This window comes from Condylura cristata, unplaced genomic scaffold (genome assembly GCF_000260355.1).
Source record: "Condylura cristata isolate star-nosed mole 26May11 unplaced genomic scaffold, ConCri1.0 scaffold00009, whole genome shotgun sequence".
Lineage (NCBI taxonomy): Eukaryota > Metazoa > Chordata > Mammalia > Eulipotyphla > Talpidae > Condylura > Condylura cristata.
Genome location: NW_004567110.1, coordinates 42,739,030 through 42,811,118, shown reverse-complemented (window position 1 = coordinate 42,811,118; position 72,089 = coordinate 42,739,030). Strand labels below are relative to the sequence as shown.

Sequence of the window (72,089 nt, the reverse complement as noted above, 5' to 3'; positions counted from 1 at the left end):
TGTCTGGGAGCACTTCCAATTAATTGCAACCTATTTTAAATAGTTTATACTGATAACCATTACTTTGAATGATTAAAGCTGCTATAAAGCCACAGTCTTTTATGTCTGAAATATATTGATTTACCAGAAGAGGGAGCAATCTATCTAGTCTCTAAATACTTGATCTGTCTACACGTCAATAATTTGTATAAACATAAAACTATTGACAACTAGTTTCAGTTTTATGGAAATGTGTCTTGGCACATTCTGCATTTAAATAAAAAGTAAAGTTTCTAAATTATATTAAGAAAATGCAATAAATGCTGATGAACAAGTAACTTTTTAATTACCATACTTTCCTGAAAAAATTAAATCAGCTGTTGGTGTAGCTAAAATGGAACTACAGAGAAAGAAAATGTCAAAAGGCAGCAATCACCTCAAGGATGTTACTGCTAGTTATTTATTTCCCCATTGCATTGGTGCCATTTTACCATTTACCCATGAAAAGATTAAGTCAGATTGGATGATCATTTTGATCTTGTATGTCTTTGTTTTATAATATCAATAAATATGGCATCTGGAAAAAGATTAATGTCCCTGGTGACCAAAAATTAGTTTGAATTAGTCACTTGAATATAGGAGAAAATATCAGATGTCAACTTTCTTTCTTATTTTTCAAACTTTATTATTGATTAGAATAGTCAACATGTGGTATTGTCCAAAAATTTGCAGTAATTCTTTTTCAAGTTAAGTGATGAGGAAAATATGGATTTCAGCCTGGTTTGTAACATGTTTAGAATGTTTTCTATGCTACATGTGATGATTTTGAGATTGTTACATTCCTCTGTAAATGTCCTTCAAATAATGAATTACTTGAATATATTGAATATTAGAATTATGAAAACTACATGAAATGTATACAGGTTTAACACATAATGCACCTGTCATACTTAAATATAGGACTGATTTTTCTAGATACTAAGTTGAAGTGAGCTTGAGGGAGCTATATCACTTTTAAACTATCAATCTGAGGCTCCTGACTACTGTAGAATCAATCTGCCTTTTGTAGTTGTTCACCTGGCTCATCTACCTGCAAGAAACAAAATCTTTACCATATTGCTGAATCTGTTCTTCATTGTCTCTTGTGAGCAAAAAGGCAATCCTCAGCTCATTCAATCTTGGGAGAAAGCCTTGGGAAGAGTGGATGCAATCCAAGGGTGTTACTGGAATTAGGGCTCCACAGGGCCAGGTTAGTGTGAGCATGGTTGTGGTTTGGGTTTAAGGTTTTTTTTTTTTTTTTAATTTTTTTAGTTGCCTTGTGAAACTGTCCCTGTTTGAACCTCCAGCTCCCTCTTCTTTGTGGCCTAGGTGGAAATGCAAAATAGAGCTGGATTTCACATTGAGCCCTAGTTTCCCTTCCTCCAAATGTGTCCTCTGGTTATAACAACATATGTGCTAAGTCATCTACTGTGGTAGATTGGGATTTTTTTAAACCACCAGGGTTCCCTGTAGGAAAAAACAGTGATTACTTAGTAGGTCATCTAATTCATATATCACGTTCATGTCTCCTCATCAGTGTAGAATTTAGTAACACAGAGCTTTAATAGTGCCTGTCAAACCAGAGTGTTTAAGCATCTTCCTAACACATTACCATAGAGTAATAAAATTCTCTCCAAAGATAATAAAAATCATTTCTGTCAGGCTAATTTCCTTCAAACACCAATGAAGTCACAGTTTGATTCTATTTCTTTTTACAGTGGAAGAGCATGAGTTCTGGCAGGAAGACAGTGTTTTTTTTCTACAAGTTCCACTGGAGAGGAGATGAAATTCTGACTAGTTTACAAGGAGTTTGAATGCTAGAAATTTTAACAATTTCAGTAGGAAGTAACAGGACTAGAAGGGATGTTCTACATCTCCCCAACCATTGGCTACCAAGTTCCTGACTTTTTAACTCCTGTGGCATAATTTCAGTGGATAGAGGATAAACTGAATAAAAGCAGAAAAACAGTGAAGTAGATAAAAGTCAGGCTCTAATGTTCATCACCCAAAGGACCCCCTCTAGGACTTCAACATGCTGACATAGTCTTTTATGTGTCAATACAATTTGGAAAATATTCTATTTTGGTGACAGCTAATTCAGAAGTTATTTATATCTCACTTTTTATTTTGTAGGGTGAAGTAGTCCCAGCGATTGTTGAGTATAAACAGAAGCTAAATTGAAGAGTTATTCGCCTAGTTTAGAGTTGATGAGATATATTTATGTGAACGATATAGCCCACAATCTTGTCCAAGTATAGTTATTACTAGCCTACATTAGAAATTGTTTGATCAGTCTTGAAGGATGAAAGACTATCTTTTTATTATCTCTTTAGGCAATAGTATAAGATTGTTGTCCTATGAAGAGACACAACTATTCACCCAAATTTCATTCTATTTATCAAAGACTACTCACAATAATACTAATGGATTAAGTATTATAGACATGTTTCAAGAAGTATTTGAGAAAGTTGTTTTTCTAGAATTTTTGATATTATATTTATTTGTGCTAGCTTTCCCAAGTGTTTGTTGTGATTGCTAATTTCTTACTTTAAACAAATGTTCACCATTGAATTATTACTATTTTTTTTCTTAAAAAGGGTTCCAAGATTTGTGTAAGCTGTCAAATTTAGCCCAAAAGCTGATGTGGGCCTTCACTTAGTGAGTGGAGTACTCATCACACCTGATGAACAGGCTACGTTCTGCCAGAACTTGTGCTACTGTCTCCATCTAGGTAGTCATCACCTGTCTACAACTTCCTGATGTTTCTGCCTTTTCTCTAATTATGAGTCAACAAGGAAGAAAGCAACTAATGGTTTGATGGACATAATTTCCCCATTTTTTGGTTCCTCCTTTTGAGACCCTAGTAGCCTCCTAGCAAGAAATCTTTAGGGTGCTTCTTTTTCCTTTTCACTGGAAAGACTTTAACATCAAATCCCACATGTTGGCTGGGATCCTTTACTTTTTTATAGGGTAATAGATTTGCATGTATCTTTGATAGAGAGCTGCCAGTTAATGATTGAGTTCTGGGTTCCTACATAGACCAGATCAACATATGTTTGAGTGTTACGCAAGGCATGGTTAGATGCAGGTAACAGACTTTAAAAGGTACTAAAAACCCTTAGGTAAATAATGAAGTTATCTAGCTGATCTTCCAAATCACTGATCATGGTGCTCATTCATAGATATAACCCCTAAATATACATATCAGGCAGTAAAACATGCATTTGTATATAAAACTTGGAAAGAGACAATTTGAGTATGCTAACTGCTAATCAAAAGAAATTCTTTTTCTAAAGGAAATTATCCATTTTGTATTGATGAAAGACATTACTGTTAGCATCACAGTTGACTCTTATAATTCTTTATAGTAGGTGTTATTGAATCTCTTAGACATGAGTACACTAGGGTTAGAGACATTATGTGACTTTTCCAAGTTCACGTTACTTACAAGAAGCAAGGCCTGGACTGGATCTCAGGTCTGGATCCCCCGCCCTCACCTCCCCCTAGGGATTCCTGTGCCACAGGTGGTGCCTAGTGGTGTGTCCAGACTGACTCAGTGCCTGCTATGGCTGGTAGAATAACTTGCCATAAAATTTTGGGGGAATATCTAAGATCTGGGTTCTAATTCTGACTCCCTCAGTTGCTAGCTTTTAACATGACAATATTCTCTAATTTCTATTTCACTGTACATCAGGTATAATAATAAATATCTCAACTTACTATGTGCATTTAAAGGGGTACTAAGCCCAGGAGTTTTGCTTGAGATGGGATGTAAGTACAACATTTCATTTCCCAATTATACATTTTTTTCACATCATTTATTGAATGTTAGGTCCATTTCTTTAGATATAATACATTTCTAGAAGAACAATTGTCCAGATTATTTACCAACTATGGTGTTCTAATTTGTGCTATATTGTTTTTCCTAATACTTACTCTTTCTATAAGAATCTTCATTAGGCAGTTTCATGTAAGCTATTTCCTTTTGGAATTATTTTCTGCTTTCTCAACAAAATCTTCTAAATCTGTGGCTAGAATCATTCTATTTCTTGTCTATGCTTAAGAGAACTGGTGTCTATGTAGACATATTACTTTATACTAGTTTGGACTAAGATTTTTAAAATGACTGTAAGTGTATATAATATGGAAGAAACTGAAATTCTCATACATTTATAGTATTATCCCCCCTATACATGAGGTTCAGTAAAAGATAATAGACTATATCTAAAACTTTTTGCTAAGGTAGAAATTATTTGCTCATTTTATAATTAGTCCATCCATTAATTTTATTTAAAATTGCATAGCCCCAGGGAGGTTTTGCTCCCTCGCTTTATACTAAGAACAGTCATGGCAGCAAAGGGAGGGAGTATCTTGTCCTGTTAGTAGTCAAAGGCCATCATTCTGTCATGCATGACTGAGAACCTCATTTGATGCAACTTCAAGGACTAATACATTCATCCAAAGTGATATAATGACTCCATTAGAAGGTCAGTCAAAGAGACTATGCTTTGGTCAGAGCACTAAATGTTCAACTTTGAAAAAGAATGAGTACAAACTTGATTGGTTGTATTTTGCTAGTAAACTTCTATTTAGGAAAGGAACACTTTGGCAATAAAAGGTAAGAAAATACAGAAAATATTCATGTCTACAGTGACTTCCATTCTTTGAATTTATTCAATTACATTGGTTAAATTACAACCCTATCAGACTTGAGCCCAGAAGCAAAGGTTATTTTTTTACTGGAAATCTAGACATAGTTATGAACTAAAAAGAAAATACTCTTAATGAAGTTGGCAAAAAAAAAAAAAGGTGGAAATATCTCAGAATATGTAACCAATGTTGGTAAGTTGTCCTTAGCAAGCACGATGGCCTTTGAATGTGCCATGTTTAATTAAATCCATATAATAATGAAATGGATATCTTGAACACTTTTGTCCTTTGAGATACTATCTCCAGTGGTTAAACCTCAAGACTAGGCTGACCTTAGGCTTTCATTATTTTCTCATAGTCAGAAAGACATGATCTTTTGCATTTGAGAACAGACCAAGTCAAACCAAATTATGGCATTTTCCTGGCAGAAAATTCTTTGAGTTAGTGAAGTTTTAATTTTTAAAATTGACAATATTTTGCCAATAATCTGGATCATTAAATGACTATGCATAAACACAATAGTGAATGCTTATTTTCTTCATTGAGGTTAATTCTCAATAAACATGAAAAAAACAAAAATTCTTCTTATATATCATAATGTCAATAATTTGAAATTAGCAATTTTTAATCATCCAATGGTATTTACCAGGTTATTATAAGATGATGAGTAAGTGAAAACTAAACTAATGAATAAAACACATTTCCAGAGGTTTGCTAAACCCCTCTGTAGGTATTTTCATGGTGTTGATTACCAATGGAAAACAAACAAAGTCATGGAGAGTTATGAATCAGTAGGTCGCAATTACTGAGTACTCAGGCAAAGACAAGACAGAAGCACTTCTGTTAAGAATATTATATTCTCCTTTTGACAGCCACAGGGGTATGATAATGCCAGGTTATGCCACAAGCTAAAGATCAATAGCAAGGTATATTTTACCAAATGAGAAAGTTTAAAAATTCTGAAAATGATCTCAGCTAATTCATGTTTAACTTATAAACATGTTCATATTAAAAGTAAAATGGAGCACTAAGAAAGGAACTTGTGTTTCAAAGAAATAGTAAAATAGAGGATAATGGATTGAATAGCAAAAAAGGGAAACACTAAAAGAATATATTATAAAACTTTGAATTGTTTTTCCTCAAGTTTGTATTCTGTAATTCTATTCCTATCCTTTGTTTTAAAAAAAGCAAGTCAAGGGCAGCCTTTAAACAAATGGTGAGATGCTATAAATGGGACAGGAAACCTGGTTTGATAAAGGTATTCCATTCAACTTGTAGAAGCAGTGCTTCATCTTGGTAATAGATGGTCTATAAGCTGAATTGTTACTAACAGAAAAGCTATTAATTTAAAATAGAAATTGCTTACATCATATGGAATTTGCAGAAGTAATGGTTTTCTCACATATCCTTTCCAGATTTTTCTGTAACTGCCAGCAATCTTAGTTTTCAACTATTCCAAAAGTATAATTAAAGTTAGTTTCACCTTGGTTTTTAAAGTATTAAATCTTGAATAAACTTAGACAGACCGCTACCTTGGCAAAAGGAGAAACGTGTCTTGAATTCTTCTGATTCCTCCTTTAGCCATTCTGTCTGCCATCTGGATAACAGCCACTCTTCACCTCTCAAAACACGCACACCTACTTCTTCCTTCCTGGCATGAGTGTGGCCCTACTTTCAGAACATAACTTCCTTTATATAATATTGTTGAGGGCAGAAAGCCTTTGTACTTCATATTTCCTTTTCCAGTATCAAGAAATATGTCTTACCTTGGATGTGTGCCTGTACGTTTCCTGTTGTTCATTTCTTCAGTCAAGTGAATATACCTCTTTACACCATCAGACAGTTCGAGGCTTCGAGTCCCTCTCTGGATTGAACTGCTTCTTCAAGGCTGTTCATATTATCCACAGAAACATGATATTTTAAAAATATTACCTTTATTATTTCTCAAAATATAACACTACCTGAGGAATAACTAAAGCAAAAGTTTAATTTTAGTTTTAGAATTTTAAGCCAAGAAATTTTGGAGAAGAAATGCAATTCTTCCAGAGGCTCAATCTCAATTGCAGATATTTGTGGATTATCAGGATGTGCTCTTTCCTCTACCACCTTCCTATAACTCTTACTATTTGATCATATAGATGCACTACCTATATGTATTTGTTATTCTGTTAAGATATATCAGTCTTTTCCCAAGGCTCACAAAGAAAAATCTATGTTAAAAGTCACTAAAAAAGATATCTAGCCATTAATATGCCTTAGAAACTTCAAAACACACTTGGCACAGATGTTCTCTATTGGTTTATTTCTTCTTCTCTCCTAGTTCCAAGTTTTGCATTTTAAAATATACTTTACTGGAATCTGAAAAAGGAGCAGAGAATGAGGAGCAGAAAGTATGGTAGTAAGAAGAGGGACCTCAGGGCCCTCCCTGGTAGTACAAGGGATTAAAACACAGCACTATGACACTATCTGCAGCCAGGGAGGTAACTACTATCTCATGTTTCACCCACTGCTCCCCTCAGCAGTGTGTTTCAGTAGATCCACCTGTTCTGTTCTCCACGCTATCGCTGGTGAAGCCTCTCACCCCCTGCACCTCTGGCCTGTACCTCAGTTCTTGTATGTTTAAATAAATCTTTACAGAAAGAAAGAAAGAAAAAGGTCCTCAAATGGTAGCAAGCAAAATCAGAAAAAGTTTTTTATCATTAAATTCTGGACAGGTCACTTAATTTTCCTGAACTGTAATGATGTATTTCATAGGGGTACTACAATGTTAATAAATTAAATAGAAAAGGATTTAATATCAGTCATTATTTTGTTATGATAGTTTTGTGCTGTATACAACATTGAAATCTTAAGGGATTGTAGAAAAAATACTGGGTGTTCAAGTGTCTGAAAGTTGGCTCTGATTTTGGCTGGCCTCAGTAGGCTGGCCTACACTGGACTCCCTGTTTAGATTGATTCAGACTTACCCAAACTAAAAGAAGTAACAGCTAACTGGACATGCTCTTCACAAGTGAAGACAGAAGTTCTAAGAGGACTGATTGGAATTGTTTAGTCTCCAAAGACATAGCTTGATATTAAAACTGGCACATTCATCCACATTCTGTTGAGCAAACTAAGTCACAGGGGCAAGGCCCATGTCAATGGTGAGACAATAAATCAATCTGCCATGAGGGAGAGTAAATTTGATTTTCATTGAATATGAAAAATTAAAATCCACACCCTTAAAAATGCCACATTTAACCTAAATTCTAGCAATTAAAATTTTTATTTAGATTGTTAAATATTTCTTTTACAGAATTATTTTTTAAGAGATCCTAGTCTATGGATCATCAGTGTAGTTATCCTTCCACTTAAAGAACAAGTCTTCTCAAGTCTAAAACCATGCTGTTACATTAGCCTTGACTTTCCTTAAGTGTTTTAGGATCTATGGAGATTTTACAATATCATTAGAATGCTTCCATTTGAGGACACTGGCTGGGAAAAAATTAGGTTTTGAGATGAAATCTTGTAAGGCAGAGGCAGACAGGTGCTGCAGTTGAGAATGATGTTATAATTGAGGGAAGAATTTTGGCAAAGGGAAGAAGCCAGGGATACTTAGGAGGCAAGGAGATACCAAGAATGAGTACCTGAGTTAGGGGTACAGCATCAAGCAAGATAGCAGCAGAAGCAAAAGGAACCATCTGTGAATAAGACAATAGCACAATATTAATACAAATGCTTCAGATACATTTGTGAAGACTGTTTATTTAAGCATATTTCCTATTTACTTTTTATGCTACTTATTATTCAGAAAGTAATCTTTTACCAACACTCTTATTTTGTAGTTATTTCACTTTTTTAGACCAAAGCATTACTAAAATTTGCATTTATTATTTATTCTCAGAATAGCTAGTTGCAAATAAAAAATACACATTTTCTTCCATATCTCATATTTACCCTACAGCTTACCTAATTAATTTGATTTTATCACTCCCATTATCTGGTAATCTAATATGCTCAATATTTAAATATATATACACATGCATATATTTTATAATTATATATCCTTAATTATCGAGGGTATTTTTAGCATGGTAACAGTAATTGTTTCACTTTTATTAAATGCTTCTTTAAGATTACTATTAAAAGTCAACTGCAGAGCTTTTGCCAACTATTTGTGTCTGGTTAATTATAGTTGAGAAAGTTTTCACCCCCTTACACTAGGATGAAAAACCTGTCTCTGTCATTAAATCTGTAGATGACAGGGTAAATATTTTTCCTTTTATAATGTTCACCTTTCATCATTGATTTACTTATGTATACAAGAACTGGGGCCTACACCAGAGGTGCAGGGTACGGGCATGTGGGGAGGATGAGAAGATTCACCAGACAGACTTGGGGGCAGGTCCTTCTATTGAAATACACTGTGAGAGGAGCAGCAAAAAATGGAGAGATGGGCTGCCCCATGCAGGTCAGTTCTCTGGCAAGGGATGGATCTGGTGCCTCAGTGGCTGTTAATAGCTTGATAGTGCTGAGACTTTAACCCCTGTACCACCCTAGAGAAACCCTAGAGAAATTTAAATACAGTGCTTCCAACCGGATGAATACTTGCACAACAATGAATGCTCAGAGATAATGTATTGAAGGGAATGAATAATTTAGAAAGATTGCAATAACTTACATTATTTTTTAAAATAAAAGTTTGCATATATAAATTTCAATAAATTGCATAGATCTGTACTCCTAAACTTTTTGACTGAAGAACCACCAATGTTTGTGGGAATGGAGATACTATACAGAGCAGTTACACCATGCATCGTTTTTATTTTAAAATCAATCTGGGTTGCCTGTCTGCTTATATACTTCATTTATGACATAAACATTTTTTTTCAATGAGATTTTCACAATACCAAAACTCATTGGTATTGTGAGGTGCTTTGTTTACTTTATGGATTCTATAGTGTTCCTGTTAACAGATTTGTATGTTCAGGGGCACATATGTACTTTCTGAGAAATACAGAATACCCCAAAAATACAATTTGTTGATTTAATAGTTATTAGTATTTAATAAATGTATTTATTTGTATTTAACACAAAGGTCAGCTAAGCATAGTATCTTTTCTCAAGGAAATTTTAACGTTGTTGAAAAGATGATAAGTATATGAATAGCTACAATTTATGTAAAAGAAATTGGTAAGATTTAGAGAAAAATAGCAAAGTTAATGACTGGCTGGATTAACTAAAACATCTGTGAAATAGGATGGCTAAAAGAGTTTTTTTTTAGAAAGAAATTGAACAGAAGAGACTTCAAGCAATGAAAAAGTATCAAGAAAGGCACAGGAGCAATATACAATAATTATTAAAGCTGTGTTTTTATGAAGTGCATCAAGGGCAGCGTTGGTTGTAGAAAATAATTTAAAAATGAAATACTGCAATTAGTGATTGAAGATAAAACTTCAAATGGACAACAATAGGTCGTCTGCAAATTTAACAATAAGTTTAAAATAATTAATCTTATATTCAAGATATGGTTACAGAGTTCCCAGGTGATGGCATTAATATGGATATCAGCATTTACATTTTAAAATAATCTAACTGAAGCCTATGAATGACAGACTTAAAGGACAAAGACTTTTTTCTCTTAATTCTAAAATTTATGTTTCCCTCCTAGAACAAATTCATAGTGTCTTATTAAAAATTACAAGAGGCCCTCCCTGGTGGCGCAGCGGGTTAAAGCACAGCACTGAGAATCTAAAGCCGCTTCAACATGAGTTCGATTCCCGCCTGCCCCGGAGGAGACCACATGGCGTGGCAGACCTCTCCTGACCCGCCCGCTGCTCCCCTCAGCAGTGTACTTCGTTGATCTGCCTGTTCTGTTCCCCACTCTGTCTCTGGTGAAGCCTCTCACCGCCCCTGAGCCTCTGGCCTGTACCCCAGTTCTGTATGCACAAATAAATAAATCTTTAAAAAAAAAAAATTACAAGAAAGGCAGGCTCTTCATATAACTATTGTACTCGTTCTTTATAAATTTAATTGCTCCCTTTTTGCAACATAAAAATCCATTCCAAATGGATTGAAAACTAGTTGTAAAATATAAAATAATAAAGCAAGAAGATAGCAGATTTTTCTTCATGACCTTGTGATAGCAAATATTTCTCCAACAGGTCACTCATATCACGGATCATATAGATTGATAAGTTGGACTTCACTAAAAATCACTAAAATTAGAACAATTTGTTCATTGAAAAATACTTGAGTGAAAAGGCAAATAAATAAGATAGATAATAAATACATAATATACTTTATATTTAAAATGGACAAGTGCCTACCACTTACAAAAGATTTTTACAAATCAATAAGTAAAAGATCTACTGCCCAACTATTTACTCAAATTGTACAGAAGTGTGTTAGGATCCAGAAGTTTTATTCATATTTATATGGACAATAAAAATGCCTAAAGTATGTGCAAAAAAGGGTATGCATAGAAAGGAAGGTCTTAGCACCATTCTTATTAACAGTCCTAAGCTGGAAATAATTCTAATATTGGACACCCTAATGGGTAAATAAATTGTGGTATGTTCATCAAAGGAAAAGAACAAATTACCAATACCTATAATAGGGATGAATCGGCAGACATTACTGAATAAAAGAAATAAGACACAGAATAAATCAGACTTTAGAACTGTCTGCTGTAGTATTGCATCTGTGTAAAGATTGAAAACAGGCAAAACAAATTTTCAATAAAAGTCAGAATATGAACGACCTGTGGGGAGGATGCACCTGGAAGAACCCTTCTGGGAAATGTTTCTGTACTCTATATGGATCTCAATGATTTTTCACTAACTGTGAAATTCTATTGAGCTCTATATTTAAGACTTCTGTTCTTTACTGCAAATATGCTACACTTCAATAACAAAGTTTTACTAAAATATACATTCCCCAGTGAAGGAAGGAATTTTAATATGGTGATTGGTAAGTACTTCAGCTTGAGATTAAGTGTTGAGGATCATGAACATATAGTGGGTGACTTGCCTAGGGACAGAGACAGACGAAAAAAACGGATATATTTAAAGTAGACTCCTAAGTATACATACATACATGAACAGGAAATAACAGCAACATGGAGAAAATATGACATTGTAAGGCATTTCTTTGTTTAGAAATGTTTTCATTAGTAAACTTTGGGGGCCCTCCCTGGGGCACAATGAGTTAAAGAGAAGCACTACTAAGCTAGCAGCAGCAGCTTCAGTGCGAGTTCCACACAGGCAAGGGAGGTGAACCACAAGGCACAGACCTTTCATGTCTTCCCACTGCTCCCCTCAGCAATGTACTTTGTCAATCTGCTTGTTCTGCTCCCCACTCTGCCTCTGGTGGATCCTATCACTGCCCCTGCATCTCTGGCCTGTATCCAATCCTGTATGCATGAATAAATAAATTCTTTAAAAAAAAAAAGTACTTTGAAGTGCAAGTAGCTGAATACCCAAAACAACAGGGTTTAAAGAAAATTACCTCTTGTACCTAAGAAAAAAAAAGGATAGGTTTTCAAGGGAATGTTCAAAAGGCAGAGGGCACTGTTTTTCTATCTAAAGATGACAGGTCTTTGTCCTCAGGTTTACCCCTTCTCTTTGCAGGATAACAGCTGTACCATTTAAATTTTACAAACTTACAAATCAGCCCCTCTATTCCCCCCCCCCCCAGGTATATTTGCTTTTTTTATCTCTTTTTAATCACAAAAGAAAATCCTTACCAACTCTCTTCCTCATCTACCCAAACAGGTTTCTCTCTCTCTCTCTCTCTCTCTCTCTCTCTCTCTCTCTCTCTCTCTCTCTTTTTCAATGCCTAGGCTTGCAAGGGTTGTCCTTGCTACTGAATCAATTACAGTTAGGGATGGGTTGTAATGAATTGCGTGGACAATCAATATTCACCTCCCAAGAATGGCAGTTTGACAGCAGGTAAGAGTGGACATTCCTAGCAAATGAGGGGCTGTGGACTTAGAAGAAAGGGATGGAAGCCTGGATGTTGGTTAAAGAATCAACGATGTCTGCCACAAGAAAGCAGTAGAGCTAAAAACAATGATGGCTTTACAAATAATAGCCTTAGCCACAAAGCAAGGTGAAACTTTTATATGAATTTTGTATAGAGATCTTTTCTGTTGTCTACAGAGTTTCTTGACAGCAAATAAAACCTATAACCCATATTATCTTTTGTTGGGAACCAAAGATTTTATCCCCTAGCTGAAGGGGATAACAAACTGATAGTCAACTGGGGTTCGCATCCAGGAGATTCAGGTGGGAGGAACTGGGCCTATCACCAGGGGACACAGCTATGAGTCACCTTTGGAATGTGAACTTAGATCTATATAAAAGACCCTTTCCCCCTTACTGAGTTGGCAGTAGCTGCAGACCCCACCCTAGGGGCTCCATCTCAGCTGCTGCCCCAGAGCAATAAACTCTGCTTGCTCAGCCTTTCTGCCTCCCATCTTTCTTTCTTGCAGCCAGTCACAGAAGTTTGGACAAAAGATCTTTGAGCATTAGAAGATGTTTTTTGATACTGTTCTTTCAAACATGGCTTTTCCAAACATGTTAAGTCACGTGCAGCAAGATGCACACTGAAATGTTATTGCTTAATGGAGCTAATGAGCAAATAATTCTTTATATAAAAATATGAACAGAAGTATCAACTTGGAAGCCAATAAAAACAGTCAAGGGGAAAGATTCTTAACTAAAAACCTTAAAACCGAATGACTGTTTAACGTAAATCTTTGAGTATCTGAAATGTATGCTGTGTGGAAAAGTTTATAATGAAAACATTTAGGAGTCAATGTATTTAACTTCATTTCCTTACTTAACTCCCTTTATCCTAATTTAAATTTGGAAATCTTGCAAGTAATGTTATTACTTTTTTTATTTGATAATATACTTTTCAATAGCATGGAAACTGCAGTATGGAAACACGCTCTTTAATTATTCGAATGGTAGTTCTTACATCAGGAACTTTGGGGGTTCCAAGAGGTAAAGGCAGTTTTCTGAACCCCGTGCATGTGAATTAATTATAACCATTGAAAACCACTAATCTTTTGTGATCAAGTTGCCATAAAACTACAAAATTATGACTCCATGCAAGTTGACTTGTGAGTTACTATCAAAATGCTTTTATTGTATTTGATCATATCCTATTCTCTAAAACTGAGAAATAAAGAAAACTGAGATCATGGGTAACTGCAGACGAAAAGCAAAGATAAATAAAAGCCTATGAGTTTAAAACAAACAAAAACCTACCTGTAGTAGCAGCGCCACACTCAGTAGGGTGAGTCTTTGTGAAATTAAAATTAGTAATTTTCCACAACATGGACAGAAGAGAAACGGACACTCACATTTAACTAAATTTTAGGATTGGGTTTTAAATTACTGTCCATGTGGCACTGATAAGTTAATTGAGGATATCAACTCTATAAGTATCTACACCGTTAGCAAAAATATTGTGGCCACCTTGGGAACACATATTTTTTGGATGAAGCAGTGTTCTACTGGCAGGTAATCCCGCGGGGCAGATCACATCATCACTCTATGAACCCCCTTCCCATCGAGTCAACCTGAGGTTTACAAGAGCCAAAAAGTTCAATTTAATTTTGGACACTGGTCTCAGAAAAGAAGCAATCTCCTGACGAAAATAAAAGGAAAGGACTTTCTCTCCCCTACCCACCCCTCAGTTCTCAGTCAGCATCTACAAGATGGAAGGTGTTGACCCCACGTGGCCTCACTCCTCTCCAGCTCAGTGGGGCAGCTCCTTTACGGAATGGGTTGTTAACAGTTCAGCATCTCCTCAGGAAGGAACTAGAACTGGGCTGAAGATCTCCAAAAGCAGTGAAGCTCCAACGGGAGGGAGGAGTTGGGGCCCTCAGGACAACCCGCCCCCCAACCCCTACCAGGCCCAAACCTTCCACTGGGGGTCTCTGAAACCAAAGCACGCCCCCGAGGGTCAAGCGTCCTGGCTGCTCCTGACCAGGGGAGAGGCCGAGCGGCTGCTCCGCGATCCCTCCGCGGGCCTCCGGCCAGGGCCGGCTGGAGGTGGGAGTGGGCCAGGAGGGGCGCTCGGGTCACGTGAGCGCTCGGCTCTCTATAAATGCTCCGCTGCTGCAGCGAGCGGCTGAAGCGCTCGGCGCTTATCTCCGCGCGCGGCTGCACCAGTGACCAGGAGCGCGAGTCGCCGCCCGCCCGGCCGCTCCGCGGGACCCGTTTGTGTCCCCGCCCCTCGCTCCTGCAGATAACGTTCTGCCCTAGCTCTGGCTGGCTCTCTCGGCCGCCTGTCCCCGCCCCGGTTCCTGGCGCTAACTTTGGAGCCCTTTCCCCGCTTCTTCTTCCAGGTCCTAAAGGAGCCGCGGAGGCCGAGGCTCGTGCCTCCCTGCAGCCAGACTCCCGCCTCCGGAGGACTCACCAAGCCCGGGTCCTTCCCGAACCGGCCTGCGCGTGGAGCCCCGTGCGGAGGCTGGCGGGCGGCTGCGCGAAGCCAGCGGACCCGGTCGGCGCGGCTCTCAGTGGGAACTTCACACTGGGAAGGTAAGGGCAAGTTGAAACGCAGCGCAGGTCGATGGGCTGCCACATTTTCTCATATAACTTTCTTTTTTTCTAAGCCCTACTTTAAAAAAATAAGGGCCGGGCAGGGTGGATGGGCTGCTCGGAAAGCCGCCGCGACGGAGCCTTGCAGAAATTTGTGGCTTTCACCTCTTCTGTCTCGCGCGCGCTTTCCTGAGTTTCGAATTGAGCGAACCGTGCGCGCCTTCGGTGCTTGGGAGGAACAGCTCGCAAGTGGTTGGCCAACTCTTGACCTGATCGGGTGCGGGCTACAGGTTAGGCATTTACTTTCCAGGAAATAATGATTAAGTAAGAGAAAACTTCCCCTAGTGACCTGGATATTTCATTTGCTTTAGTTCACTGGGTCCTCTGGATGCATCCAAGGAGAGACATGCATACACGCATACACGCATACATATATGAATGACATTATGGCCTACTTTAAAACCACCCTCAATTTTAGAATGTTTGGGGCTTTCTGAATGTCTCGGCGGAGATGCGTCACTGCGGTAAAAGAGCATATAGGGAGAAACGTGAACTTTTGTAGTGATATAAAATATTCTAGATAGATGATACTCTTTGCAGGCTATACAGAACATACAGCCATTGAAGGCCTTGCGACTCCGAAATTATTTTCAAGCTTTGACTCTTCTGAACTACTTCCCCCTTTTATTGACCACAGCATATTACCTGGGAAATGTAATTGTCTATTTTGTGGAAACAATACTTTGTAAAAAGTCTGGGGACATACATGTTGGGAGATAAGCTATTTTCAAAGTGTTTATTCATTGTGCCATTGTGCCAGCCTTGTCGATAAATCAAGCTGGTTTACTTCCTTTGTAAATTGTTTTACTCTTGAGGTTAGAAAATTAATACATGTTTGTGTCTTAATCATACTGCCTGTCGTTATAGCCAAAAGGAGTGGAAGAGCCTGTCTTGGAGATTTTCCCGAGGAAATCGTGAACATCATTCATTATGAAGTGCACCGCGAGGGAGTGGCTCAGAGTAACCACAGTGCTATTCATGGCTAGAGCAATTCCAGCCATGGTGGTTCCTAATGCCACTGTATTGGAGAAACTTTTGGAAAAGTACATGGATGAGGATGGTGAGTGGTGGACGGCCAAGCAAAGAGGGAAAAGGGCCATCACAGACAGTGACATGCAGAGTATCTTGGACCTTCATAATAAATTAAGAAGTCAGGTGTATCCAACAGCTTCTAATATGGAGTATATGGTAAGGAATTTTTTCAAACAGTATGTACAAAGAAATTTTTATTGATGCTTTCAGCCTCCATGCTTAAATTCCTGTATGAGATCATTTAATGTTTGCCATTTATTGTGTATGAAATTTAAAAAAAAATTCTTCAAGAATATCTTCCCTATTCACTCTTTATCAATATTCCTGTTTTTCTAAGAGCTCTTTGAAACTCAATACAGAATTAAATAACTAAAGGTACAATATTTCCACTATGTGCTTTCAATTTTTCTCTTACCTGGAATATTCCTGTAAAAAAAGGCTATAAACGGCTAGTATATTTACTTTTAAGTAACTAAGAAAAATTATTTCCTATTTGTAACCCATAGAACCTTTTGAAGAATAGAAGATGTGAGAAATCAGAGACAGTAATCTGAAGTAGTTTTCTGGATTGTTGATACATATAGTTTCTAATGGGCCTTTGGGTTTTACAGATATATAAATACATTGTAAAGGATACATTTCAATGGTTGCTTTATGCTAAGGAGTGTTTTGGTAATAGCATTTTGTACCTTTTGGATATATTTATGAACTTTGAAGTATGAAAGTAAGCCTGGGCAAAGGATTAAATAAAAAATATGCGAAATGCTTAAAAATCTAATATTTATTTATGCTTGGATTAAATTAGCAAATTTGGGAAACAAAATTACTTTTTATTAGTATATAACTCATCAGTATGCTAATATTGACTCATTTATGCACTAACATTCAGCAAATATGTAGAAATACCCATTTATACTGAATATTCAGAAAATGTTTCAAATGTGTTATACGACTTGCATAAATTAGGAATGCATTACCAGAGACAGTAATTTTTGGTGGTAGAAAAGTTTATTTAATCTACATTGGGAGTTGGTAATAATATTTTTCCTTTAGATACAGGGCACAGTCAACTTTCATGAATTCTAGTTTTTCTTTTTATTTACATTGCATTAATTTTGATGAGTAGCTCCCATTTAGGCATCTTTTAGGAAATAGGGAAGTTTTTAGCTGCAAAATATCACTTTATATTATTTAACTAGAAAATACTTTACCTTAAAAAAAAATTGGGAGATTAAGAGTGGGTGTGGGTTGTCAGACTGGGTTTAAATTCTGGCACTGATACACCCTAGTGGTGTGACTGTAGACAACTTACTAGTTGCTAGTTCCTCATATCTAGCACGGGTACTCACACCTCAAAAGGTTGTAATGAGACTGAATAAGATAACCTTTGTAATGTTTAGCTCATTATTGGGCACATATCAGTTCTCAGTAAATATTATTGAGACATGTAGCTAACTTTGTTATCACTTTATGCTGCTTAAAGAGATTATCTGAGGAAACCTTTACTCTTCAAAATCCTCTGCAGGAGATGACATTTGTAAGGTCTCACAGTTTTGCTTTTTATCTACTTTAATGTTTGTCCAAATAATTCTGTGACTTCTCTATCTGTGAGCTTTCAAACACAAAAAACTAAAATTATGGAATTTTTTCAAGTGGACACTTTACTCTTCTTTACTCTATGTAGACAGATATTTAAGTTACTTTTTACTTAAGCTAAGAAAAAACTTGGGAGTTCAAAACCACCAAAGGTAGGGTGGAACACCACCTGAGAATATTTGTATGTGTTTGAAATAATATGAAAGAAATGAAAAAAAAAAACAAAACAGTTCTGTCATTCTTTTTTATGTCTGATTTCCAAAGAAAATAACGGCCTATTGTAGGATGCCTGGCCTGGGTATTTATGAGTTTCCTTTTAGTTTCACTGGTTTTTTTCTATTCTTGAATGTGCTTTAAGGAACCAGCCAGCAATTATGTTGTGTTGCCTTGGATACTATTAGACTGAAACTGTGTCTTGGCCCTTAACTGGACTGCACAGGAGTTCATTGCACCCCTGTAGTATTGGAACACATTTTCCAGAATACAGATTTAAGGGGATGTCTAAAAGAACATGCTACTTTTTTTTAAATACTATTTAGGTGTTGCATAACAATATAAATACATATATGTTGGTCACATATGTCATGTGAAAGCATAACTTATTCAAATAGTTGTTTTAAGTATACTTATCCTGGCTAAAGATTTGTTTCCTGTAAAATGTGCAGTCTTCTATGGTAAGTGTCACCCCTTTTATTCTGTACATTATTATCGCATCTTCCCTTGAGAAAGTTTTGAGTTGATTGAGAAGATAAACTAGACAGACTTGAAAAATTTCAGATAAGAAAGGGTGCAAAGCTTCTACCCATGAATAATGTCAAGGGAACTTAGAATAATGGCATATTCCAAGTGGTTTCAGTTCCAGGGAGGAGTAGGAATATATTGTTCTAAGAAGGTAGTCCAGGAAATGTTAGCAAAGGGTGATGGGTACACCTGACTTAGAGAAGAGGAATGGACAAAACAGATGTGGGAGAGGAGAGCAAGCTGGGTGTAGAGAACTGGAAGAGGATGATGAAAGCAGACTGGCAAAATTAGAAAGGGGAGAAAAAGAGCTTTTTGGTTATGATAGCCACTGGCCCTAAAGAGCAAAATTACTCTAATTGAGGGTGAACTGAGAATGTGAAGCTTTTATATCATCAAATGAAGCTGTTGCTAAAAAGGCAGTAACTTTTAGAGGGAAAAAGACTCTTTTTGTACCTGGAGTCTGTCAATAAACATTCTGGGCTTTGTTGTTTTTGTTAATAAAATCAATGTAAGAATATAAAGTCTAATGGCTAAATAAGATAATTGATGTTGCTGAGCATATTCTTTCTTCAATTAATTCTTTCCCCCAGTTTTAACACCAACACTTGGTTCTTGTATTTTTTTTTTTCCCGTCACATGTTCTTATCTCTTGGTAATAAATGAAAATGAAAACCTGCTCATCTGTTTACACTGTTCCCTAGGTTTTTATTTGACTTAACTTTTGTCCTACAGACCTTAGCTTATCCTTTTACTTCTAATGCCATCTGTGTGTGATGGCACCATCCATCATTTTCATTTTTGTAACTACTTACTAAGTCATCTCCATGTAATAACTCTTGTTACTTGAAATTTAAAATGTCTAAAAAGAAAGCAAACCACCTTACCATTTTTGTCCATGCTTATCTGTGAACCTGTGTCCTTTCTGGGATTCTTTGTCTGTAAATAACAATATTTTTTCAGTCCTCTCTGAGGTAAACAAAACAGAAAATTCCTTCTTGCCTTGCTTTCTGTCTCTTTGCCCACTTCCATGGAACATATGCACACAAACTAAATATACAATGTCTTGCCAAATCTTCAAGACTGTCTCATAAATAGTTTTGAATCCATCTCCTCCATTTCATTCTAACCTTTATTCATTATCTCACTCCTAGATTGGTACCACAGCTTCCCACCGAATTTACTATACCAGTCTATTCCTACTTTTAGTCCACCTTCCTCACCGTCCCTAAATTATTTTTGTGCTTATGTCTGGATGGTTAGTCAGCTACACAAAGCTCTTATTAACTCCTGATGGCTCACAAGTTAAAACTCACTTTGAGTAGCCGATGAAATGAGGCAGGTCTAGTTCACCTTTCCCCATAGTCAAGAGCCCCTCACATTTATTTGTATCTGTGTTTGCTTTGAGCTATTCTCTGTTGTTATGTTCTTCAATGTCTTGCTTCCTTATGCCTCTGTGTCTCTACTCATTCATTCAGTTTCCTTTGTGTCCAGACAAACTCCTACTTTTCTTTTTGAACTAAGCTCAGTGTTTCTGTTCTGTGATGCTCTCTCTGGTATACCCCATTCTATCCCACTTCTATATTCCTCAATTATTTTATTGAAGCCTATTTATGGTACTAAAATTTTGTGCAAATTAAATATTTTGGTGTCTTTTAATTTTTCAAAACTTAGAATTGGTGGGAGGGTAAGGGTCATGCCTTATTTTTCTTTGTAATTCCATTCCTGATACATAGAAGTAAATATTTGTAGATTGAAAACTGTTGAAAGCTAAGTAAGTGTGCATTGAATAAAGGGATGAATGGATGAAAGAGTAGTAAGATTATATGTGAGATAAACACGGAGGACAAGTAAGAGAGAGGAATAAAAATGAATTCTCAAAGGGGATATCGCTGGTACCAGAGATAGTGTTGTGGCAAATTGGAAATAATCTAGAAGACATAAATGCTTCAAATAATTTACAATTTTTTCTATTTTCAAAAATATTCCTGGGAGATAGATGTGTGTGTGTGTGTGTGTGTGTGTGTGTGTGTGTGTGTGTAAGAATGGCACTGTAAATTTAGAGCTACAGAAATAATAGTAAAAAGTATTCAAATGGTTTGCAACACAACAAAATGAATTAATGAGTAGTTACCTCCTATTACAAATTTTTATCATAGAGCTTCAAAAGTATTATAGGTTGAATAGTTTACTGTGGTACAAAATGTACATAAATCTAGAATATGCTGTAGCAATCAGACACTTGGTCTAAAAAAGGATATATGGGCCAAAGTATATAAGCCAGTTTCCACTATTAGAACTATTTCCATGTCTTGGAGAACTGCTGACAACCTGCCTGGAGGTTGATTGCCTGCCTGGTCTGTCTGCCTCACCTCACATGTGTAAGACTATGGGCAGAATCTTGGCACAGTTTCTCTCCCCCCCACCCCCCAAATATAGAGCAGAATACCTCAGATAGCTCTCTTTTTGCTGGGTACCAGAGCTAAGGGTCCATGTTGATGCAAACAGTGACTTTATTCCATTTTGTTGCTTACTTCTTTTTAAAGTTACATTTAACATTGGGAATCATGTTTTTAATTTTATATTTAGTTCTTATTTCCTTCTGTGCTTCAGTAGAGCAGATAATCACAACAATGGGGCATGGGACAATAGCTTGTTGAAGAGGGTGCTGCTAATCTGAGATTTGTCCTTTGTTGACTAGTGATGAGCTGGAATCTTAAGCCTGAAAAAAATTGATCATTTACGTGTGAGTTGTCCTGCTAAGCCTCATAAAAGCATATTTTCTAATTTTAGTTGCCACCAGTGACATATATCCAGAAAAACTCATATTAAAGGAATGATGCTCTCATAATTCATTTACATGGGCTGTTTCTTATCTTGTTACAAATAGCAGGAATACCTTGCAATTAAGTTTTTATTACAACTGTTGATTTCTAAAGCAGTTTCTTTCCTCCCTCCATTCTTTTCCTCTTCCTTCACTTTCAACTACTTGGTAATTTTCAAAATCTAAATATTTGAATTCCTTATTGATCTGCAATATAATCGACATGCAGTTAAAAGTGCTTACCATTTTTGTTTTAAAGAATATTAACATTACTTAAAATTACTAAGATGTCTTTACTTTTAAAAAATTATTTTCTTAGAATATTTTCATGTTATATTTTGTCAAGTATTTGGGGCCACAGAGTTTCAAAATTTACCAAATCTTAATTTGGATAGGTTCTTTTAAAAAAGAGGTACATGCTATAAAATTATGGTATTATTGCTTTTTCGAAATTGCACTCTAGAGAGCAAGACCTATATGAAGAAATTGATATTACAGTTCTCTTGAATCTAGTAATTACCAGAGAGTTCTAGGAGATTAAGATCCCTCCTTCATTGTAAGCATCATTGTTAGGGCTTTGGAAGAGGCAATTGGGAAAAGCAATTTCAATAGAATGGGACAGCGGAGCCAGAAGAAGCACAAAATTTTGAAATTGCTTTTGCTATTTACTCCTTTACTCATCAATGCTAGGAGCTTACCATGCAGGTTGAACTCAACCTTTGCTTCCTCAGGTTAAGGGTATTTGGTATTTTCCTGTGGCTACTACTGCTTTTCCTAATGAAGTGTGAAGTAACATCATCAATGGAGTAATTAGAAAAGCGTTAGGAAATGAAGTAGATATAATAGGATAGACATATCCCATTTGGACTTGGAGGTAAACAGAAATTGGAATTTAATTCCAAATGAAATGGAAAGCCATTGGAAATTTTCTTGCAAGAAATTGACCTGCTCATACTTTCAGTTTCATAAATTTACTTTGTCGTGTGGAGAATGATCTGAGGAGGATGAAAGTTGAATGTGCAGAGAGAGTTATGAAGTCATTGCTATTGAGAGAGAGAGATAGATGATGGTCATTGAGCCATGATGATTGTAGTACAGATGGAGAGAGGCGGAAGTGTCAGGGTGTTTTTTCATGCCATTGCTATTCACATTTGTTGATTGCTTTAAGGTAGATGGTAAAGGACAAAAAAATTTGGGGTGTTCTTAGGTTTTTACTTAAGTACTCTGGTGGGTAGTTGGAACATTTGCTGAGACAGAGTGAAGTGAGGATGAAATCAGGACTATTTTGTGAACCAAAATTTAGTTTGTAGTATCATGATGATTGAGTTAAATAGTCTGTGAAGAAGGAGGAGTTGAGATCAAAATATAGAAGATTTTAGTTCATTTTAGATGAACTGACAGAAGATACTGTCCAAGAAGAAGATTTTTATGGACAAGGATTGCATACCTTGGATTGAGCCCTGGGCCTTAGCAATATGTAAAGATTGAAGAGAAGGGAGAAGTAGCAAAGGAAGTAAAGAAGCAGGGTTGGAAGAAAAGACCAGATAAACTCTTATCCCAGAAGCCAGAAGAAAAGATTTCAGCAAGGAAAATTTTAATACTTAAATATTGCTGAGAAGCAAGTAAGGTGAACAAAAGCTAAGAATGGTTTTATCAACATGGAGTTCATTGGTGACTTTGATAATTTCAGTGGTGGGGCTATCTGAAATTTCTATGGAATGGAAATAAAGAGAATGGAAGGTGAGGAAGCAGAAGAAACAATTCCTGAAGATGGTGTTGTGTGAAGAAGATAAAAGACATGGAATTATTGCTAGAAAGGACTGTGAAAATGTTTTTGGTTTTGTTTTTAAAGAGTATGTTGGTAGAGGATGGAAATAAAGACATTTAGAGAGTATTTGGCATGGTAACAAAAAAAATGCAGTCAGTTCATTTATTTTAACAGGAAAGACTGAGAATGAGTATTAAAGCAAATAGTTTGGTTATTTAATGAGGAAAAGAGAAGATAATTTTTCTGTGGATATTTCTGCTTTTCCTAGTGAAGTGTGAAGCAATATCATCAACAGGGAAAAGCAGGCAAAAATGAAGGGGTATGAGAATAAGACATTTATGAAATCATAATTTTGGAAATAATAGATATGATCTTTGTGGAGTCAAATGTATGGGATATTTGTAGGTGCATTAAATTCACTGTTTCAAAAAATGCTTCAACTTAAAAAAAATCTAATAGATATGGAATAGGTTTACTAAAGTATATTAAGGAATTTCCCAAAGTTCAGGAGATTTGCTTTCTCTGATTTGGCATAAGTCTTCTGTCACTTCATATAGTACTTGCTTGACTTCTGGAGACATTTAACTAGGTAGCTCCTAGAAATGAGAAAGAAATGTTCAAATGCATGTTAATACGGGTTCAGTTTTCAAAATAGTGAGAAAAGTGGTAATACAGATCAAGGTCTGATACAAACAGTATATTTGGGGTTCAAATTGCAAACTGATTGCTAAATACAGTTTTTAAATTTCAGCTATTGATCCAAATGTATAACTTGGACTAATGATTTACTAAGCTCACAGAAGATAAGGGCCTGAAATTATGATCTGGTGAATCTTAGCTTTTCTCTCTATTTGACAGAATCCATTAGATGTATAAAGTGAACAAATTATGTCTAACTTTTGGGGAAAAAGGATTTTGTAAAACTTAGAGGTGAAATATGAATTTGGACACAATATCAGACCATACATGCTTAATATTTTAGGTTTTCATCCAAAGAATATTTGAAGTTAGTCATCAGAAAATTAAGGATAGCATGCTTTTTTTCCTGTGGAAAAAGCAGGTAGGTACATATGATTTGGGATATAAAATTAAGGAGTGTTAGACTAATATTGCTAATACATATTTTGATTCAATGTGTCTGAGGTGGGCTGCAAAACTGCATTCTTCACAAGCTTCCAGGCGATGTGGCAGTCACTATTCTAGAGACTCCACTTTGAGTAGAAGGCTTTAGTCTCCTTGGAGGAAGTGGTGAATGGAGACATGAGAACCTAAATCTAGAATTCAGATTCTTTTTCCCTCCCTCCACTGTCACATTCACTTTCTCTAACTTTATAAGTTAGCAACTGTCGCTATCAACGCAGAAAAACAGAAACTCTTTTCATTCCCTTTCAACAAGTACTTAGAAACCAAAAAGAGGAAAAAGCTTGAATATTAACATTCACCAGGACTGTTTAAGTCAAACTAATTGGTGGAGGAGTAGAAATGAAATCTCAAAATTAGCTAGTGGCACAGTTCTGCTGGATATAAAAAAAGTGAAGAGCAGTCAGTGACAGCATAAATTCTAACAGCCATGTGGGAAGAAGGGAAAAGTAGAATTTTAAAATGGGCAATTGTGGGAGCGGAGGGGACTAGATAATAGGATAATAAGCTATTAGATAAGATCTAAGAAAAAGAGAGTTATTGTTTATAGTCACTCCTGCATGTTGTTGCCCCTTGTATAATACAGTTGCCAAACCAGAATAATAGTTAAATTTCTACATGTACAATTAATTGTTTTAGATTGTATTTGTTCAAGACATGACAAATCCGTATCTGAAATATTGAACAGATTACTAATATGCTGAAGGAAATGATATCAGATGTTATCTGAAGAAGGGTTATCATAGTGTTATCAAAGGATTATTAAAGTGTTATCAAAGAGACAAAGGTTGGGTGACTCTAGTAAAGATGGAATACCAGGGTTCCCTATAAAGAAAGGATAGAGAGGTCTGATAATCAGGATGTCTATGAACACAGTGACTTAACGCTAAAGAAATCACAAACAGTTTCATAGGAACATATATATCATTATTTCATATGCTTTGGAATTTTTTTTTCAGATTTATTTATTTATGCATACAGAACTGGGGTACAGGCCAGAGGTGCAGGGGCTGCGAGAGGCTTCACCAGAGACAGAGTGGGGAGCAGAACAGGCAGATCGATGAAGTACACTGCTGAGAGGAGCAGCAGGCAGAGAGGTGTGCCACATCATGTGGTCTCCTCCGGGGTAGGCAGGGATCGAACTCATGCGGAAGTGGCTTTAGCTTCTCAGTGCTGTGCTTTAACCCGCTGCGCCACCAGGGAGGGCCTGCGTTGGAATTTTTTGAGGCAGTACTATGTATCCTGTCAAGCCTCCGTGTCCTTTGCCTAAATTGGAAGACTTATGCCATTATTATTTTTGCTGTAATGAATTTCTCCTTTTCCTTCAAGACTTCCCTAAATGAATAATCTGTATTTGTCTGAACTCTCCCCCATAGAGTTAAGTGCACTCCCACCCATCTCTCTGGTTTCATACATGTCTCAGCCTCTGTTATTTACATCCTTGTCCTTTTTCTAGCCTTACATTCCTTTGTGGGAAGGGACAGTGCTTTAGTAATTTTTGCATTCCCCATCTGGCTGGCTGACTGACATGCTCTAACCTCAATTTATGTAGTTGGGAAGAAAAAAAAGTAGAATGCAAAAACAAAAAGAGGACTAGATTTTCAGTGATTTAAAGTGGATAAAATAAAACATTAAATTGATTTTTGACAAGGAACTACAACTAAAAAACACACATTTTTAAGTGAAGTATTGTGCTTGTGTCTTATTTAATTTTATATTTTTAAGTACAGTAGTTACTTGGTTAGGGTAAAGTCATTCTTTAAGTCGCGTGGCAGATAGCAAAATTAGCATTGGATTTCAGTCATGTTGAGAGTTACACGGTGTTGAAGTGTAGATGATCAGATCCCTTAACAAGTAGGAATACGGTTTATCAAAAGATACATTAATGAGAATGCTAAGGCTTTTGCTGGAGAAAAAGATGTAAGTCACAATGTAAAAAATACAAATTAACATTACGTGTACATCTTAAGGAATTTTATAATAAAGTAATAACCAGCAAAGTCTTCTAAAAGAGGTACATTTTGAAACAGTAATGGAAAAAGTTATAGATGTTATCGATTGATGTGTGTGTGTAGAAAGAGGATATGACAGTCATTGCGAGAACTGGTCTTTGTGTCCATATGAAGATATTTGAGGACATATCTTCCCAAAGATGATGAGGAGTTTGTTTTACCAGTGTGAATCATGGCAAGCTCAGAAATAAATAGCCCTATTTATTTTTCATTCTGTATGTTTATAGAGAGACATTTCACTTGACATCATTTGGCAGTATTAGTTTGATTTTTATAAGTGAAACAGTCACAACAGGATTTTCAAATTTGGGGTTAATTTCCACATTTTAAACTGTGGATGTTGGCAACTAAACTTCAGGGATGCTGGGATGATTCAGTGGAAATAACATCTTGGAAATTAGATGTAGGCAAAGGTCTTAGAGAGTTTGTCAATAGATTTCCTGCAAGTCTAGGAATCACTTACTATAAAATATGTTTTATAGATAACATTACATTAAATTTGAATCCTAAAATAATTGTTTACTTTTTGATTTGAATTTAAATGACAGTTGTTTTCAGCCATTCAAATTTTGGAAATTAATTGCTTCCTTAGTCATATGAATATCAGTAGTGTTTCATAAAGTGACTGAATCACAGCAAGTTAAGCAGATTTTTAAGAGAATAGGAAAACATCTGTTAAGATCTTACATGTATTAGCTAATATGTTAGGAGGTTCGCCAGTACAAATTCTTCGAGATTGTTATGCTTAGATATTACTTCTCAGCAGGAAACAGATGCTGAAAATAATGAATTCTCTATATGCAGGTTTGTGGTGAAACACCAGGGTTTGCATCTGCCTAGGCTTGACTGGTGAGATCACCGCTTGTGGGTTGGACCCTTGGCAGTAGGGCTCTGTAGAAGACACTCACCATTGAGGTGAGGCAGAGAACTCAAAGGGGACAAGTGGGATTCTAGAAGGAGTAATATATCTGAAAATGGGGCTCCCACCTCTGACTTCCTGTCTGTGTCTTCCCATTACTAAATCAAACTGTAATCCAGAGCTCAAGAGAACATAAAGTAACTGAGTATGCAGAATGGAGACTTTGGGGATGCAGAGTATAGGAGCAAGGGCCTGCGGGCTGATTAAGTTGGGGGAAATGAATATTTTACACAATATTTGTTCCCAGATTTTTAAAGAAGGACTTTTGAAAACCGTTTTGTTGTTTTTTTAAATCACCATCATAGTCATCAATTGTTGGAGAAAACAAGGTAAAGGCATATTCCTAAGGGATGCCTGTAAATCTGAGTAAGATTGCTGTGGCTATTAAACTAGATTTGTGTTTCCTAGCAGCCAGTGGAAACAGGAAGCCATATAGTCTACATAGCTCCCAATAACTGGAAGCATAAAATGTCTTTATTTCAGGTAGGAATTATTAGTAATAACATCACATGGAATTCTCAATATTAAGAACAATGCTATTAATATTTAGATGTAAAATATGAAAGAATATTTATGTAGCTATTCTAGAGTTAAAATTACGAGTTTATCTTTCTTATGTATTGTTCTGTACTTGATGTTTAAATTGGGCTTGCATCTATCTAAAATTTATAATCTGTAAATAAACAAAAACAAGTGTTCTTTGAAAATGACCTAGTAGCCACAGATCAAGACTTAAAAGCTGATAGATGGCATGTTCTCAATTACCAATTTTATTTCCTTAATTACTGAACTCTGAGACATGCAGAACGTAGTCTCAAAGGTTATTATCTTTTCTCCTCTTAAGTAACAAAAATAATGAAGGCATCATAGCCTTGATTTATTATCAAGTTAATGCAAAGATAGATTTACAAAGATAATCTAGGTTCAGCTTTTCAGGGATTTACCTATATTTAGCATAGGTACCTTGTGAATACCCTTCCACCTGGGTTTACATCACATGTGAATGTTTGAGACAACAAACTTACTTAGCCTTCTGTATAATCTGATAAAAGTTATTATTTAGAGTAGACCAGCTATGAGATTAGAGATAATCAATGAGCACATGTTGGTGAAGTATTTATTTTATGCCATGCTTCAGATTAAATACAGTGGAAAACAAAAAGTATGAAACTGCTTTGATTTCAAATTCTAGTTTGGGAACTAAGATACAAAGCAACAGAGACATATCTAGGAAAATGTGTTGGTAATATTAGTGAATTATGTATTTAAGAAGGTTCAAATAAATGGAATATTCTTGTTGTAATGACTACCAAGAGGAGAGAGAATATGAACAGAACTTCAAACTGTGAAGATTGTGTGGAATTGATGGCTCTGTTTCCTCACAAGGGGCTGTCCCACATTTGTATTAAAACAGTGGGTTTAATTGAAATCATCTTGTTAATTTGATCCACGTGTCTTAAATTTCCATTTCAAAAATTAATTTTAGAGAATGAGGAGGCAATTCTCTAAATTATAATTAAGATGCTACGTTTTTAAGGTTTAAAGTCTTTGTTTCCAGGTGGAATTTAAGTTAAACATCCCCACATCCCCCTCACAACTCTTAACTTCCTGTGGACCCTAATATATATGTGCATTACCCTGAGGTAATGCTACTTTCTCAGTACCTGGCAAGGCATTCTGTAACCAGTAATTCAGGTGTTCCCTTTGAAATCTGAACCTTGTACATTTTCCTTTTAACTACAAAGTCTTTTAAAAACAGGTGAAGCTCAGTAGTTAAACACCTGAGGTTATTTCTGAGTTGTGAGGAATGAATGTATTACTGTTTTCCATGGTGCTTTTTTTTATATGAGATGTAGGTCACAAAATCACCATACACACTCTCAACATAGATTGATTTACTTATGTCTTTCATTGATGTCTATTTATTGTAGTTCTGATAAAACCACCAACAGGGAAAATGAAGTTAGCTTTTAAAGATTTTCAGATAAGGTATTATTTTTGGAATTTGAGTGTAAAAGTGTCAAGAACTGTCAACTGTGTTACTTTCAAAGAATAACATTCTCTTGGAGGTCAAGTTAGCACCATTAAAGGATCACATAACAATTTAGTCCATCAAACTTTGGGATTGAACTTCGTTATTTAAAAAGGAAAACACAACAGTGATTCAGAAGGAATTTAGTTTTGACAGATGATGGGTAATTTACAAACCTGTTTTTCCAGAAGTGGTGGCATAACAAGAATTATCTTTTAAGCTGGTATTTAGAATGAAGTATCTCTGTCTTTGATTTCTTCAAATACTCCTTCATTTGTGGATTGGTGGAACACTGGTGTTCTTTTATGCTATACAGAAAGATTACATATAGAAATCTAGGTCTTATTTCAAAGATTTTATCATTGGGTTTTCAGATTAAATTGGAGAGTCCTCATTTTAATTTTTTCCACTGAAAATAGCTTCTTTTTTCATTCTGTTAATTTATAGAAATTAAGTTAATTTACTAAAGTTTTCCACAAGCCTTTAAATTTTGAGCAGTTACACATTCTCAAATAAAAATGATTCAGATATAATTGAATTCTTTCTAGATTTATAATTAAAAGATCTGCCACTTTGATTATGCTGTCTTCAGAATCACAAAACAGCTTAGTTGTCATCACAAACATTAAAGGATATTTTCAGTAACATTAAAAGCTAAGGCACCATTTTTCCTTTTGACAGCTACTGACTGCTCACAACTGGGATAGACTTGGAGATAAGGGGGTGGTATTCTAAATCAAGCTTGTGGGTTTATATGTCTCAAAAGAAGGATGTTTGGAATTCCTTTTATTGCAGATTTTTAGCATTTAAACATAGTTTCATTGTGTTATTTATAGTTTACTATGGTGGGAAAGTAAGTACAGAGCTTCCAGCCTAGAACTTGACTTCCAGCATTACTGCCTTCAGCCCCAGTGTACCAGAGTAGTGCATATTTGAAAGTTCATATTAAATTGCAAACTGTATCATGGGCTGCTGTTTAATTGTCATTATGCTACCTAGTATTGTCATCATCAGAGGCCAGTTATTTTTTTGTTTTGCATTTATCTTTGAAATCCATTCATTCAATATCCATTCTGCAAAAGGGTATACTGGATCCAAACATCAATATTATTTAGGTACTCTAAGGAATTATTATCTAATCAATTTTAACATTCATTTGTATTTTCCAATTTCTTTGGGGAAAAGTTTATCTTAATTATTTAAAGATTTTTATGGATATCATTGCCTTTTCTAACTTTTTAACTAGTGATATGCATGAATTGTATAGCTATACAGGTATCAAAGATGTTTATTTCAAAATTTATTTTCTTTTTAATTAATCAATTTTTAATTAGATAACATTTGATACTCCCATCAGATATTGCCACCAAAGTGCACCCACCACCAGTTCACCCCAACAAACCACCACAGTTCTTTGTGCTTCTTTGTTCTATTGCTCCTTCTCTACTTTCCACTCTTGGTGCTTCAGTTTTGTAGTCAGCTTTTAGGGATTAGTATTTAAGCTTGTCTTTACCTGACTCTTAGTTTAGTTGCTTTATATTAAGCATATAGTAACACCATCTGGTATTTATCTTTCTCCGTCTGACTTTTTTCACTTAGCGTTATCCCAGCTCCATCCATGTTGCTACAAATGGCATGCGTTTATCTTTTTGGGTTACTGACTTTGAAATGAACTGTTGTTTCATTCACTTACATAGGGTTTTCTAGAATAGTGAAAAATATTACAAAAGTATTTCTCCTTACTTAAAATAACATTTAGCAATTGTTAGATTATTTTGGTAGATTATTTCTTTGTGCATTAGAAGGCATCAGGCCATGTTAGCCAATTTTCAGTATTTACTGGGTTATTAATTGGTGTTTCTAACTCTATAGAATAAGGTACTTACCAATTTCACTGTCACCTGGGGTACTTTTTTTTTCTAGACTAATTATCATGATAGCTTTACTAATAAGTGCTTACCAGTAACTTGTTATAAATATATATCCATCTCCATCCATACCCCAAATCTTTGGGGTAATTTACATATGGATAGTCTGATTACTCAAATTGGCATAAGCAGGCAGTCTCACAAAACTTTACCCCATTTTCCTTAATACAATTTAAAATGTTTAGCTTTAATATTAGCTATCTGTGAAATTAAGATTTGATTTTTATATGAAAAGCAATCTACCTGCCCCTTTACTAATATTTTTGAAGCCTCAATCATAAGAAAACACTCATCTTTAGGTAAATTTTTAGTAAGTAACTTTGGTGATTTTTTGGTGTAGTACATCTTTTACATGTACTACAACAATAATTTTGAAACTTTAAAGAGTAAATAATTCCCAAGATATTAATTTTCAAATTATATCAATCTGGAAGGAGGTTCCCCCCCCATCAAGAAGGTATATTTACAAATACGTAGTCCTTTTTAAAACATATAATTATTCTCAATATCCATGTGAAAGCTCTATCATGAATTAATGTTTTGACCTAATCTATAAAACTTACTACTACATACTACTAATGTATGCAACTTACTGGTAAGTTAGCAATATTAACTATAGGAAAGACATTGTTGTATGATTTACAGCTCTCCTTCTACTATAAAGCCAGGTTAGCAAATATTCTGATTGTAGTAAGAACTGTATATTCTCATTCATACTTCACAAAAGATTGCAGTTAATAGAATTTCCGTACATGTCTAAATAGCTACAAAAATTCCACTTTTTTGCCAAACTATACTTAAGTATTAAAGTAAGTATTTCCGGGTTTAATTTTGAGAAGTTTGTCAAGGTTAAGATTCCTCATATATACAACACAGGCAATGATAGTGCTTCTTTCTATAGAATTTACTTTAAACAAAATTGGTGACAAAGAATATCAGTAGTATTCTAAATGTTTCCTTTAATAATAAAACTTCAGTTTTAAACTTAACTGTTTTCTAACAGGGAATGGCTTATGGATGTAGTTGGAAAATAGAGTCATTTTTATTTCTATACACCTCAAGTACCCATTTTATAAAGAAATGGTAATTTTAAATGTGGTTTGGCTTTAAATTAGTGCTGGGTGAATAGTTCAGAGAGAGAGAAAAAAGAACCCCCTGAGGCCATCTTGATTTAATTTAAACCCTGAATTTAAATAGAAAGATGTTAAAGACTAACCTACATTTAAATGGGATGGGTATGAATTATTGGAGATCTTAAAACCTGAAATATTATGTTGTAGCATAAAAATATACATTCCAAGCTGTTGTCATTTTACAATATTTCTTTTAGGATGGCTATATTTTCAGTAAGTTTTTCCTAAAAGAATTTTCTAGCCTTGTGTTACTGAAGTTGACTTACCTATGTTTGTATAAGCTCTTTAGATAATTATATTAAAACTTGTGGTTGAATAATCTGTATTAGTTATTGCTAATAAATTTAGTTGCATGTTCCTCTGTCACAGCTACAGTAAAATAATGTAAATCCCTATTTTAGAATTCTTATAGTTCATTTGATTTGTTTCATCTCTATTTTTAATGGGTTAAATAGACAAATTTAAATCATGCTTTAAAAATTAGCTTATCTGTAGTATATATTCACCAGTTGAATTGTAGTGTTTGAAGGAACCTGAGTTTTCTGTTTCAGCTGTTTTAAATTTTACTCTGGCTTTCATAAAGCAAACTTGAAATAAGTTTTGAATTTGGAATTGTGTATCTTCTCTGAAAAGGATCCAGCTTCAATTTCACATAAACAACTGATCTTGAATTTCAGAATCATGTGTAAAACAAGAGTAAATTGTCTTTGAATAAGGGACTTGGTCTTTCTAAGGGCTCACCACATAATTCTTTATAATGATGTCACATATTTGCAGTGACCTGGACTAGGAACATCTGAGGGCTTGCTAGCACAGGTCTGCTGTCTGAACTGGACAACTCAAGCAGAGGAATTCCTCTTGCATCTGTCCTGTCTATACCCAATGTCTTCTAAGCTACTTCTTTTACTTTAAAAGACTTATTTATTTATTTACGCACACAAGAGTTGGGCTTTAGGCCAAAGGTGCAGAGGGTGAAAAAATTCACCAGAAACAAAGTGGGGAGCAGAACAGGTGGGTCTACTAAAATACACTATTGAGGGAGCAGTGAGGGAGACAGGAAAAGTATGCTGTGCCATATGTGTAGGTCCCTGGCTGGGGATTAAACTCATGCTGCAGTGACTGTGCATAGCTTCATAGTGCTGAGACTTACTTAGCCTTGTGCCACCATGGAAGCCCTCAGCTACCTCTTAAGGGAAACTGGATTCATAATTTGTTAGTTTAAAACTGTCAAGATATATGCCTTAAAAAGGAGAAGAAATATATATCTCTGGATATTTAGGATGAACCTAAAACTACAGTGACCTGTTCTAAAATAAAAAGAATATATACATGGCCCTCCCTGGTGGCGCAGCAGGTTAAAGCACAGCACTGAGAAGCTAAAGCCACTTTTGCATGAATTCCATTCCCCCCTGCCCTGGAGGAGACCACATGGCGGAGGAGACCACATGGCGCAGCAGACCTCTCCTGACCCGCCCGCTGCTCCTCTTAGCAGTGTAGTTTGTTGATCTGCCTGTTCTGCTCCCCACTCTGTCTCTGGTGAAGCCTCTTGCTGCCCTTGCACCTCTGGCCTATACTCCAGTTCTGTATGCATACATAATAAATAAATCTTTAAAAAAAAAAAAAGGAAAAGAAATAGAAGTCTCACAGCATTATCCTGTTAGATACTTAATTATCCAGTTTAGGTTGATGGAAGGAGAGAATTCAACTCCATTTTTTGTGGGAAAAGTGTTTCAAAGACCTCACTTTTTAATTATTATAATAGTTTGTTTCTATCATTTTGTGCCTTTCTCCATCTCAGATGTTATCCCCATTGACTTCCCATCACCAGTTTACCTGTGTGCCATCACCAAAGTCCCATGCACACCCCCGCCCCATTTTTGATCCCATTCCCCACTCCACCCCTGTAAAATGTCTCTGGTATATAATTGCTTATTATTATATTTCCCCCCCCCCCAGTCCTTTATGCTCCTGCTATGAGTGAAATCATCTAGTATTTTTCTTTTTCTTTCTGGCTTATTTCACTAAGCATGATTGCTTCCAGCTCCATCCATGTTGCTGCAAAAGGCATGAGTTTATCTTTTTTGATCGCAGAGTTGTATTCCATTGTGTATGTGTACCACATCTTTTTAATCCAGTCATATAAACATGGGGTGTGTAGGTGTCTTTTTGAATCAGTGTTTTTGTGTCTTTTGGGTAGATACATAGGAGTGGGATTGCTGGGTCGTATGGAAGCTCCGTTTTTAGCAGTCTGAGACACCTCCAGTTTTCCATAGTGGTTGTACTAGTTTGCATTCCCACCAGCAATGCAGGAGAGTTCCCTTTTCTCCACATCCTCACCAACATTTGTTGTTTGCTAGTTGTTTTAAGATGAAGACATCACTTTTTTTTTTAAAGATTTATTTATTTATGCATACAGAACTGGGTATAGGTCATAGGTGCAGGGACGGTGAGAGGCTTCACCAGAGACAGAGTGGGGAGCAGAACAGGCAGATCCACGAAGTACACTGCTGAGGGGAGCAGCGGGCGTGTCAGGAGAGGTCTGCCACACCATGTGGTCACCTCGGGGCAGGCAGGGATCGAACTCATGCTGTAGTAGCTTTAGTTTCTTAGTGCTGTGCTTTAACCCGCTGCGCCACCATGGAGGGCCCGAAGACATCACTTTTTAAAAGCCATTTATTTACAAACTTTATATTCCCCCCTCCCCCCCGTCCTTGTCTGCTCTTGAGTATGAGATTATTACATGAGAACAAATGGATAAGTTTAGTTTTGTGGTGAGTGTAAATAAAGAACTGTAAGAAAAAGATTTCCAAAGTTGATGACACGATTTTGGTTGTCTTTTAAGATCTACTTTCCAGGGAACTCTACCTGGAAACCTGCTTGCTTTTGAGGGATAACTGTCTTGCCAGTCTTCTGGATACAGGAGATTAGTATCTTGCTCATTTTCTGGGACTTCAGCCAAATTCTTTGTTTCTTACTTAATATGTTTAAGCAATTAGTGACAACAACTTAAAAAATACCTGTTTATAATTATATTAAAAATGAAGGTCTTGTTTAAATAATGAATTTAACAGCATGCCAATTTTTTGGCAAATCAAGTACATAAATGATATTTATAGCAAACATTTCTGATAACCTGTGTCACAAAAACAATCATCTTGAATGTAGATATTAATCCCCAAATTCAAACTTGTATGAAAAACAGCTACTTTTACTGCTCTAAATTTTTTAGTTGCATATAAAGTACTCATAATCTTGCTAGATTATGGTATCACTGTCATAAGAATATACTTACTCTAACTTTGTATGACTTACTTTTTGGCTTTGAAAACATGGTATATTTCAAGTTTACTACTGAAAGAGCAAAAACGCTCAGTTATAAAAAAATTATATGAATAAATAAATAATTTGCCCCTCCCTACACCTACATACTCCAGGTTTAAATTTTTAAATGCTTTTTTCTCCATAATGTTTTTTCCTTTTGCCTGTAATCATGATTAGGTTTCTTCCATCCTATAAAAATCAAAGCAAGAGAACAAATTTTGCTAGACCCTGCCATCTTTCTAAGCTTTTACCTTTCCTTAAAGTATTAAAAATTTTCTATATTTGCTTTGTCTGCATTTTTCACATTCACTAATAACCCTCTATATTCTGATTTGTACACTTAATATTGAGCTGAAATTTTTCTTAATCATAAACTACTACTTAGCATGTCTCATCTTTCTTGACTTCTCTTTCACATTTGACCTTGGTGCTTATACTCTGTCCCATCACTACAGTAACTTAAGTCTTCACTTAACCTTTCTGATTTCATTTTTCCATTTTATTGTACTAATTCATTGTTTTTTCTCCTCTTCCATTTTCATAGCCCCCAATTTTTTTTTATTCCCCTCATTCTGTGTCTTCTTGAGGAAATTCATCCCAAGTGTTATCTTCAAAACCCATAATTTCAGAGTGTAGCTCTTCCCCAGTCAGATAATTTTACTCTTCACATGGCATAGGTGCTATATGTATCATTCACCTCACACATCACTCTTGTATTACATATAGAAATACACAGACACATACTGTCAATCTATTTCTATAATTTTTTGTATCAGATTGGTAGTCTTACCAATCTTCTGCTTACCCCCATCACCTGCTTAAAGTCATCCATCCAATAATAGGATTTCAAATTTCTAAACATTGTGTAAGTCTGTCTGCTCTTTACACTCATTGCTATCACCTTAACATATTTCCTTATGTTTTAGTCGCAAGTCTGTTTTCCTACCCTATTAACATTCCCAGAATCCTTTAATTGAAAATACTGAGATGCAAATAAACCCCCCCCCCCCCCGCCCAGTGGTACAGTGGGCTGAGCACAGCATTATGAAGCAATTCACAGCTACAGCAGCACGAGTTCCATCCCTGGCCAGGGAGGCGACCCACATGGTGTGACAGACCTCACCTGCTTGCCTGCTTCTTGCTCAGCAGTGTGTTTCAGTGAATCTGCCTGTCCTGCTCTCCTCTCTCTCTCTGGTGAATCCTCTTATCTCCCACACCTCTGGCCTGTGCCCCAGTTCTTGTATGCATTAGTAAGTAAATCTTAAAAAAATATATTGAGAAAGAATTCAGTTCTAATTAACACTGGCTTTACTTCCACATTTACTCCGTGCTTCTTTTGACTAATAACTGGAATATCATATACCCATTTTGACTTCAGTGGTACATACCTAAAACTTCTGTAATGCTATGTGCAGTGAGTTCAATAAAAATAAATAAACCTAGGATGTGCAAAGTTATTTCAGTAACTTTGTAACTTTTAACATTTATTTATAAATTACTTTTAAAATATGAGTGAACTGTCACCGATAAGTGATATATACAACTTCTCATGTGTTTATATTTTGATAGGAACCAAATTCATTAATTACTCATGTATTAGAAAAACACTTATTAATCATCTTGTCCATAGAAAATAAACCAAAAATGTAAGCCCAGTGTAAGTTGAGTATCTGCCCCTAAGCAATTCATGAACAAGATTTGTGGATGAATACTAACCTTGCAGTGTAATTGCTGTTAAAAGGCATAATGATAAAGTGCCTCAAGCAGGGGATAGTTTATAATTGAAAGAATATATTTGAAACTGAATTATGAAGAAAAGGTAGGATCTGTCCGACAAATAGGGACAAGGATATTTTGGACTAAAAACACAATGTCAGCAAAAGCATGGAAAGCATGTTTTATGATAGGGAACGTTGGGACCAGGTATCATGGCCCTCATGTATATGGGGATTTATTTGATATGCTTAGACAAAGGAATCCCTTAAGCTTATCTGTGCTCACTTAGGTAATACTAAATACTTGAGGTGCAGGTGAGGGGAGTATGAGATGGAGGCAAAGAGAGTCATTAGGAGGCTATGATAAAAATCTGGATGAGAACCCAAACCACTATGTTGACTTTGTAAAGAGGTAAGAAGGAAACAAAACAAAACAAACTCTGAGCAACACTATATACTGAAGATAGGTTCAGTCTTCACATATATCATATGTTTGTGTCTGTGTTCTGTTTTTGTTTTGAACTATAGACATGGGATGTAGAGCTGGAAAGATCTGCAGAATCCTGGGCCGAAACTTGTGTGTGGGAACATGGACCTTCTAACTTGCTTCCATCAATTGGACAGAATTTGGGAGCACATTGGGGAAGGTGCTTAAAGTGTTACTTTTTGTTTCTGAAAACATAAGTGTTAGTGAAATATTAATCAATGCATCATTTCAAAATTTCAAAGCCTTGATGTGTAAAAGAAAAACAACTTAAGTTCTATATCACAGTATTTTAGATTGATTTTAAATAGTTGCTACAATAATCTGCAGAACTTAAGTATTTATGAATAATATCCACAACAGTATGTCCCTACTAAACCTTCTCAATCTATTTGCCATATTTTTTTTTTTTTGCATTTTCTCCAACTTCATTTGTTATTTGTATTTAACTTTCTTTCAAATAGATACAGACCCCCAACATTTCATGTGCAAGCATGGTATGATGAAGTGAGAGACTTCAGCTATCCATATGAGCATGAATGCAACCCATATTGTCCGTTCAGGTGTTCTGGTCCTGTATGTACTCATTACACACAGGTAGGTTTGGGTATATTATACTTCACTCTTCTAAATTGAGTTTGTGTATCTGTAAAAGAGCCAAAGTAGTGAATTTATGTCATATCATTTGGTAACCCTTTTTTTAAAAAAGTCATATTGTTACTGATTTATATAGAATGGGCTTGCAGATGTCTACAGATAACAAAATGACTGTAAAAAAATATCCAAGCATCTACTTAACAAAACATTATTTCTGTGATTTTGTATATGAAACTATTTTATTATGACCCTAGTAAATGTGAACTGAGAAGAAATTTACTTTCAAAATAATTGCCATTATTTTTTTTCCAAAGAATAAAACAAGGACATTCAGTATTTATATGCATGCAGTATTTATCTTCCCAGAAGTACTTAGTAGTCACATTTGATATTCAGTAATTCCTAAGTCAAATAACTAAAGGCAGATTTGATTAGACACACCACTCATGAGTTTCTATGGCCATTTATTAGTGAATATAAAGCAGTCAAATTGTTCTTTGTGCCTTTGAATGTAATGAGATTGAAATCAGCATTGAATACCTAAAAAATCAGTGGCAAAATGAAATTATCACATTACATAAGAAATTTGAACACCTAAATTGTGTTCTAGTACTCCCTGTATGAGATGATTAATTCTGGTCCTTTGTTAGGTAATTTTCTTTGTGGGAACATTGATATAATCACCAGGATTATCACAATATAATTTATAAATTACTTAGTATTTTGTATTTTTTTTAAAGATTTATTTATTTATTCGTACAGAACTGGGGTACAGGCCAGAGATGCGGAGGGTGAGAGGATTCACCAGAGACAGAGTAGGGAGCAGAACAGGCAGATCGACGAAGTACACTGCTGAGGGGAGCAGCTGGCGGGTCAGGAGAGGTCTGCCACGCCATGTGATCACCTCTCGGGCAGGCGGGGATCAAACTCATGCAGAAGTGGCTTAAGCTTCTCTGTGCTGTGCTTTAACCCGCTGTGCCACCAGGGAGGCCCAGTATTTTGTATTTTTAAAATGCTCATATATTTATACAATAATTTATTTACCTGAATTTTACACATCCCATCATTCATCTTGAATGATGTTTAAGTTTACTTTTATACACTTTTTTTGTAAGATTTGTTGTCTTCCTTTCAGCCTTCTTTTTCTGAGCATTTTTTTTTTCTCTAATGTAGGTGGTATGGGCAACAAGTAGCAGAATAGGCTGTGCCATTAATTTATGCCATAACATGAACATCTGGGGGCAGATATGGCCCAAAGCTGTCTACCTGGTTTGCAATTATTCCCCGAAGTGAGTAGACAAAATATTACTTCCATATGTAAATTTTTCTATCAACTTAAAAAAATCTTTATATTCTTGACTTTCTCCCTTATTTTTGTTGAGTAAAGTATGTTGTTTTAACTCGGATTGCCTGCTGCATAAAATCAGAACACTCAGGGAATATGAAAGCTTAAAATATCTTTGTGAATATTTGGATCATATTTGTATGCCTCCATTTTACTCATTGCACATATCATTAGGTATTTTGACTTATTAGAGCTTTTAGCAAACAAAGATTAACTGAGAAATATTATATAGTCATACTTAGTCTGTCTGAATTTTGTTTTACTATATCAAATGAATTATATATGAATATCCCATAGCAAATACAAAGTTCTGCAAAAGTTTGACTTTGTAATTTTTAACAATGAACTTCACAAATTCATTTATATTTTAATGAGAATGAAGCATCAATTTCTCTTTAAATCTAGTAACCAAAAGGACTCTGATAAAAAATATAATGCGTGATATCTACACACCAAAATCATTATTTAGACAATTCTGATATGATAGTAGTTAGTATTTCGCAGTGTCTTGTAAATTATGCTGTTAGGCTCACTTCTTATCAAGTGTTTCATCTCTTTAAGAGGAAACTGGTGGGGCCACGCACCCTATAAACATGGTCGTCCCTGTTCTGCTTGCCCACCTAGTTTTGGAGGGGGCTGTAGAGAAAATCTTTGCTACAAAGGTATGTGCTACTGTGCTGTAATACTCAATTTGCTTTATATTTTGATCCAATTTATACATCAATTGCTATTTTAAAACCCAAAACCTATTTATTACATGAATAGTTTATAGAACTCAAGTATTCTGAAGAAGGCATTTAAAATATCTTTAAATACTTATATTAGTAAGTCTGTTATACCAATGTGCATTTTATTTTTTAAAGATTTACTTATTTATACATACAACAACTGGATTACAGGCCAGAGGTGATGAGGGTAGGAATCTCACCAGGCACAGAGTGGGGAACAGAACAGGCAGATTGACCGAAATCCACTGTTGAGGGGAGTAGCAGGTGAGTCAGGAGAGATCTGCTGTGCCATATGGGTCACCTCCTTGCCAGAGGATCGAACTCATGCTGCAATGGCTGTGAATAGCTTCATAATACTGTGCTTTAACCCTTTGTGCCAACAGGGAGACCTCCCAACAGTATTTTAAAAAACATTTCATGATCATTCCAGATAACTACTTCTAATTCCATCTTGAAATTATTCCAGAATAACAAGTATATTTATACTTTTAAAAACCAGTTTGACAAATTGGTTGACTAGTGTTATTTCCATAACTGTCATCATTTTTGAAGGATTTAGCAATTTAGCACAATTTATTTTTAGCAGTGTAAAAGTTTTTGCCAAAATACTTATCCATGAATCTTATGAACCATGCTCAATGAATAATTCTGATTCTTCGCTTCCCACTGTGGGTATACCATTTCTCATGCCAAAATACCAAAAAAAGTATAATATTGCAAAACTATTATAAGTTCTCTCAAATGTCAAAAAAATGTATATATAAATATGGTGTTTTATATATAGCACATGAAGTTAAAATGTATATGGCAAAATTTTGTGAGAGGTCATATTTTTTTGGCATCTAAGTGAACTTGTCACTCCTTTATAGTTTTTTGTTAATGACAACTAAATGTAAATTAGTGCAAACTAAGTATACTAGAAGATATATGAATGCATACAACCTTTTCCCACACTCATAAGAAGTGTTTATTAATAGTTTTCTTAAAGACTAAATGCTAATTAGCTATATATTTCACTCTGTTATCTGAGCTAGTTTTAATGTATAGATACATTCCAACAGTTTTCATAACTGTATGTCTATCTTACATCCTTTTTACTCCCATAACTCACCCTTCTTCTCTTTACCAGTGGCCACTGTATTTTACTAAAAATTGATTTCCTTCTGATTTCGTATTTCTTTTCCATGGGTTGTAAGTTCTTGGGCACACATGAAAACAAGCATTCTCCAAAATGTGCCACTGTCAAGCCAGTTAGGTAAAAAATACTACATTCAAAGATTGAAATTATTCTATATTGTTAAATTTAAATTTTTACAAATTGAATTTCCTTGTAGAAAAGAAAAATTTTTCCATGGAAACTGATATTGTAATAAATCACAGGGGCATGTCAGTCTTTCTTTAGATCAGATTTCATTCAAGGAGTGTTTTAAATGTGATCTCCTAAAAATAAAATGTTTTATTTAGAAAGCAAATTCAAGTTCACATTACTTCATTAGATCACTGTAGCTTTCTCAGAGTCATTATGAAAAGCAATCACTGATCCCACATTGAAATATAAGCAAAGCTAAAAGAATCTCCATTTTACATTAGCTAGATGTAGCAAAAATAAAGGAGTTAAATCTTTTAAGTCAACATCTTAAAACCTGTGATAATGGCATTCCTGATGTTTGTTTTAAAAGCATGAAAGCCATATTAACCTAGATTATGTATTAATTTATGTACCTGTAAGATGGGGTTAATATTAATTAAGTCCATTCTGTCTAGCAGAGGGGTCAGACAGGTATTACCCTCCTCGAGAAGAAGAAACAAATGAAATTGAACGGCAGCAGTCACAAGTCCATGACACCCACATGCGGACAAGAGCAGATGATAGTAACAGAAATGAAGTCGTAAGCACACAGCAAATGTGTAAGACCTCTGCATTATTTACAGAAATTTACATAGATGACATACCCTACTCTATTTTATTAATTTAAATATTTTTAGGATGGAAAAGCTCTATGTAATGAATTATAATAGCTTTTACATTAAATTTTTTTGTGATGAATTATAGCAGCTTTAATATTATCTAATTTTTTTTAGCCCAAATTGTTTCTTGTGAAGTAAGATTAAGAGATCAGTGCAAAGGAACAACCTGCAATAGGTAATTTTTATTACCCTCAAAATTAACTGACAAAATACTAAGATATTTACATTTTATACTTAAATTCAGAGAAGCTAATTTTCTTCCCATCTTTTGTTTAGATATGAATGCCCTGCTGGCTGTTTGGATAGCAAAGCTAAAGTTATAGGCAGTGTGCATTACGAAATGGTAAGTTTATTAACTGTGTTATTTGAGGATCGAGTTCTTTCATATAAATGTGATTTTTTTAATGTGAAAAATAACAATTTATATAAATATTGCCCTTTTCTCAGAAATGTTTATTTAAAGTCATGCAAACAGTGTTTGTGTTGTCCTGGATATAACTCTTTAATATTTTAACTTCCTTTTCTCCCTTCCTTTTTACAAGCAATCCAGCATCTGTAGAGCTGCAATTCATTATGGCATAATAGACAACGATGGTGGTTGGGTAGATATCACTAGACAAGGAAGAAAACACTATTTCATCAAATCTAATAGAAATGGTATTCAAACAATTGGGTAAGTTCTCTAAATCTGTGATATACCCTGTCACCTTTCTTTTGTCCATGTAAATGTATTGTAACCCAAATGAAAGTATTGATTGATTAATTTTTTAAATGTTTCTCATTAAATTTGTTAATTTTATGATTGTGATATACTGTATATTTTCTTATACATTCAGTGAAAGTAGTCATATAGTGACTCTTAGATATCTTTGTAGTATCTCTTCAATTTACAAAACAATGAAGTTCATAGGGAGTGTTTTAGTTAGAAGATATGACATAGTCTCTTTTCTTTATAACTTTACAATTGTGTGAAACTTGTACAGAAGAAAATTCTTAATAAGAATTTGTTAAAGACATTGCAAATTAGTAGAATTATCTCCTAAGTGCACAGTTTCCTTCAAGGGCTTGATATATTGCTTTCAGCTACTAATGATTGTTGTCTTAAATAAAGGCTTTGTGAAAATGTTGATTAACTTAGTCTACAAATATTTACTAGCTATTTAATAAATAAAAATATTGGTTATTAGTTTAATAAGCCAAACACTGAATGTTGCGTAAAGAATATATATTTTGATATTTTTCTCTTTCCTTAGCTTTTGATTATATTTATTATTGAAAGTCTTAAAACTTGAAGGTTGTATCATTTAAAGTGCCATTACAAATAAACTTTACCTTTTTCAGTAAATGTTTTTCCTGAACATCTGGATATACATAAATTAAATTTTTAATATTTAATGATATGCCCATTCTTACATTCTTGCTATTTAAGTAATGCATATAATAAAGAAAATTTCATTTATGTATTATGGTCATTTACTCGGTAATAAGGGGAGTGAAAATATGAGCAAAACGCACTCCCTGAAGATACTTCTTAATAGTGTATATGACTATTGTGGTTTACTGTTATGAAAAATTTAATCAATTGGCTCCATAACACAGAATATACCTAGTATATTGGAGGTTTTAATTTTAATAGGAAATAAATATAAAATTTAACTGTATATTGTTTTATGCTATTTTTTGTATGTTTTGGAGATTGATAGTGATAAGCGATCATCCTGTAATATCAGGAATGATAATGATTTGGTTTAGTCTTGTAATATGGAGTTAGTGTATAAGGGACAAAAGTATTCTTATACTATTACATATCTAGATATTTAAATAAGAAAAAGTGAAATAAAATAGTCATAAACATCAACATAACAAACTTTATATAGATGATGCATATAAGAAATGATTGATTTTTATGTTTTTATCTTCAGCAAATATCAGTCTGCTAATTCCTTCACAGTCTCTAAAGTAACAGGTTAGCACTTTTTTCACCTTTATTTTTTCTTATTACTATATTGTATGTTGCTGTTTCCAAGGGATTTGCTTATTGCTTTGTGTTTTATTTAATTCTTCAGTTCAGGCTGTTACTTGTGAAACAACTGTCGAACAACTATGTCCATTTCATAAGCCTGCTTCACATTGCCCAAGGTAACATTTTCTAATTCTTCTCATGTTTTTATGCCAGTAAACATATATGGTGCCCTTACCCCACAATGTCTGCTTTTGCCTGAAATTCTGGCATCCCTAAACTCAAAGGATAGATCATCTTGAACTGCTAAGCAGCAGGAAAACAGCGGGGCATCATTAACTCCAGGTACTCCAGACATCTCAGCTATTTTGTCTCCAAATGCCAGAGTACGTTTTGCTATTGCATAATAGCAGGATTTGTGCATATGCTGTGCATGTTCACATGCATTGTAAAGAGTTCTATCTTAGCTGCTCAGGTTGCTATAATAAAATAATAGGGACTAGATATCCTCTCACTCATTGAGGCTAAAAGTCCTAGGTAAAAATGTCAGCAGATTTGATTTCTTTAAAACCTCCAGCGTGTTGCACTTGGCTTTCTTTCTGTGTCCTCACAGTGGTGGGAGAGGAACTGAGGCAACGTTTCTGCAGACTTCCACCCTCATGATCATTTATCCTTAATTTCCACCACAAATTCCTACCTTGAAATACAGTGACTCTTGGAGTTGAAGCTTCATTGGGGGCAGAGTAGAGGAAAATAATCTGGCCTTAACAGGTCTTTATTGTGGAAATTAAAATAACAAAACTCATATTTTTTAGGACTATCATCCATTTCCTAATTCAGATAAATCTAATGAATGCTCTTTTACAAAAAGTATTATAATGGAATTTATCTACTATAAAACAAGATAAATGATGTCTTTTGTTGACCTGAAACTCACCTGGAATTCAGGAATGGAAACTTTCTCATTTTGGAATTACTGATGGTAACTAATGATGCCTTCTATAGACAAAATTCTAGGTAGAGCCCACACAGCATGAACCAAAGAGCTGGGGTTTTTACTTCCATAGGATGGGCAGTGAATTTCCAATAGTTCTTAAATCCAAGGAGAACATTTTATGGTCAATGGTTATTTAAATAATATAAAAGTCTTTTTATGGAAGAACTTTAATTTCTTAAGGGTACTGGCAATATAAGTTTTCTAAGAATACTATTCAAAATATCATTGATGTCTTCATCAAACAATGATTTTGTGTAGTCATTTTGTTGAGATTGATATATAAAATGAATTATGTTTGCTTTCCCTTAGTGCATGGATGTGTGTGTGTGTGTGTGTGTTTTGATGATCCAGTATATTATATATTAAAAAAAAACTATGATAAAATGCTCTGGTTTTTATATATTTCAATGCTGAGCCAATAGAAAATTACTGGTAACTTGATTAAACAGTGTGACACAGAGAGAGATTAAAAAAAAATAAAGTTTTTGACCTGAACACCTGAAAAATGAAGTTCTAATTTATTACAGGAAGCCTACAGAAAGGACAGATTTGGGAACTGGGGAAGGTTAGGATTCAGGTGTCATATGGTAAATTTGAGATATTTCTTAAATCTAAGTGTTGATGTTGAATAACCAGTAGGACATGCAGATTTAGAATGAAGAGAAAGAGGTCCCAACTGGCTATGGAAATTTGGAAATCAATAACGTATGGATAATAGTTAAAATCATGAAATTGAAGTTACCAAATGTTCAGAGAAGAAACTAGGGTACATGAAATAGGCAATGGTCCAATTTTTTCATGTCATCTGTTCTATAATAACATTTTATACACCCAGTAAGTACTGATTCTCAGATATTTAGTAATACTTCTAATGTTTCTTTCTGCCTTAAATTGCCCAATTAGAGAACTAATTTTTAAAAAAGAAACATTTGTCCCCCCAAAACTGGAAGTGGATGAAATGAGCAGAAGCAGTTGTGTCTACTACCTGTCCTAGTCAGCCGATCTATTTCAGAAGAAAGAAAAATGCCTTGAGTTTAGAATGCTGCAGTTATGTTTGTTTGTGTATGTCTAGTTTTACTAATAAGAGAGACTGAAGTAACCAGCACTTAGTATTTATCTTTATTTATGTATTTTTTTCAGAGTCTATTGTCCTCGCAACTGTATGCAGGCAAATCCACATTACGCTCGAGTAATTGGAACTCGAGTTTATTCAGATGTAAGTATCATAATTTATGTAGCTCTTACTTTGTGTGTGTATCCACATTCAAATGAGCGTGTACATTTATATTCAGAATAAAGAAATATTCATAATAAGGAAACAGATTGTGTTGATTACAGAGTCTTAGAAGTGGTAGTCATAAGTAATAGTGAAAAAACATTTATGAAAATGAGTGCATAGTAATTTATCTGTGTTAATTATTTCTCCATATATCTTTTATCAGATATGTAATGGATTGGTCTGGATGTATTGTTGGAAAGAAAAGTTTATTTTGCTTTTCTTTAATCTTTCTACTGGTTCTGCAGTATTCTGTGTATACGCTTAACAATTAAGAATTTATCAAATATGTGAGCAATATTTTATTTGCCAAAGGGATATTTAAGAAGTAGCATGGAATAAAAAACAGATAACATTAAAATACATACAAAAGAAACTAGTTGAGGGAATGGTGTAATGGAAGGCACTGCTGAGATTGGATAAGGAATATTAGCTGTGATGACTTCAGTGTTTACACACTTTGGGAGCCAGATTCTGAGTGTGATTTGGTAAAGAAGACTAAGGATAGGATAAGTAGGATAAGTCAAAAGCATCTCCAAAGGTAGGGAGGAGAGAACAAGTGAACCTCATGTAGGCCTAGCACAGGCTTTGCTTTTCTAAACTGATGGGAGTTGAAGCTACAGGCTTTCTTGTGTGAAATATAAATGGAGAATCTGAGTGCATGCTGCTGAGTTTAAATTTTATGTGGCAGACATTTAAAAACTATTACCGATATCTAAGCCAGAAAGTAATAAGAAATACATGAAATATAATTTTGATTGTACTATACAATGCTATAGTTCTATTTACTGTTCTATTTCTTTGTTAGTGAGCTCATTTAGATTTAGTTGAGCTTTTTTTTTTTTTTAAAGTTTTCTTTACCTTTGAAATTACTGTTTAAATTGTTTCTTCCAAGCTCCAGCTTTGCAGTATTCTTTTTTTGCAGCCTGTGTCCAGCTGGCATCTTAATATGCTAGTCTTCTAGTTTGTGTGTATCTTCTTGTCTCTGAAACATCCTTTTCTGATTTTTCATACTGGCCATTCTGTACATCCAGCATGATTGCCACTTTCTCTGTGTATTGTATTGCTGGCTCTTTGAATATGTGTGCCCTTGCCCTTCTCTTAACCTTATTACTTTGCTTTTTGTTTTAGCACTTAGCCAATTCTGTTAGATATTCTGATTCCCCATCTTTTTTTTTAAAGATTCCCTTTTATTTATGCAAACAAGAACTGGGGTGTAGAGCAGACAGAAAGATGTACTGAAATATACTGCTGAGGGGAGTAGCAGGTGAGACAGGAGAGGTCTGCTGTGCCATATGAATCACCTCCCTGGCCGGGGATCGAACTAATGTTGCAGTGGCTGCTGATAGCTTGATAGTGCTAACTTTAATCCCTATGCCACCAGGAAGGCCTCGTGATTCCCCATCTTTTGTTGTTGTTGTTGTTGTTAATTTTTAAATTCCTTAAGGGCAACAATTTGACTTTTCATGCATCATTTTTTCATTAGTAATTTGATATATTCTTTAAATAAGACAGCCATTTGTCTTGCTTCAGCACACGAGAGATCAGATAGGAAGCAAATATCGTTCATATAACTATTGTATATGAAAGAGCATATCTAGATCTGCTAGATTTCCACAGGCATCATTCTTTCCAAATTATCCCTTTAAGTACCAGAACTTTTAATTTTAATCATATATAGTGAAATCTTTCAAAACTTTCTACAAATCTAGGCCTCTAAGCCATCTTTTTTCATGGTTTAAGATTTTAGATATTAGAACAAACAGCCTGAGATCACTTTTATCTTTCCACTCCAGTGAAATGGATAAATAACTGTGTATTGGGCACTCCCTGGTAGTGCAAGGGGTTACGGCGCAACACTGTGGAGCTGTCCACAGCCCTGTGGCATGAGTTCAATCCCCGGCCAAGTAGGTGACCCACATGGTGCAGCAGACCTCCCCTGTCTTGCCTGCTGCTTCCCTCAGCAGTGTGCTTGGGTTCATCTTCCTGTTCTGTTCCCTACTCTGTCTTTCATGAGTCCTCTCACCCCCAAATCTCTGGCATATAGCCAGTTCTTGAATGCATAAATAAATAAAACTATTTAAAAAAAAGTGTACTAGTATGTACATCTTTAAGAGTAATTTAAAAATATAAAGATCATTATTGTATGGTATGTGCATAGTCAGAGATTCAACCATTAGCTACAATCTCCCCACCCCTCCAAATGATTTTTAGATGCAGATGAGGATGTAGCTGTCAGCCGTCCTCCTCTCTTTCCATCCTTATCTTTGTCTGTCTTTTTCCGTTTATAGAATACTAACTTGAACATTCTATCACTTTGAACTTTTATTTCTCATTTATTATAGATGGAACTGATTTCTGCATTCATTAAAAATATTCCATTGCTTTCAGATAAATTATTCTTTCTTTTCATGATATAGTAATCTTATAAAGTCTGGGCATGGAAAGAAAATCTCTTCTGACTTTGTTGTCAGGTAGGAATGCCTGCTGACTACACAGTTATGGACAAAACAATAGTTTCAAAGCATATTAAATGCCTGGATTTAGTGAATTGTTATATTTAAGCACTTTTTTGCCTTGGGAAAAATGCTGAGAATACTCTTTTAACAAAATAAAATAAATACTGGAATGTGAACAGAATTATTTTTTAATCCCATCTATTATGAGCCATATTAAGTTCAAATAGTAATTCAGTGAGGAGTGTTAAATGGTGAGTAAGATGCTTCCTTAGAATAAGGACATGTGGTTTTGTACATATGGTATTTTGTGATATAGCAAAAACATGAAAAGGATTAAACAGCCTAGCATTTGGACTCTCTGATTTAATAAATCCTGACTGATACCAGAGTTGAGAGCACAGCAATAAAGCAAGGTCAAGTAAGATGCAATGCTTAAGTGAACTTAAAAAAAGCACATTAAGTCTCTGGCTTGTGCATAGAGATAAGAAAAGAACATGCCAGTAGGATCAGGAAAGACCTGTGGGACTGTGAGTTGCATTGTTTTTTGCTGAAACAGTTCAGGCGTTTCATATTGTGGGATTGCCTGAGGCTATACTTAGCTGTTGACAGATTTTGATAGAAGAGTTAAAGCTTACCTTGAAATCTAGAGCAGACTTGAATGGGACAAAAGAAAAGAGTTGACTTCTAGAAGCCAGTAGTGTTTAAAATGTGAAAGTATAACCTGAAACAATAATGTTCTCCCCCATAGAAATCCCGTTCAGTTCATTACTGTATAACTGATACTATGTAGTCATAGAATTTTCCTAGTATTTCGTGTCAGATCATTCTATTAGGAGTGATGGACATTTCATATCTTAGTAGAAGTTAATGGTTTTTCCTCATAATTTTCTACTTGTGATAATTTTTTCAGGCATATTTCCTCTGTGTAGATTATCTTATTTAACAGAAAAAAGAAAACATTTGAATATATGCTTAAATTTTGGACAAAGTGCCTTAGATATATAGGGAACCACCTTTTGACTAGTTTCTAAGTAAAACCTGAATGATAGCTTTGCTAAACTAGCAAGGCTAAACTTTAAGAATGATAAATAGGCCATTGAAGGATTAAATGGAGCTAATTTGCATTTGATCCTTCCACAATAGAAAAGCCTGCTGTTTGCTGAGGCAGATATCCCCTAGGTTAGACTGTAATATCACCCCTCAAATCTGACTTTGGATTTGCTCAGAATTGCCTTTACTTTGTGACTTTTGAAATATTCCTTAATACACAAAATATCCTGGTTGCTGGCCCATTATCCATCTAAAGACAGGTCATTGGTTTCAGCTCCACAGAATTGTCTGGATATATTCAGTGGGAATTTCCTAATAATACCCCATTTTTTCTGCCTCCTCAGCTCTCCAGTATCTGCAGAGCTGCCGTCCACGCTGGGGTGGTAAGAAATCAAGGCGGTTATGTTGATGTTATGCCTGTGGACAAAAGAAAGACTTACACTGCCTCTTTTCAGAATGGAATCTTCTCAGAAAGGTAAATGAAAAAATACATATTTACATCCATCAACCTCTCTGTTTGCTTTACAACTAACTCACTTTAGCATGGGTTTGAAGTCTCACAGCTGAGCCAGAATTTCCTTTGCACACTGTGTAATAGGTTTTCCAAGGATGGGAGAAGTTGCAGTACAGAGGTGCCTGTCCTTGTAGGTTTATAAAAATCAACATGAAAATCGGATTACAACTCAGACCAGTCTTTTGTTAATTGAGCTTACAATAAGGAAATTTCTTTCATCCATTTTTGGATTTCCTAGATTAGTTTTTGCATGTAACATTTTTAGATGAGCAAGGTACTGAATATTTCTCTAATCCAGTTATTTGACAAAATATTTGACAAAATGAGACTGATTTTCCCCAAGCCTTTTTTTTTTTTTTTTTTTTTTCATATAGGAGTTGGATGGCTAGGATAATATAAGTGAACTATTTCAGGTCATTTCATGTTATTTGACCCATTAGTAGTATACATTTTAGTGATTTGAAAAATTCATATGACTTACTGTATCAAATATTAAAGTTATGAGAATCTATACAGTAATTTTTTTAAATCATTGGTCATTTGAAGCAATATAAAGTCCCACTTATTTTGTGTGGCTACAGAAAAATCATTTTAGACATTTATTGAGTTATTTAAATTGCCAATGAAAATGCAAATTATAAAATGAGATTCTCTTAAAGAGCAGACATGTGTCATATAGGGTTTTGCCTTTTATCCAACTGGGTGCCATCTTCATAAAAAGACAAGGTTTTTGTTAACATTTACTTCCAAATATTTCAAGAGATTATTGTTGAGAATATAACTTCTCTATACTCTGGCTCCGAAAATATAGAAAAAAATTCTGGACTTACAGAATCTTATAGGCAACTGTAACTTAACGGCAAAATTATGTGATGTGGTTTTATTTACCTGACACATTTCTTAAATTTATTTAGAAACTATAAAATTGTAGATGATATTATTAAAAAATTAAAAATAATAATTGGGGCATTTACTGTGCATTTGCCAAATCTGTTACACACTTTATATGATTTCAGTTCTACCAACAGCTGAATAGAGTGGCTTCTACAGCCCCTAATTTATAGATCTGTTAACTGAGACTCAGGTTAAACGGTATGTCCAGCATCATATAACTAGTCAGCCTTAAAGCTCAGGTTCAGCACTTGGTCTGTAGGTCAAGGATGCATTTCTTAGTCTGTCACTATATACAAAGAAGAAACATGCCAAATACATTCACTCTCTACAGTGTCCTGTCAGTCACTTCCTATAAATGAAAATGTCTTTGATTAACATCTGCTTTTATAGAAAATCTGGTGTATATGTGTGTGTTTATTGTGTGCATGATATTCATGTACATTTCTATTACCCTTATCCTTTTTTCAAGCTAAAATTTTCCCTTTGCTTGTACATAAATACATTTTTTAAAGGAATTATACTTTGTCTTCCTCATAGTATTTATTGTGTTGGTATCTAAAAGCCTTTTTTTATTTCTAAGGAAATAAAGCATTATGCAAAAATGTGAAGACATTAAAAGTTGACCATTTGATTAAAATAAACAATGATTCCTGGCATTATCAATCAGTTTTAACATTTTGGCATTTAACAAGACATAGCTGAATTGATATTGCCAACGAAAATACAGATAATTAATAAAGACTAAGCAGGGTGATTCTACATTGTTTAAATTTCTGCTGTAAAATGCCTCCAAAATGAGATTGCGTGTTGTTTTTATTTCACAGAAGAAATTCTGAAGATCTTTAGGTTTAACCATTATATTTCCTAGCTAAGATTTTTTTAAAAAATTTAAATGTTAAAAATATGAATACGTATTATAACAATATAATTAGATGTTTTCAGATTTAGGAAATGGTAAGTTAATATCCTAGAGCTTTATTTAAACATCGCCATCTTTTAAACTTACAATTAACATTTAGTCATTGCCAGCCCCAGTCCTATATAAAGTAGGGTCTTAGTATTCTCCCAGTAAATGGGGACAACTGGTGCCTAGCTTTATTAGAATCAAAGGAAGAAATATATTAAAATATGAACTAGACTCTTCAGGGTTCTGTATCAAATACTATTGTTAGTGCTGTTACACCTTAGATCTCAGCATTCAAGCATTCAACCAAGATATAAAAAATTGCGTCAGCTTCACTCAGGCTTTTCAATAACCATAATATAGCAGCTTAAGAAATTTGACCATCTGGATTCATAGAACAGCTTTCTTACCTGTCATTTAAAGCATGATTTATTTGAAGGGTTGTATGTGGAGATGATGTTGGTATACTTTTTGTATTTTTTACAGTTTACAGAACCCTCCAGGAGGAAAGGCATTCAGAGTTTTTGCTGTTGTGTGAAATGAAACACATGGAAGAAGATGGTAAAGATTATTCCGAATGCCTTATTTCTAAAGTTTGTATAAAACTGTAACATTACTGTACAGAAGATAACAACTATTTTCAATTCCCCCCTCCTCCCCCAACGTGCCAAATGCATATAAATCTTGAAAGACAAAGTCTGTAAAATAAAACATGGGACATTATTAGCTTTGGGAAAAGTAATGAATAGGTCATGGTTATAGAAATCCTGTGTTAAATAATGCTATATTTTCTTAGCAGTTATTTCTACAGTTAATTTCATACTCATCATTGTTCTACATTTTAAATAATGTATGGTGCTTTGTATATGCCACTAATAAAATGAATCTAAACATTGAATGTGAATGGCCCTCAGAAAATCATCTGATACATTTAAAAATAATCAACACTAAAAAAAGAAAGAAACAATACTGTCAGCTTTTCCCAGTTCAGTGCTACACCATTACCTACTCCAAATAATCTCACATTATTTCCCACTTATATTTGTATTTCCTTTCTGTTAAGTTTAGGCATATAGTTCTGGTATTGCACTTCTTACGTTGTATAAAACATTTCCTTGATATCCAATTTGTTAAAATGTTTGATTCCTTGGGAATGGCCTTAACAGTAGTGGAATGAAGGCAGAGTAGTGTGATGAAAACTCTGCTATGATCATAGAGTAAATGTAGGGGTGAATGTGGGCAGCATGAGTTTTCTATGTATATTATTCAACCTGGGGTCACACATTTTCTTTTGTATCCTGGCAAATACTCCTGCAGGCCAGGAAGTATATAGTAGTAAAAAGTTTAACAAAGATAAACTAATGTATTGTATCCATTGCCACTGATTTTCTTAATGGTAAAATGACTTTGTGTATAAATGTTGCCATATTGTATTACTTATGATGGTGATGTTTGTTTCTATGAGAAATGTATTGTGCTTTGAGACTAAAAAATCTGTAAATGTTCACTTTGGTAATTTTTTTCCTTTGGTTAAATTTACTCTTTCATATTTCATATAAAGTTATTAAAATTAAATGTATTTCAAAGTATTCTTTTTCAGTCTCTTTGCATCCTTATTTTGATTTAGAAATCACTTGACATTAAACTTATTGCTAAATCCTCTAAATTAGGTTTATTAACTTATAAAATATCATCCTTAATACCAGAAGTCTGCAAAGTCTACCTGATTATTTAGGTATTGGAGGTGAAAAAGAAAAAGTAGACAAACATAAGTTCAGAAGTATTAAATTAAAGGAAAGTTTGAATAAAATGAAACCGATTTATACACTAGAGGGAAATAATCTGAAAGTACAAAGCAATTCTAAAAGAATTAACATAATTTTAGAAAGTAAACAAGTAAGGGGTTATGAAGAGATAAAAGAAAAATTATATGCAAGATGGGAAAAACTAGAGAATTAAATAACAGAAAAAGAAGGGTTTACTTAAACAGCAGCTGGAGAGCAAGTTGTAATGAAACTATGTCATAATCACTTATCAAATAATAGCCAGCAGCTGGAGAGCAAGTTGTAATGAAACTATGTCATAATCACTTATCAAATAATAGCCAGCAGCTGGAGAGCAAGTTGTAATGAAACTATGTCATAATCACTTGTCAAATACTGACCAGGATTTAAGTGGTTCAAATGACAGGTAATGAAAATGTGACAATCTATAAAATCAAAACTTGAAGCAGATTTTTGTGAGAACATATTTTTCTAAAATATGCATCTCACATTCTTAAATAGTATGGTTAAAATGTAAATTTTTACCCAGTTTCATCTCTGTGCCTTACCGCTCTCCTGTGAGAAACTCCCATCAGTTTTGTGCAATGTAGATACTCAGCATCTTTTCCCTGTACCATTGCAACGGCTCCCACAGGAGACTTCTCATTCCTCATTTTATTCCTGTCCCTTCCATTCTAGTACATCTGTAATTTTTTTCCCCACGGGATTATCCTTCCATAAATCTGCATTTTTTTTTAATAATTCTACAAAGATATTTAAAAACTTTTCTAGGTTTGTTCCATATTGCTTATCTAAGTTCTACACAAGGCATACCCTTGAGTTAAGTTTTATAACTTCCTATGCTTCAAGTTACTTCACTTGAAATATGAGACAAAGAATACTTCATAGGGATTATGTTAAGAATTAACTGTGTGAAATGCAATTAACATCAAACACATAGTGTGTGGTCATGATAATTAGTTTTTATTGTTAAAACCATTATAATCATTTTTAGTTATTTCTCGTGTGCCTCTGTTATCTATGGAGCTCTCAGCACTTAACTAAATGGAAATCCTCTTGGAATTTTTGTGCAATTTTGGTAAAAACTATATAATGTTCTCTAATATGCCTTTTTAATTTGAGATATATTAAAAATTTGTTGAGTTCTTTAGACTTAAGAATAAACTTGAGAATATTATATTCTCATCAATCTCTACTCCAGAAATACAGTGATAATTTTTCATCTTGTATAAATGGTGGGTCAGTATTACACAATGAATTTTCCAACAATTCCTAGTTTTATTTTATTGCATAATATTACATTACACCAGAAGATAAAAGTTGATGAGTTATATTCACTTAAGGGTACGTGGGCAGGTTGGCATTAGAGTGTAAAGAATGGCGTGGACCTGTATAGAAGTTGGAAAGCTGCTGTCATTTTGGTTTATGTCTCTGACATTAAGTTGAATCGCCATCTTAATGGTAGCCTTCTCTTTTATGGGCACTGAACCACAGATGCAGGTGCTGTGCATTGGTGAGGAGTATGGCTCCAGCTGCCACCCATTTTCAAGATATTCATGCTTTTATGAGCATATTATTTTTCTTTATATATTTTTAATGAATGGACCAGGAGAAGTAATATAACATTTGTCTTGAAAAAGCAATCCACTAGTTCAAAGCCTGTGGAACACAGACCTTTGACGTTTCCTGAACCAATGTTCTTTATTACCACATAGGTCACTTCTGAAGAAGACCTCATTTTTCCATTCCTTTTCTGTAGCTCTTCCTATATTTCACAAATGAGCGGCACACTCAAGGGCTGTAAAATTTATACAAAAATACTTCTCAAGTTGGCCTAAGAGGACTTATTTAGTTTCCATTCAAATGTCTAGTAGAGTTAATCTAGCAGTAAGATCATGGGTTTAAGATTAGAGAGATGGACACTTCAGTTACAAATTTCCAACTCAAGACTAGTAATATTTATTAACCTTTTAATCTGAATTCTAACAGATTAGGAAAATCATCTTGTCTCATAAATTTGTTGTGAGGTGCATATTAGTGAATGTAAAAGCAGTATTTTCAACACACAGTTGGTACTCAATACATGTCATTGCTTCTCATCTCACAATCATGTGTAACCTGTTGCTTATAGTCATGTTAATCACATAAAAATCAAACTCTAAATCTCAAGAGTATCAGTAAGCACTATATTGTAAAGTGTTACAAAACTCTAAGGTTAATAATATAGAATGTATTCAACACTTTTGCTCCTCTGCTCAATGCTGCATATCTGAGTACCTTGATCATGTTATATATCATGTCAGTATGTTTCAATTAAGGAATCTCCTTGAGCTCCAACAGTACATGTTAACACTACACAGATCTGTACACCCTGTTCTGATCCACGCTTCCATTTCCAGACTCTACACATCTGTGGTTCTGTGCTCTCAAGACACACTGACCTTTGGCTTCTTATTGCTGTTGTTTCTAGAATGTTTTTGCACTAGAGCCTTTGCACATTCTGTTCTCTATAAGAAATTCTTACCCCTTCAGTAATTGCTACTCTCCTTAAGGTCTAAGCTTTAATGTGAATTCCTCAGATGAGTCAGCTTTTTTATGATTATTGAATATTAAAAATTTTACATATCATGTATACCAAGTCTTTGTCATATATGTGTGTATATATATACACACGCACACACATGAATTTTTTTAGATACGTATCTTGAAATACAAATACACATTTAAGCAGTGTATATGATAAATAATTTTGTTTTTACATATCTTTTGATATGTAAATTTAATGTAGAGCTTTTAAATTTTTTTGTCACGTTTTGTGACTTTTTTGGTGTCATATCTAAGAAATATTTGGATACATAAGGTTGAAAGGATTTTTCTCCTATGAATCTTCTAAGAGTTTTATAGTTTAGGTATATAATCTATTTGAGCTAATTTTTATGCATAGCATGGGGGTAAGGTCTTTTCACATGGATATCCTGTTTTTCAAGTACCATTTGTTGGGGAAAAAACTCCTTTCCTATTGAATTTGATATCTGTTAAAAATCGATTGTATTATTTACACTCTACTCCAGCAAAGTCTAATAGAAAGTTAATGTGAGTCAAGTATATTACCTTAAATCTAATGTTCATATTAATTGAATAAGATGCATTAAATTAATTTAAAATATATTTAACCAATGTAGCCAAAATTACCATTTTAATATGTAATCAATATATATGGTGATAATTTACTTGAAGATACTACTTTGATATCAATATTAGTACTCCAGATTTCTTACAGTAGTGCTCAATTGATAAATTTCCATCCATCTCCTAAACTTTTCAAGGAATTCACTCACATTTCTTTTTACAGGTATACTTCAATGTATTTAGATTTCATTTTTGAGATGTGTTTTTAGTAGATACAGAACTCTTTGTTGATAGTAGAACTTGTTGTATTTTTTTCCTCCCTTCCACCATCCTTACATTTCCTTGGTCCTTTCTCACCTTCACCCTCTTAACCTTACAAACCACATTTCACTTATTAATGTCTACTAGTTTTCATAAGAATTTTATTTTATCAAATAATTCATTGTGTAGATGTCCAATATTTGTCATTCTGACTTGCTTTACTGCACATCATCCAGTGGATTACTTCCATATTGCAGCATTTTGTCTTTCCTTACGACTGAATAGTATTCCAGTGTAGATACACCACAATTTCTGGACATTGTGCCAACTTCTGTCTCCTATCTTTTATAGATAGTGCTGGAGAAATATAGATCATGCAGTTTTATGAGTTAATTGTTTCACCATTCTTTGGATGGATGTCCAAAAGTAGAATTGCTGGATAACACAGTATTTCCATTTTGGTTTCTTAAGGTAACTCCAGGTTACTTTCCATGCTGACTCCAACAATTTACATTCCCACTAACAGCACAAATAGGGTTCCTCTTTCTCTGCATTCTCTCCAGTTGTTGAGGGTTTTCTGTTTTATTTTGGCTTAAGATGTGCCGTTCTCAATGGTATGAAATGATACCTCATTGCAGTTTTAACCAGTTCTCTTATTGGAAGTAATGATGTGTACATTCCTATTTATCTATTGGCTTTCAGGTTATCTTCTCTAATGAATTGTTCAGATTTTCCCATTTATTAGTTTATTAAGTTCTGCTAACAATTTATTAACTAAGTTTTATTGTTTTTCTTTTGTTGACTTATATAAAATTTTTATATAGCTTCGATATTAGCCACTTGCAGGTTACATACCATTTTTACATATTACATATGTATTTTTCCCATTTAGTAGGATGCCCATTTATATTTTCTTTTGTTGTATAAAAGCTTTTTAATTTGAGCAATCCAGTTGTTGTTTTTGTTTTTATTTCCCTTGCCATAGGGTCCATTGTCCAAAAACATGTTTGTCGTCAATGTTGTGATGACCTGTGTGGCCTTCTGGTTTCCTGCTATTAGCATCTCAAAGATGTCATTTCATTAACTTCTAGCATGTGCATTTTTTGAAGAGACCTCTGCCACTATTCTGTTTTGAGAATTTGTCTCAGTATAATGGTTTTTATTTCTTTGGCAGCTTTTAATTTTTTTATCTTCATCATTGTATAAAGACATGAGAGAGACTCTCATAATTAGGTCTGATCTTTCTAGGGATCTGTATTAAGTAGTCCCCTTCTACTCTGCTTGATTAGAGCTTGGTGGTTCCCTATGTCTGGAAGAGCTCTGAAAAGAATTCAGTTTATTCAGTCTCAGCTATTTTTCAATCTCTTGAGTTTTTACTTATATATGAATAACTAGGTATTAAGAAAAAGTCAACAGTACCCATAACACTTTCAGAACCTAAGTCATTAGCCCCAGCAGGTCACCATTGTAGGACCAGAGGTTCCCCCCTAGATGTGGAGCAGGGAAGTCATTAGAGTAGGCCCCCTATGACACTGGCAATGAAGGTACAGGCCTCTACTGGAGTCAGATCTCCTGGGCATTTCTACACTGGACTTCCCTTGACTGCAATTGTAAGACTCTAGTGTTATGCTGAAATCTGGCTAGAAGTTTAACCTCTGGCGAAGCCTATACTTTCAAGCCCATATATAGGAACGTATACGATGGCGCCTAGACACTGAATGGGATGTACAGAGCACACACAGTTATTTCCTACACACCAACCTCTTGGCCTATTAGATAGGGGATGCCCTTTTCCACTAAGTTTCTCTTCAGAGATAGTCACTCCTCCCATTCTTTCATTGATTCACTCTGGAAAATTGGCTACTACAATACAAATGATGATTTGGATGAGCTTATGGCACTTGGGGCCCATCTAGAAAACCGTGATACCCCAGAGTTTTCCATCCTTTGTTACTCTGATCTGGACTAGAGGTCCTTCTGAGTTCTTGAGATCTGGTTCACTTAACTTTGCAACTCTTTTTTGAGTGGCTTGGCTTTAATGTTGCTAAAGCCTTCCTATGATCTGGAATATCACAATAGACCCAATAAGAAAATCCTGGCTGCAAAGTTTACTTCCCCTGTACTTGTCTTCAGGTTTCAGGCATCAGATATCCAGCATCAGGCGTCCAGTTACTTTAGGATTCTGTGGACAGGAGCAGCTCAGCCTAGCAGGCCCTCATCTTGGGAACAGGGATTCTCCTAGTTGGACTGCTGATGTAGAGCAGGGAAGATCATTTGAGCCAGAGGCTTTGTGGCCTTGTGCCAGTATACACAAGACCTCTCTGAGAGTTAAGGTCTGTGTGTTATCTCTTAACAGTGAATTTCCCTTTGCTGCTGTGGGTGACAAGACTAAGGGCTTCCTTGAGATTTTGTTGCAGGGCAATAGGAATCTCTGCTTCTGATGGCTTGGACATTGGTAGTGCTGAGTGTTCCCAGGAAGTCCCAGCCCCGGTGGATCTCTCCACAGCCCATATTCTGGACTTTGGCCCAATCCACTGGATCTTGCATTAATAAAACAAGCCAAATCCTATATTTGCTCTAAGTTGAGAAGTGAAAGTTTATTTAAAACTATTAAATACAAATAACACTTACTTTTACTTAAGAAGTCTTTAATTAACTTTAATTATCATGCATCAGAGGAATAAAATAATTGGAGATTGTTACTGCTTAATAACATTTTTGCTCCTACTTGGCATTTTGTTCTGGCACTGCTGAGATGTTCAGTGGAAGGAAATAATTATGATAATATTATCCAGAACAGATGGGCTGAAAATTGTCCCATAACTTTGATATGTTTTTAATTGACAAAAATCATAGACTTCTTTGAGGACTATAGTTAAAGTCGTGTGAGTGTATGTATTGCATACATTTACGTTTTTCACAAATGATCATGGGTTAAATGTCCTAGTGTTGTTCTAGTTACCATTCATTCTGAGTTTGAAGATGAAAAATACTGAAGATGCACTTATTTGGCAAAGAATTAAGACTAATTTTAAATAAGTTCTTCATATTTTCACTCTGGGATCTCAAATTAAAATCTTGAATACTTATCAAGGTCACTCTGCCATGGTAGGGTTTGGACTCCAAATTCTCTCCCAACCCCACGTGATTGCAGTTTCTCTGCATTAGCATTTTAATTTCTAAGATACTTTTTCCGCTAACTAAAAACATTTTTTTTTCAGTCTTACCCTGTAAGTGTAGAAGCCAGCCAATGTTTTGAAGGAGATTTGAGTTAGAGCAATTTCCTTCCACTGAACTCTGTCTCAAGGGTTTCTCCTCCCCTGAGATTTGCCCTTTCACTCCTTCCCAGTATGGCAATGCTCACATCTGGCTTTAGTCTCCTCAGTACAATAAGATTTTCACTTTCTGCTTATCCCATCTTTCCCTTGCCTGTTACTCTGAAGATGACTTAACTATAAAGGACAGAAAGAACCTATTCATCTAAGTTTATAAAAATTTCCAACTTTTTTAGTAGCCTTGAGCTAAGGAGTTACTTCAATACTAGCCATTTTATGGCTGAAATGAGCAGGCTGCACTGTATATTTTTAAAAACTATTTATTCAGAAAAGGTAATGCAACATCTGTCTGTAATAAAATAAATCCAGAAATTCAAAGGATATGATGAAAAGTAAATTTTGCTATTACCTTAGTCCCTAGATTTCCTTTATAAATTTAACTAAACAGTGTAAGCATTTATAATCACAGATATGCAAATTTTTATGTTTATGCATTTGTGCATAAATAAATGTAGTCTCTTAATAATGAACCATATGCTGCTCTATATAATTAAGAAGTTAATAGTTCCTTATTAATTTAAAATACTTTCTCCAGTCATTTTCCCCCTTGTTTTTAACTCTGTATTTGTATGTTGTTATGCATTACCTAATGACATCTGAAATTTGTGACCTGCTTAGTTTTTACCCTAAGTATAAATTTTAAAAAATCTTCAAGTTTACTTCAAACAAATTCAAGCTTTTCTTTATTATGTGTAAATGTTGGATCAATTTAAAATGCTTTTTTTTTTAAATCCGTCCCTCTACTCTCAACATATTCACTTTTGATACAAGAGTTTAGGAATAAGAAATTTGTATTTCAAATAGATTCATTTTTCTTAACACCTTTTTGAATAACAGCTTTCCACATAAATTTGAAAATGTACATTATTGAGCTGAAGAATTTAAGGTTGCATAGTCCCAGGTGGTAGCCAAGGCCTTATGTGACTATTGAGCATAAGGGGATTATGCTAAGTGAAAGAAGTCAGAAAAAGAAAACCAAAATTATTTCAGTCACTTATGGAATATGAAGATACAAGACAAATGAACTGACAAAACTTATCCAACACATGCTCTCAAAATCTGACTTTAGAATTGAGATTACCAGAGATGGACAGTAGGGATGAGGAGTGAAAGGAAGAGGAGGCCAGTGAATTATGATAGAGGATTATGGGTACTTTGGTGGTGGGTGTGGAGTGGTGTCATACTTCTGAAGATAAACTATACCTATGAGTCATATACAGTGATGGAAATAAATGTTACAGGGTCTGTCTGGTGGTGCAAGGGCTTAAGTCTCAGCACTAGGAAGCAATCTGCAGCCACTGTAGCTTGAGTTCAATCCCCAGCAAGGGAGCTGACCCACATGGCACAACAGACTTCTCCTGTATCATCTCCTTTAGTCCCCTCAGGAGTAGATTTCAGTCAATCTCTCTGTGTGCTCTCCATTCTGTCTCTGGTGAATCCTTGCTCACCCCCTGCACCTTTGACTTATACCCCAACTCTTGTATGAATAAATAATCTTCAAGAAAAGGAAGATGTTACCACAATAAAAATATAATGCAACAAACATGAATGAGCAAGTTTACACACAAAAAAAATAAAGTCAGTAACAGTATTCGAAGATGAGTATTCGAAGCACAATTTGGGAAATAGAAGAAATATAACCAAAGAGGTATCTTTTCTACTATATAAAATCCAAATATTCAAAAATACATCTTTATACTTCAAAAATTTTAAAAATCTCAATAAAAAATAAATTCTGAAACAGAAGTTGAGACATTCTAAATAAATATTTTTATTGGTTAAACAAGTCAGTAAGAATAACTCAACTTCAAGGCCAAATAATTTGTACTCCATTTCTTGAGGAGAGGAGCAGGGAGCAATCACTGAAAGGAAAGAATGGTTAAGAAGCATCTTTACAGACAACTTCTAAATATACTTATACCTAGCTACTTTCTGTGATTACTAACTCTGTTCTAATTTAAAAAAAAGAAGAAGAAGAAGCATCTTTACAGAAACAAGCTACAGGACTACAGGATGAAATACATTATGTCAAATATTTCTTGTGGCCTGTAAGGCACAGGTTCCTGTGCCATGTTCTAAGACTAGAAAAAGTATAAGGAGCAGTCCTTGTTTTTGTGGTTCATTATTTCTCCCTATAATAAAACAAAACATATCAAAACAGCAGCTTGTCCCTGTCATGTAATTTAGATTCATTAACCTAATCTTTTAGAAGTCACTCAAATTCAAATAATCTTATGATTTTTTTTAAGTCATTTGCTTTGGTTTTTGGTATTTAATTATTCCTGCTATAAGGCAGAAAATTTTGAGAGTAACTATTAAGTTTCTGTTATTCATCTGTTTATTTATATAACTATTCTAAGAGTTGAAGGCTTATATAGCTTCAAGGTGTTGAGCAGAGTCAAAATCTGGGAGATCAAATTTTGTGGGAATCACTTGTTGGTTGGTAAATCAGGCTGGAGTGTGGAATCAATACAGTTAATAAAACAAGATAAACATAATGAAAAAATAAAAGCAATGAGAATGGGGAAGAGATGAAGAGTTTGGACATGTTTATGATATGAAAGAGAAACACCCAGCACCTTCTTTGGAGCTTGGACAGAACAGATGTAACAAAGGTGACTGTTAATATGTATCTTGCATTAATGCTAGGAGAGTTTGTCACTAACTATTCTTCTCCTTCTTGAAACACTATAATCAACTTAAATGCCTGGGCTTCTACTTGCTTTATGTGAAAAACCAGTAACACATGTGACTGATGTGGACCCCTCAAAGATGATCTAAGGGGAAGTTAATTCAAAGCCGTGCAAAACCTACTTTGAACATGTTACTCTTTAAGAGACTTGCTGCTTTATAAATCAGGGTTTAATTGATGACAGCTGTATTTTAATTCATTTAAAGTACTTTTTATTCATAGGGTAGTCTGCAGCTATTTGAACATTTTTGATTTATGTATAGGAGTCCACACATACACAATATATGCATATTAAGAATCATTTATGTATGATGACCAAAATAATTTATTACATTTCCATTGTTTCTTTTTATCTGCACACTCTCTCTCCCATCATAATAACATTCATGATGAAGTGGTAAAATTCGAGCACTTGGCATGTAACTTAATAAATGTTAGGATTTTGCAAACATTTAAAAACCAGAATATGAAGTAGAATATTCTTTACATTTTTATTAGCAGGTATTAATATAAACTATATTGTATATGCTGAATTATCTTTCTTCTTTATACCAGTAATCTCATTTAAACTATTTAAACATTTTCCTATGTCAATTGAAAAAATGTAACAATTCTGAAAGGAAAGGGAGAATGTTTCTTCATAATGGAAAAAATAATATTAGACCAGCCCACAGATAATTTCTGCTGGTTCTAGTGGCTCTTCCCCAGTTCTTTTGGTTAATATGATGTTCTCTTTGACAGCAATCTTCAGGATAGCACTGCCAGAAGAGCTAGCCTGGGCATGCGCCAGTCGAAGATTCTCACACTTTCTCACTTACTGAGTAAGTCTTTGGTTAATGGCACCCTGGCCCAAGGGTTGAACACTTGACTGGAAAGGAGAAACAGCCATAGAAGTGAAAATTTGGGCTAGAGTGAAAGCAGACAAGAGGAAAGGTTCAGAAGGAAAAAATAATTCTTTTCTGTAATAGCAAAAAATTAAAACTTTTAGGGTGAGGAATCAAAGTAAGAAATATTCATATTAATTCATATGCACACAAGTATTACTTCCACAATATAACGAAAAAGTGTTTAGATAATAGTATAAGCATATTAATCTCATAAGTTGTTTATACTTATAGAACAGTTCTTAAAAGAGCAAGATGAAGGTTTACTCCTCGAGAAACTTGCCATCATAATAGAGAAGTAAGTGCTATGTTTGTTACCAGTATTTTGAAACAAAATGTGGTAATTATTAATATATTATTTCCTTATGAGTCTTTTTCAGATGTTTGCAGAAAAAAAAATTATATTAACTTCAATATAAGAAACAAGTTACTTATTTTATTTTACTAGAAAGTGTCTCACTAAGAAATCACTGTTGGATAGAAGTTGGAAGCACTTATTTTTTAACTTACAAAACTCTGGTAGTCACAGAATAAGTGAAAGAAAAAATATGCATTCAAATAAAAAGATGTAATTTGTAAATATTAAGAATCTTTAATCTATAAGGTAATAATCTAAATAAAGCAGAATTAAATCCAAAAGAATAATATAATGATAACTAATATAAACAAATAATCTAATAAAATTAATGGAGTGTTTGTTACATTCTTGGTGCACAAACTTTATTCTGTACCATCTATGATGAAAAAGATAAACCTAAAAAATTTCATTTGGGGGAAGATCAGGAGTATGTTTTGAAATGCTTTGAAAATAAATGTTTTCAGTAACACTATCAAAAATAACTATAAATAAAGCTTAAAATCTTCAGATTATTAATGTTACCATTACTTCCTATCATATTTTTTAAAGATTTTTTATTTATGAATACAGAACAGGTACAGGCCAGAGGTGCAGGGATGTTGAGAGGATTCACAGAAAACACAACTCCACACAGATGCTCTAGAGAGGTAAAGGAAAGTGAAAAATATTTAAGGAAACAATAAATTGCTGAAGACAGGAAAAATAAAAAGATGAAAAGCTGCTGATTATTGATTTTCAGAATATAAGAAAGAGGAAAAATCATTATTCTGCACATGATAGTGTTCGTGAACTTTAAGAATATCAAAGGGAAAATTCTAAATCTTTTCAGAGGAAAAGGAAACGCTTACACAAGAATAAATCTGATAGATATTAGACACTTTCTAAAAAATATTTATTTAGGCCCTCCCTGGTGGTGCAGCGGGTTAAAGCACAGCACTAAGAAGCTTAAGCCACTTCCGCATGAGTTCGATTCCCGCCTGCCCTGGAGGAGATCCACATGGCGAGGCAGACCTCTCCTGACCCGCCCGCTGCTCCCCTCAGCAGTGTACTTCATTAATCTGCCTGTTCTGCTCCCCACTCTGTCTCTGGTGAATCCTCTCACCCTCCGCATCTCTGGCCTGTACCCCAGTTCTGTATGAATAAATAAATAAATCTTTAAAAAAATATATTTATTTATTTGTGCATACAGAACTGGTGTACAGGCCAAAGGCTCAGGGGTGGTGAGAGGCGTCACCAGAGACAGAGTGGGGAGCAGAACAGGCAGATCCACGAAGTACACTGCTGAGGGGAGCAGCGGGTGGGTCAGAAGAGGTCTGCTGCCCCATGTGGTCACCTCCCGCGCAGGCTGGGATGGAACTCATGCTGAAGAGGCTATAGCTTCTTAGTCTTGTGCTTTAGCCCACTGTGCTACCAGGGAGGGCCGATATTATACATTTAAGCAGCAATAATGGGTGCAGAATATCAGGTGGTTTCTTTTTTAAGTTTAGAAAGAAATGAACTTAGACTTTGAGTTTCCTATTTAATAAATGATACTGAGGTGTGCAAGTATTCAGAAAATTCTATGTACAGAGACACATAACAAAATCACCTTTAGATATATGTCCTTACTTAACAAATCTGAAAGTTCTTAGATCATATTTTTGGTTACAAAAATGTATAAAGTGCTGAATAAAGACTCAGAGAAATACAACACTTGTTGTATTAAGTAATAAAATGTATTCAATCATTCCTATTCCAATTTGAATATTTTAGTTCAAGATCCTGTCTCAATTGCCTATTAACTCAGGGTACAAGGTCCCGCCAACACAGACAGGATGTTCTTCACCATCAGTTGACAGCACAGAGGCAAATCAAATGTTAGAATTATCAGACAAAAAATTAAAGTAATCATCATAAAGTAACTTACAAAAGCAATTAAAAGTTCTTTTGAAGAAAGACACACATGCCTTTTGCAGCAACATGGGTCGAGCTGGAAAAGATCGTGCTTAGTGAAATAAGCCAGAAAGAAAAGGGAAAATACCAGATGGTTTCATTCACAGTAGGAGTATAAATGACCAGGGGAGAAAATAATAATAATAATGAACAATACTATATACCAGAGATATTTTACGGGGGTGGAATGGGGAATAAGATCTAAAATGACGGTGGGGGTGGGGAAGTGCACTGGACTATGGTGATGGCACACGGTTGATTTGGTGATGGGAAACCCACAGGAATTATAACTGAGATGGGAAAAGGCACACAGTGATATAGAAATAAGCTATTATATTATTTAAAATAAAGTTCTTTTGAAGCATTAAAGAATGGAAAATCTCAGCAAGGACAAATGTATTAAAAATAAAATGATAGCAAATGAGGTGTAAAAACTAAGATAGCCAGATGCTTACATTAATATCAGATAAAATAATCTTTAGGATAAGGTATATTTACATATATGTAACATGAAAGATGTTTCATTTTATTAAAATGGTCATTTCACTAATATAGGAACTCTAAATGTGGACTCAAATAATAGAGCTTCAAAATAGGCGAAGCAAAAATTGGTCTAGAAGATAAGAGAACATGCACAAATTCAAAATTATATTTTGTAAAAAAAGATATGCAATTTTCCTTGTCCTCAGGAGCCAAGCAATGACATGCGCTGTCATCACTTCCATTAGACAATGTAGTAGTTAATGTTTGTGGGGTAATATAAGAGAGGGAATAGGATCAAAACTGGGGTGGAAAGAGCACATGGGACTATGGTGATGATATAGGGTGAATCGCTGGTGGGATGTCTAATGGGACTGCAACTGAGATGAAAAAATGCACAAAACAAAGAACGATGTAAAGTACATGTGTTGTAACCTGGAGATGGAAAAATGGAAAAAGTAAAAAATAAATAAATAAATAATCTTTGCCAGAAAAAGATCATTAAACGTGTTTTGTTTTCTTCTAGGAATTTTGCTTTCAGGTCCTATTGTTTTTTTCCTCAAGTTTTGTTTTGCATGTGGTATGGGATCCAATTTTGGTCTCTTGTGTGTGGTCCTAGAATGTGATAAGGTAAAGAAAGATAGTGTGGTAAACATAAGTAGAAAGGAAGAAGTAATACTGCCTTCATTCATAGGAACATCATATTCTTTCTTCAAAAATATCATCAGTACTCTACACAACAGCATATAAAATTGGTAGGTTTAGTAATCACACATTGGCACTAAAAACTACACAAAACACCCCCGAGGAAATGAAAGACTTAAATAAATGAAGAGATGCACACATTCTTTCCTTTTGTTATGGTCCTCACCCTCCAGAGCTGGAGAGCAAGTGGGGAACATCACTGCTTACTTGCTTGAGGGGAAATAAAATGCAGTGAAACCCTTTGGCTCTTTACACTGCTTCCTAGAGTGACTCAAGTTACTCTGCTCACATTTCATCAGCCAAAGTCACTGCCCAAGTTTATTTTAAAAGATTCAAGGAAAAATAAGCTTTCGCCAGAAAGGGCACCAGATATTGCTGAACAGAAATAACATTCTATCTCACCATCGAAGTTACTAATTACAATTAAAATTTAAAAAGGTTGCTCTGTTGGTACTGGAAAGTAGAAAAACTGTATTTTTATTTTGAGAGAACCTCTCTAGATTGTCTGTAATTGCAGTACAGGAAGGCAATATCCTTATTTCAAGATGCAAAAGATAGAAGTGTTTATTGCCATTTTGTTATGTTTTTGTTTTTGTGTTTTTGAAGGGTTTGCACTGTGTTTCATTTCCACTGTTTTATGTACTACTTTTGCTATTTCTGTTTGTATATGATGGACTATTTGTGACTTGTTCAAGTCTTGTGACTGTCTGATTATACTGGACCACATTATTAATAATTTCCTCTTCCTTCTCCATGTTAAATAATGTAGGTGCTCAATGCCTTGATGGTCATTGTTCTATTTGGATTTATTTTATATGTTTCTGTTGTTGATAAATTCTTTAAGTTTTTCCTTTTCAATGAAGTGACTTCTATTCTCCATTGTTAATCTTGCTGGGAGAAGATGCTGGGCTGAAAGTGTTTTGCTTAAAGTATTTTGCATATTTCTTTTCAGTCTCTTTGTGCTGCAAAATTGGTGGCTACTCTGTTTTCCCCTTATATGTTACTCTTTTTTCCTTATTATTTTTAGTATTCTCTCTTTCTGGTTGCATCAAAACCTCTGGTTCATTTCCCAGAATGAGCTGGTTTTCAGAGATGCTTCCTTTGAATAGATTTTCTATGCCTTTTTCATCCTAATATTACAACTATTATTTCTCTTTAAGACTTCCCAGAGAACACAAAAATTTTCATTTTTAAATTCTTTTTTCTTTTTAATTTTGTCAAAATTTATTACTTACAAAGATCAGCTACGATTTTAGGAGCTGAGTATAAAATAAGGGGTAAAACTGACATGTTCCCCTCACTTAAGATACTTATATTCCAGTAAATGAATGTTACAGGTAAACAAACAATATTTAAAAAACAGAACTTGTGGGAAACGGAATGGAGTTGTATTGTAACTGGTGGCTGATGACAAATTGTACTAAGTGGAGCAGGTTGTTGATGAGGACAGCCACAGGGAAAATGTTAAAAAGTATCATATTTGGGGGGGTGGAAACTTTGATAAGAAACATAAGGGACTAACTACATAAGCAGCACCTAGGACTTGTTTTGGAATTTAGCATTTTGGAACTTTAGCGATTTGGGGGTCAGTAATTTTGGCTCTCACCTATTGATGTATTTAGAAGGCTGGTGTGGGCCTCTGAAGGATGAGGAGCGCCCTCCAGCAGTTAACTTCAGAGAGGAAGTTTGGAGGCTTTGTAAGTAGTGGAGCCCCTGAAATGGTTGGTTTTCGGTTTTGTTGCTGTTACAGCCTGGCGGAAAAAGGGAAGACCCGGAACAGAGCACCTTGCTAAGCTGTGTGAGTGTGCCTGTTGGTTGGGTCCTTTAGCTACTATAGTTGTTTTGAGTGTTGTTTGTCTGGTGTTGTCCTGGATTTGGGAAGATCTGAGAGTATTTTTTGATGTGACTTTTACTGTCTTTGTGTATTGAAATTTGGCCTATAGCCTGGCTGCCTCGTATGTCGCGTCAGCAGTGGCAGAAAGACGCTATTTTTTCGACACTTTTTTATTAGGACATGAAGACACCGAACACTGCTTCAGGTGAGGTAAATGGCCATTTTGGGCCTCAGTAACTCTTCGTTTTTCTTTTTTTTTTTTGTTTTTTTCTGATTTAATAAATAAGTCCCATTGTTGTTTTCTGAACCTAAGTAGTCTTACAATTGTGTGCGTGAATAAAAAAACTCCTAGAGTGACTGGTAAACTATTCCGACATTGTCCTTGGCAGGTTTTAATGCTTCTTGCTGTCCTGTATCAGAATCACAACAGAAAATTTCAGAGGTAGCCTGTTTTAAAAATTTTACTTCTCCTTGTTCTATTATATTCTTTAACCTTGGGTTTTCAAGGTCTCCAGTTCTCTGCATTGTAGCGTTTATCTGCTATTAAAGCCTTTTAGTTGTTTCTTCCATCAGCTATAGTACATCTTAATGTAGCTGCCTCATATTTTCATTATCTTTGTTCTTTTATATCGTCTAGTGATTTATTAAATTTCCCTCAGTGTTGCCCTATATTTTTGCCTTAAGTGCTTCTGTTTTGCTCTGCAATTCTACTAAGTTGGGGCTTGTAGTGCCTGCAAGCACAAGCCAATTTGGGAAGCTGGACCCCTCAGTGGCTTCTTCAGGCTTTAATGCTTTTTCTATGCCTAGGGTTTGAGGAAGAGGGCCAGGAAGCAGGAGGCTGGAGCCTAGGGGAGGCCTCTCAGCTTCAGGTGAACCTTTCCTCTTTCCCTTTGAGCTGTCTCTGATATTCTCATGGTTTCGCCTCTACAGTCATGCAGCTTGTCTTGTGGGTGTCCCACAGTAGCCAAGTCATACCATCCCCATGTCCACCTCCAGGCTCAGGTGTGCCCACTTACACATGCGCACACCACACTCCAGGTGTCCGTCAGGCACTGCACCTGTGCCCACGCTCCCAAGCACTGCCTGCCTTACCACAATCAAGGCTGCAGGTGATAGCCACAGAGGCAAGTGGCATAAAAAGCCACTACAATGCTCAGGTTGTTTCTGTTCTGGCATGTGTAGTGTGTTCTACCATCTCCTCCTTTTTGATTGTGTGGGGTTTTAATAAGAACAGATTTTTAACTGTTATTTTGTGCTTGTTGATGTAATTGGAGAACTGGTACTAAAAAGAGGCAGGTGATATTAAGGAGGACAGGGCTAATGGGCATCAAAGAATCACCTCCAAAAATTCAGGAATTTGAAATTCCTGTTGTAAAGTGTAGCTCTCTGGGTAGTAGCAAGTATTTTAGAAAACTCTCAAAACCTCATGGTGTGCACTTTAACTTATACAATTTCTGTATGTCCATTCTGTTTCAATGATTGAGGAAAAGTGGTTGTTACTGTTTTTCTATTTTCCATCCTCAGCATATTTATTTTCATTAAACTAAGATTAATTAAAATACTTATCACCTCACAGTTTTTTTGTTTGTTTGTTTGTTTGTTTGTTTTTTCTTCTGCCTGGAGTTAGGGGATAACAGGTGTTTCAGATATCTCACTCTGGATTGAGTCAGAGTAGCAGGCTACATCTTTTCTCTGTTAAGAGCCTCAGATGTAAGTCAGTGTTCTTTGCTCTGTGCTATCTCTGCTGTAGCTCTCCAGCAATGTACTCTGCATCCGGGATGCCTGCTTGGGGGGGCCCCCCTAATCCAGTGCTATGCAGACAGATGTGTGTATGTGCTGTGGTGCTCTGCACTACAAGTCCCTCCTTCCTCTTCTGGATTGTTAATCAGTTATTCCCTCAGGGGTTTTGGTTTTGTTTTACCTCAGTTCTGTTTTGCATTTCTGGAGGAGGCCAGCTGTGTCTTCACTCTATTGCCATGTCGCTGGACTCAACAAAAATAGCAGTGTGGGATTTCTGATTTCTGATGTGATAAACGTATTGCTCAACTTTTGAATATTCTCATCTGATAGCTATGAAAAACAAAAAATACGTAAGGAT

General features: G+C 35.0%; 1 protein-coding gene across 2 annotated transcripts; it reads left to right on the top strand.

Annotated features, from left to right (window-relative positions):
* The first annotated feature begins 16,130 nt into the window (after positions 1-16,130).
* On the top strand, positions 16,131-54,188 carry CRISPLD1 (cysteine-rich secretory protein LCCL domain containing 1). Of its 2 annotated transcripts, XM_004679787.1 has the most exons (14): positions 16,131-16,451; positions 37,950-38,068; positions 38,370-38,502; positions 39,676-39,791; positions 40,409-40,509; positions 42,343-42,483; positions 42,658-42,718; positions 42,820-42,886; positions 43,086-43,216; positions 44,466-44,509; positions 44,610-44,682; positions 46,641-46,716; positions 50,630-50,760; positions 53,084-54,188. In XM_004679787.1, the coding sequence occupies exons 1-14, from the start codon at positions 16,194-16,196 to the stop codon at positions 53,133-53,135; spliced, it is 1,503 nt and encodes a 500-aa protein (XP_004679844.1). In that variant the 5' UTR covers positions 16,131-16,193; the 3' UTR covers positions 53,136-54,188. The 2 variants fall into 2 exon arrangements, with proteins under 2 accessions (XP_004679844.1, XP_012578374.1); XM_012722920.1 differs by lacking the exons at positions 16,131-16,451; positions 39,676-39,791 and having other exon boundaries at positions 53,084-53,898.
* Positions 54,189-72,089: the final 17,901 nt, after the last annotated feature.

Bases quoted from the DNA above. Each gene is read 5' to 3' on its own strand.
- CRISPLD1 (XM_004679787.1), top strand. From the start codon at position 16,194: ATGAAGTGCACCGCGAGGGAGTGGCTCAGAGTAACCACAGTGCTATTC. The intron at 42,484-42,657 runs GTAAGACCTCTG...AATTTTTTTTAG, and splicing joins CGTAAGCACACAGCAAATGT to CCCAAATTGTTTCTTGTGAA. The intron at 42,719-42,819 runs GTAATTTTTATT...TCTTTTGTTTAG, and splicing joins AAAGGAACAACCTGCAATAG to ATATGAATGCCCTGCTGGCT.